This window comes from Felis catus, chromosome B2, assembly GCF_018350175.1.
Source record: "Felis catus isolate Fca126 chromosome B2, F.catus_Fca126_mat1.0, whole genome shotgun sequence".
Taxonomy (NCBI): Eukaryota; Metazoa; Chordata; class Mammalia; order Carnivora; family Felidae; genus Felis; species Felis catus.
In genome coordinates this window covers 147052157-147124245 of record NC_058372.1, presented here as the reverse complement: position 1 = coordinate 147124245, position 72089 = coordinate 147052157, and the positions used below count along the sequence as shown (strand labels likewise).

The 72089-nt window shown below is 44.3% G+C and overlaps 1 long non-coding RNA gene across 1 annotated transcript; it reads left to right on the top strand.

Moving 5' to 3' along the window:
* Positions 1–44124: 44124 nt before the first annotated feature.
* Positions 44125–49899, top strand: LOC123385606. The gene is made up of 2 exons (XR_006598475.1): positions 44125–44843; positions 48261–49899. It is a non-coding gene; the product is annotated as an uncharacterized LOC123385606 (long non-coding RNA).
* Positions 49900–72089: the final 22190 nt, after the last annotated feature.

Sequence of the window (72089 nt, the reverse complement as noted above, 5' to 3'; positions counted from 1 at the left end):
CGACTTCGGCTCAGGTCATGATCTTGCGGTTTGTGGGTTCGAGCCCCGCGTCGGGCTCTGTGCTAACAGCTCGGAGCCTGGAGCCTGCTTCGGATTCTGTGTCTCCTTCTCTCTCTGCCCTTCCCCCACTTGTGCTCTCTCTCTCTCTCTCTCTCAAAAATAAATAAATGTAAAAAAAAAAAACACCATTGTTTGAAAAGGTGCTCGCGTGTGGCATGTGAATGGATGGTCAGAGATGGGAATTGAAGGGTGAGAACCCAGAACCTGGGCCCCACATACCCTGCAAGAGCAGGGAACAGAGGGGAAATCGGGCAGGGAAATGGCACAAATCCCCATTTCCAAAGACATAATGTGGGTCCAGTCATGTTAGGAAAAGAGGCAACCAAAGAGATTATTGTTATTGTCATATCTGAGTTGGTTTTTAAAACATCCAGGTCCCTGGAGGAGGAACTAGGTGAACACGATGCATTTTCGCAAAGTACACTGGGGGAGGGGGAGGCGGGAAGGTCACAAAATGAAAGAAGGTTCTGAGACTACTTGCTTCCAACAGCGCACGCTTTGTGTTTGGCACACTGGATCTGGCCCCAAAGGCGAGCCCCTGTAGCACAGCCCCGAGGCCGTGCTGGCGACTGCCCAGCATCCCTCCCGGGCTTTGGCGCTCCCTACTCACAGCACTGGACAGTGACAGCCCTTTGCCCCGGCTCCCCAGTCTGTGGCTCTCCCCACGGTTGGATGTTTAGATGTCTGAGGCCCTTCCTCCCGAGGCTTTGAAAGTGGGTTGACGGTTGGTCCGGGGCCTCCCGGGGAGACCAACCAGCGACAGATCCATGTTGGAGCTGCATTGGCCATTTTTTAAATTTTCCTACGTGGATCACATAAGTCAGTTTCTCAGTAGACACAGAGAAAAGAATCAAGGCGATGCGCTCCAGGAGGCCAAGGTGAACTGTGGTCGCCTGGGATTCCCCGATTTTGCCCTGAGGCCCCTCCACTTTCTGGTCAACATTGGTTCATGTCAGGCCAGATACGTTCCTGACCCTTTCAAGCAAAAGACATCAAACCGAGGTGGGGGGGGGGGGGAATCGTCACAACTCGGTGCAATCGTTAGAAATTCTTCTATGGATCTTCCTGAAGCATTGAGACTTATTTTGGTTATGGATCGGGGAAATAATTTCATGGTCTTAAAATTGGATTTGGCCATCTTCAAGAGTAATTAGAGGAGATTTTCCTAGGAGTGAGAATTGCTCCGTCAGCAAATCAGCAGCAACCCCCTAAATAAGAAATGCCTTCTGGGACAGAACCAACGTGTTTCATGTGTTCCCTAGGCCGTGAGGTTCCTAGAGAAATTCCAGTCTTTGAGGGATCAACGGCAAAGGTGCTTCCCGCCATACGAGTTGGATGGACTTTGAATTCTAGAATTCTGACCTCCTACATTCTCCTCTGAAAATCCGCCTCCTCAGGGCGCCTGCGTGGTTCAGTAGGTTAAGCGGTTCAGCGTCTGACTCTTAATTTCAGCTCAGGTCATGATCTCATGATTCGTGGGTTCGAGCCAGGCGTCGGGCTGACCACTGTCAGTGCTTGGGATCCTCTCTGTCTCTCTCCCTCTCTCTCTGTCCCTCCCCTGCTCATGCTTGCTTTCTCTCTCTCTAAATAAATGAAATAAACTTAAATAAAATAAAATAAAATAAAATAAAATAAAATAAAATAAAATCAGCTTCACCTCAGCAGACATCCCATGTCAAAGATGAATAAGCACGTTCTTGGAAATACTTACGTTTGATTTTAGCAAAAACAAAACAACAATAGAAACACACTATTTTAGGGGCGCCTGGGTGGCTCAGTCGGTTAAGTGGCCGACCTCGGCTCAGGTCATGATCTCACGGTCCGTGAGTTTGAGCCCCGCGTCGGGTTCTGTGCTGACAGCTCAGAGCCTGGAGCCTGTTTCGGATTCTGTGTCTCCCTCTCTCTCTGCTCCTCCCCTGTTCATGCTCTGTCTCTCTCCGTCTCAAAAATAAATAAACGTTAAAAAAAAATTTAAAAAAAAAGAAACACACTATTTTAAATTACTACCTAAATGATTTTTCCAATAATTAGCTCTCCTAGGTATTCTGGAAAATTCCTTCTTTCCCTTTTCTGGCCTTACTCACCCTGTCCAGAAGAGTGGACTCCTTTCAACGTTGATTTAATACCAAGTAGAGTGTTTTATATTATATGACTCTCTTACATTCAACACATCCAGGTACGGGGCGGTGGGGGGGGGTGGGGATCACTACAGGACTTCAAATAAATCCTCCATGAGAAGACTTTCCTGTGTCAATGGACATAGAAAAAGGGCTGCCCCTGTTGATTTGCAAACAATGAATCTTCTCTACCTATAAATAATGGAAAGGGAAATCTCAGAAAGGATTTTTCTAATTCAGCTGGCTTCGGGCTACCTACCCAGCATGCCTTCTTGTTTACAACTGCAAGTACAAATGTATGATTTGTTCCCCCCTTTTCACTCAAAACATTAGCTTTTTGGCTTATGGAATTAACCTCTGCCATGCGTCTACGCTGGTTGCTTGTTGTTGCTATTTTCAACACTGAATCTGTTCTGCACTTTTTACCATGAGGCTCTTAGAGCGTCGTACAAGCTGCGACTGCATGAATTCTCTTCTAATCTCACGCAAGGTAAATGTTCAAGTCTCACCCACATTGACTGATGGACAGACTAAATGTTACGAGCATTCAACAGAAGGTGAGGTTTTTATGGAAAACCTTTTGAGCATCGGTGACTGTAGTAACCATGTTTCTAGCTTCGGAAACATCCCCGATGATACCGTCACGTGACTCCACGCCTCTGAGAGAGGCCCCGGGTCCCTTTGCCTTGACCTCCTCCCTCCCTCAGGACCCACCTTTCAAGAAGTCCTCCTCCTGGGGGTGCTTTTCAAATACAAACTGATCAATCCAGAGTCCACATCCCAGTCACCTCCTCCATCCGTTTCACCCACGGGGCCCTTCTGCAATCACCCCCAGACAACTCCAGACAGCTCCTTTGCCCCAGAAGCCACTGAAATTATTCAAACTAGCCAATCCTAAGCCTGCTTCCCTTTCCTCACCCCTTCCTTCTCAAGAAACCACAATAAAGGCTTTTGCTCAGAACTCTCCCCCTTCTCTTCCTTGTGCCTGACAGAGAAGCCTTCCCTTGGGGCTCCCCCAACATGGCGCACCTCTCCTTCGGGAAAGGTCAAGAAATAAATTGCCCTTTCGGTGGAAATCATTTCCTCATCCGTTGACGTTACAGTATATTTGAAAGCAGCAGCCCTCTTGGAGACCAAGGGGGTCCCTCCTTATTGCTACTTCCTGTCGCCTTTCTCTCTAACAGATCTTTTGCTTGAATTATTCAGGTTATGTGATTCACCTGTTAACCCATTGAGGATTAACAACCCGGAGACAGAGTTGTATCCAACGGCCAAGAAACAGGAATAAATGACCCTTCCACATCACTCCTGGTTCTTAGACGCTGAGATTTAGTCAAGACTTGAAAATATGCTGATACCCCTATTTGTAAGGCTAAAATAATTCTGTCTGCTATGCAGTTTCTTCTCTGTCTCCATTTGTTTGGTTTTTATGTAAATGTCACTGAAAGAAATCTGATGTAATTGCTCTGGCTAGTCTAGGAGAGGCAAACATGTAAATGTGGTAGGCAAAAAGGAATGTTTTTGTCTTAATATCTTTGGGAGACTATCCGTGATTTTTTTGGTGCCCCAGCCAATGCAAATGTAAATATCGCTCAATGATTTTAATGGAAATCTCACTCTTCAAAGCCCACGTGCATTTAACAATGACATGGGGCGCCTGGGTGGCTCAGTCGGTTCGGCTCAGGTCATGATCTTAAGGTTGGTGAGTTCACGCCTCGCGTCAGGCTCGCTCCTGTCAGCACAGTGCCCGCTTCAGATCCTCTGTCCCCTGCTGGCGTGCTCTCTCTCAAAAACAAATATTTAAAAAAAAATGAGATGACATGGGCAAGGTCCCATCCTGCTCTATCAGCAACCTTTAGTGATCTCCTAAAGACCAAACGGTCTCAGATGTCTTATTCAAGTCTCAACCAAATCAGACGCTTAGTTTCCAATGGAAGGAAGAATGTGTCTTCTCCACTGTGGTCACTGATCTCCGTGGTACGTCTGCCTCCCTGTCATTTTGTGACGTGTTCTCTAGGACATCTGGCCTTCCACTTCCACTGGACATTTACTTCTTATGCGAAGAGGCATATACAAATGCCCCCATGTGATAAATTACTTCTTCCGGTATCGAGACCAGCCCAAAGTAATTGTGAACATTCACGTTGATTTTTTTTCATCAGAGCAAATAACGTGGTCCTGTATGTTCGTAAAGTCTGTGTGTTTTTACAAACGTCTTTCGCTATCCTTTACCAGCATTGTTTTGAAGAAATTAATAACTTGAAAGGAATATCACAAGGTGCTTCTTTGGATTTCACCTCAGTAACTTTCATCCGCTCACCCTTAACATAAAGCTGCAGCAAACGCATCATAACTGTCACAGGTATGGGTGGTAGAAAGTAAGTTGTAAGCACCAAATCTCAGAGAAGACATAACTTTATCTTAAATTGGTTACTGGGTTAGGACAAAAGGAAACAAGGTCTCCATTCCCTATAACATTTGGAGTTGGGAAACCAATAATCTTGGTATTCAAGGAGCAAAACAGCTTATAAAGAGTTCGAGAGTGGCTGTGGAATTTTCAGGAATTTTGTAAGACTGTTGTTTAATAGAAACGTATTAATAATTAATCTCTGCATAATCTCTGCGTGATTAATCTCCGTGTAATAATCCAATAATCGCATTGGCAGGTTGACATCAGCTCTCATGCCACAGAAATCAGGTGCTGCAAGTCGGGGCTTGACTTGCCGTCTTGTTGGTTGTCTAGCCACAAGGACGGGTGGGAAGACGCAACAGAGCCGATTGAACTTAAAAGTACTTTGGGTCAGTAGCTGTGACATGATAAGTGTCACAGAAAGTTCAGGGAGTGTTGTTCTGGTGGTCAAAACTCTTTTCCAAGTGAGAGAGGTAGTCTTTTATATTAGTGATGAACGAGTAAAGTTCGTCACACATTTTTGTTCTGTCACGTTCACCTTGCTCTGTAATGTAAATGAAAATCCTAACCAGTATTCACGTTATGACGGCACTTGGTCGTCAATTGCAACCACAGGTTGAACAGGGAAACGCTTTACAAAGTCAGTGGCAGTCTGTGAGATCCAGTTTCTTACGTGAAATTTACAATAGGGTATTGTACGTCATTTGGAAATCGCTTGCTACATATCTTTGCTACAAGTAAAATTTACAATAAATGTCCACAGGCGAATAGATCCATATGTACACATTCTCTTTCTTTTCAGAGTGTGCTGTTAAACAGGTGTTACCTGCACGCCCTTGCCTACGGTAACCTGTGACATTGATCCTAGAAGGGGACACTCTGCTTACAAGGGCCTTTCCATGTGACAGTCTTATTTTATACGCTAAGATGTTTAGAATTGTACTGTTTTTGTTTTTTTTTTTTTGTTTGTTTGTTTCTGGTCAAATCCATTCTAAGCGGTAAAACTGTGTGTGAGAATCTTTAGATACTGAACCGAGTTTATACAACTGTGGCGTCGCTGGGGAGAAGTCGAGCCTATGTCAGGATAGATCCAGTGATGGCCCCTCTTCTTTCCACCCGAATATCTGTGGCCACTTAAAATTATTTTCCCAATGTGCCTTCAAGTTGTGTTCAGGCTCCAGTATGTGTTACTTCCATGGAGTTTTTAAATTATATCTTTAATACACAAGAATGACTGAGGCCATAACGATACTTTGTTGTCATCAAAATCCCAAATGGAACAAACATTTTTCACTTCCCCTGAGACACAGCCGGATAATAAGTTAAGTACTCGGAGATAGCTACGGGAACTTGGGTTCCTTTCCAGAATATCAACGACCTTTGCAAAACACATCTCTCGCAGCGAGATCTAATCTCCTTGGACAAGGATTAGGATCTTCATGCGTTAAGACCTTGCAACATGACTGGCGGGAAGTAGATGGGGGCGAAGAGGCCAGTGACACCCACCTGCGATGTGTCCCAATGTATTCATCCAAGGAAACAAAACTGAACAGCAATGAGGGGGCAACAGAACTGGGGCAGACGGCACATGTCTCCGGATGACTTCTTTCCTTGCTCTGTCTTCCCTCAGAGGTCGCTGTAACGTTCCCCCTGCCCCTAGGGCTCTGCCAGACTCCAGAGAGAAGAAACCAAACTCCTCGCCCACCCTGCATGGGCACACTCAGCTCCCATCCGTCTTCTGCGTGGCATCTTCCAGACAAGCTCGCCAGGTAACTAGATCTGAGAGCATCACATATGGGTGGTCCCAGAGGTCAACGGATTGAATGTCTTCTACCCTCTCCTGTCCTTCTGTTTCTGCAGTGCTGTCCAGCCCCCGGCTTTTACGGGTCGAGGAGCGTTTGCTGTGGTTCATCCCTGCAGTCCGAGCTGCTTGGGCTGCCTGCTTGTTTGTATCGTTTTGTTTTTCCGTGTAGACGATTCACCGACTTGCGATGAGACTGGCCTCCGTTCTGGTGAATTGAGGATGCGGCATTTGAAGAGAACAAAGGTGTAGGGAGAACTGGGCGACGTGACGAAGGAAGAGCTACAGAATTTTGGCGATCACTGAGGATCAGCACTTCCGTGCGAGGACAGCATCATTGCTCTCCAGGGTTAGTTCTGTGCTACGTGGAATCTCCTCCAACACGCGCACACGCATCGTGTTTTCACAACATGTGCGCAGAGAAATTTAAAATGGCAATGTGTTGTCCAAAGGAAATGGAGCTTTAAAAAAAAAAAATCCGCGCTTCTATCTCCAAGCACGTGTCAGGCACCGATTGCTAACGTAACGTCAGTACGTAGGAGGGGGCACTTGCCCAAGAATGCTCCATTTCAAACTCTCGAAAGAAATCACTTTGTTCTAAAATCTCAGCTCATCGCTTAAAAAATGCTGCCTCCTCTATTGCAGGTACTCTCCCCCAATAATTATCTATAGATATCGCTGCGGAGAAGACCAGGGTCAGTTCCCAGACCCTGGGATTGGATGCAATTCCAGATCACCTTCTTACTTAGCAGGGCTAGATTTTGTAAAAGGAATCAGTGTTCTAGCAGATCCGAATAATACCGACTGTTTGAGGTAGAGTTCTCCATCCTTCTTAGTTTCTTTTCTTTTTAACTTTTTTTAAAAATGTTTTTATTTATTTTTGAGACAGAGAGAGACAGAGCATGAGCAGGGGAGGGGCAGAGAGAGAGGGAGACACAGAATCCGAAGCAGGCTCCAGGCTCCGAGCTGTCAGCACAGAGCCTGAGGCGGGGCTGGAACTCATGAACCATGAGATCATGACCTGAGCCGAAGTCGGACGCTCAACCGACTGAGACACCCAGGCGCCCCTCCATCCTTCTTAGTTTCTGAACATCCAGTATTCGCTTTAATAAACCCAAGATCAAGGGACACAGTGTGGGACAGGTGAGAGAGCAGACTGCTCACAGGAGGGACCATGCCTCAGCCTTCAGCTCCAAGGAGAGCTGCCCAGAAGCCCCCACTTTCAGCCATCAGAGCCAGGGACCATGATCGCATCAGCAAGAACGGTTTTAAGAGGGGGCAGTAACTGTCTTTCCAATCAAACTGTTTCCTTGGAAGCAGAAGGCATTGACAAAGGAGATTTTGCTCTTTTCTGCATTTGCATCTGAGAGCAGGGGATTGGTTTCATTTTCTGTCTTAATTTGAAAAGCATAACACGGTACAAATTTTGATTTCCAGTTTGCAAGGAGGCCATCACTTACGGAACTGAATTTGGCCCAAATTCTCAGGTGTTTGGAATTTATGACAACTCCCCCAGATTCTAGAAGGAGTATTTTTTGGCCCCCAGATCAGAGAAACGAGAGCTCCTGTTCACTGCCACTGCCCAGATGTTTTCCCGGTCCTGCAAATGGATAAACCCTACAACTAAAGATCATCCGTCTGGTAGAACAGCTGTTTCGCGCTTCTTCCAAAACCCAACACTGGCCTGTGAGTTGAGAGCAGCAGCATAATCTAGGCAAGTGGGGTGTCTTTCCAGGTAGGGGAAGGGCTGTGGATTATACTGCTGATGGAGGTGACAATGACGGTCTTTAGCATAATAATGGAGAGTAATAGCATCCCTGAGGGCAGACCCAGAAGTGAAGGCAGCATCGCCCATTAAGATAATGTTACTGTGGTGTCATTGAAAGGTGTGTGTGTGGGGGGCGCCATTTGTATGATATTGATAACACAGCATCTAGCATCTAAAAATCGACTTGTGAGAGTGTTGGGGAATAGGATTGAGCTAATTTGCCCACATTTATTATCCACCAACCTTGGTGGGCATTATGCTTGCATATGCATGATACTCTCTTAGCACTGGACGCATTAAACTGTTGGCATCCATTAAATATCCAGAGAAGAAATGCATCTGTCCACTAATGAGTGCTTTCCACTATGGAAAGAAGGCTTTACAAGGAAGAAAACAGAGCCAGCTCTGGTCCCCCACCCCCACCCCACCCCACCCCCACACCCAGTATCTTAACCAAGACAGAAGAGTGCACAGTTGTGAAAATTGTCTGCTCAACGCTAATGGCTATTTTTCAGTTTGCTGTTGAATTTTGCACACTTTTTCTAGAATCTCTCAACAAGAAGCTATAGATAGATAGATAGATAGATCCACTTTACAAGTTGATTACCCCCAAAGATGGTTTGCTTCATAACCAGAACATACTATTTCCTAACATTTGTTTTAAAAAAAAAAAAAAAAAACCCGGTAAGCTAATGTAATTATATATACCTTCGCTCCCTCTCGGCTCACTTAATGCTCAAAAATTGAAAAAAGTGCCGTAAGGCATGTTTTTCACAGGTTAAAAACAGTGTGAGAGAGATGTGGTGGGTACCCTGGCCTGTGAAGCATTTCCCTGCAGACCCAGAGGTCCCAGTCCTGGGGCCTGTGACCCTGAGCTCTCTCCCCCATGGCACCGCGCCCTCCCCAGAGTAAGCCCCCGCCCGACACAGCCCTTTCTGGAAACGGCATTTTGTGCTGCACCAAATACAACACAGTGTGCCCTGAATATCTGATCAAGAAAAGAAATTTAAAATGGGAACGAGATAACACCTGTCAGTGACAAAGACAAATGAAACACTTTATTATAAAAGTTTAATGGGGTAAAAATGAAAAATTTACTGATTATTGCATAGCTCAATAACCTTGTTAGAAAATCTTACTTGCTTACTGAGACCCCACGCCCCCCAAATGGGAAAACAGCAGCGGGGAGAATGAATGGTACAGAACGATGCGTGCGAGGGCACGTTTCTCAGCCCCCCTCTCAGCTCCTAGGGCCTGAGCAGGGCCACGGGATCAGCAGAACAATTAAATAATTCAAACTCATTGAAGCCAGAAAACCTGTACACTCTAAACTCTTCGGGGCGCCTGGGTGGTTCAGTCAGTTAAGCATCCGACTGACTCTAGATTGCAGATCAGGTCATGACCTCACGGTCCGTGGGTTCGAGCCCCGTGTTGGGCTGCACACTGATAGCACAGAGCCTGCGTGGGATTCTCTCTCTTTCTATCTGCCCCTCCTACCCTTGCATGAGATCTCTCTCTCTCTCTCTCTCTCAAAATACATAAATTAACTTTAATGAAACAAAAAAAATAAAATCTTCAACTTCTGGACTCTATATCATCATCAAGGGCTTGACTTGTTTTCATCTGTAAAATGAAGAAAGTGTCTAAATACCTTTGTGGGTCCCCGTAGATTCCATGTGAAATTGAACTGGGTACCCATAGCTCTGAAGTCTCAGCCCCCCGGGGTCCCAGGCGCTCCTCTGTTCAGGGCTCCTTGGCCCTAATGGGAAGCCGTCCATGGGGCACACTGCCAGGGTGACCTCTCTCTGTAAAAATGCAAGTCTAAGCATGTTGTCAGTCTACACCTTCCAGTATCCACCCATCACTGTCAAGATAAAGGAAGACCAAACTCCTCAGCCCGATGTCATACGTGTCCTTGGACCTCAACACCAGCCATCCCCAGTCCCTCGTCTACACCTCTGTGGGCTGATCATGCTCCCCAGCTGAAATGCCTCTTCTGTAGGGCGTCCCAGCCTGCCCGTGTCTGTGTCAGTACCTGTGCCCACTTCTGGGTCTGGGATCGTATCCTTCATGACCAGGGGCTAAGCCGCCTGGGGAGCGTTTAGCCCTGTGAAGAGAACTGCATTTAGGATCTGTCTGATCGGATCTCAATTCCCAGTTTCACCACTTATAACCTGGGCATGCCAGTTAACCTTCCTAAGCCTTCGGCCCTACAGATTGTGGATAACTGCACTTAATTCAAAGAATTCTAATGAGTGGAAGGCCTCTAACTCTGCCTGGCACATAGAAATCATTCAGCAAATATTACATGGTATATGGGTTGTTCTGTAAGACTCAGCTCAAGTCTTCCCTCCTCTGGAGAGATGCCCTTAAATGTTTTATCTCTCCTCATGTATCCCCCTAACCCCTCTATTTTAAATAACTTGTGCTTACTCAACAATATCTGTGCATCACTTCCTGCTACACGGAGAGATTCTTGACCGTAGATGTATTTTATGCCCACATACCCCACATAGAACAGGATATATCATTCTTAACACTCATTGTTGAGTTAGTGACTGAATATATAGGATTAAAAAAAACAAGATTAAATAGATATGCCCACATCGGTAGATAATATTGTAACAAGTTTTAAACATTTTATAGTATTTAACATTTTTTAATGTTTATTTATTTTTGGGAGACAGAGAGACAGAGTGCAAGCAGGGGAGGGGCAGAGAGAGAGGGAGACACAGAATCGGAAGCAGACTCCAGGCTCCGAGCTGTCAGCACAGAGCGCAACATGGGGCTCGAACCCACGAACGGAGAGATCATGACCTGAGCCGAAGTCGGACGCTTAACTGACTGAGCCACCCAGGTGCCACTATAGTATTTTAAATACGTTTTTAAAATGTACTTTCCCCTCAGGTGTTTTTGGGTTCTTGGGTTGGTTTGTTTTGTTACCAGTTTGCACTAAGTTCTTTTTTTTTCTTTTAATGTTTATTTATTTTTGAGAGAGATACAGAGACAGAGCATGAGCAGGGGAGGGGCAGAGAGAGAGGGAGACACAGAATCTGAAGCAGGTTCCAGGTTCTGAGCTGTCAGCACAGAGCCCGACGTGGGGCTTGAACCCAAGAACCATGAGATCATGACCTGAGTGGAAGTCGGACGCTTAACCGACTGAGCCACCCAGGAGCCCCAAGCACTAAATTCTTAAAGTAAAGGCTCAGTGAAAAAAGAACCCTCCCCAAAACAAAAGAAAACAGCAAACACTCTCCTGAGACCTGGAGTAAATATTAATTGTTCGATTTTCTGCCTTCTGCTAGAGTTACTTGCATTCATATCTTCTCGCTCCCTTGCTTATAAACTCCCAGAGGACAGCAACTCAGTTTTCATACAAGGCTATATTCTTCACGGTTTCTTTCCACATTATAATTCTCATTTAAAATAGTTATGAAATGACTTGACTGATTGATTCCAGGACAAATGATAGAAGCATTATATATTAGGAAAATATTCTATTTGCCTATAATTAGCTGACAGATAAGTCGTAGCCTGCTCTGGGTTCACTTTATCTCTTGCCAGCAATCTTCTGGAAGTTGTAGAAAGAGTAAAATTTACTGTGTACTCTTTTTCCTTCTGCCTACAAAATGAACTGCAAACTCTGATGTTCTTTTATCATAAAACATACAGTGTAGCTGTAGGAATAGACTCTTTTGTCTTTCCAGGATACCCAGTACATAGGTCACATGCTGAGGAATTGTTTCCCTTGATTTTTCTCCTGGTTTCCTTGTTAGGCACCGAGAGGAATCTTAATAGACAAAGCGTGTAGTTTTTTTCTCTTGAAGAACTTGTCTGCTGGTGGGAAGCTGCGATCCACCTCTGTAGAGAGTGACTCATTGTTGCTTCACTAATTATGCGTTATTCCTACTGTAGATTACAGGTCTAAGCATCTACAAAACCAAATCCAAGGAACCCGAAGGCTAATTGGGCCGAAGACATCCATTTGCGCAAGCCCAAAGGCAGGAGATTTGCAGTCAATTGGGCTCTACAGGGCAGACCCAGCGACCAATGCTCCCCTCTCCCCTCAACAGCCAGACTCCACATGCTGCCTTCAAAACAGTGTTCACCAGCTCTATGCCTCCTTAATTCCCAGCAGCAATTTCCTAGGAAGCTCTCCTGTTGGGATTTCCTCTTCAAAAATATTATTTAAGAGTGTTTCTTTCGAGAAATACTGTTTGCGAAGCTCCGTGACGGTTCTAGGGTGGCTAACACGGAGCATGGTCCTCACATTCTAGTAGAGAGGAAACAGACATAGACACACATGTGAAAAGAGCTTCTGACAGAGGATGGGGGACCAGAGGGGATGGGCTCAGAATAGGCTGAGCCTTCAACTCCAAACTGGAGCTCTGGGATCGGGGTAAGAGCCTCCTTTCATTTCTCTCCCAGAGTCTTCCATAGGTCATAAGGCAATAGGAAACTCCAGACAGAGTGTTGTTTTTTGCCCCTTTCGCCTAAGGCTCTGGTTAAGTCCATAAGGTGTCAAAAGTCAGGGGATAGATAAGGTACGGAACACTAACTCTACCTGATGGATATTTGAAACACTCCAGTAGACAGGCCAACCGGTATATTTGTTCTGCACATATTTAAAGTGGCTGCTATGTTCCAGGTGCTTTTCCAGGCACTGAGGATTCGGCATTGAACTAAATCAACAAAGACCCTGTTCTCGTGGCGTAGCATTCATTGCAGGTCGGGGTTGAGGGGGGAGCAATAAAGAGATAAATGAGAAAATATATGATACTTCAGAAGGTGAGTGACCTGGAGGCCAAGAGAGCCAGGAGCAGGATGTGAATATGGTAAATAGCCATCTGGTTTTCCTGGGACTCAAGGGATCTGGGACCGTCAGCACTAAAATGAGGAAGTCCCGGCCAACTGGGGTGAGTTGTCATTTTAGGCACTGGAGACATGGAGGGATCATAGGCGACTGTAAGGATTTGGCCTTGACCAAAGTGAGGATGGGCTGGCCATTGAACAGAAATGGAAAAGACTGGAGAGTTGCAGGAATGCGGAAAGAAGAACAAGGCGAGGATTGCTTTTGTAACATACTATGTTTAAGATGTTTGTTAAAAACCCTACTAGAGGGGCGCCTGGGGGGCTCAGTCCCTTAAGCCTCCAACTCAGGTCATGATCTCACAGTTGGTGAGATCGAGCCCCACATTGAACTCTGTGTTGATGGCATGGAGCCTGCTGGGATTCTCTCTCTCCCTCTCTCTCTCTGCCCCTCCCCTTCTCTCTCTCTCTCTCTCTCTCTCTCTCTCTCAAAACAAATAAATAAACATAAAAAAAGAACACTCAATGGCTTAACAAAAAAGAACCCTGGCAGATATGTTGGGTTGGTAATTAAATACAAGAGTCAATTTCAGGAAATAAAATGAAGGCAAGAAATAAACTTGAGTGTCATCAGAATATAAATACATAGAATTTATTGCATGAAAGCCATTGGTGGAATGCAATCCCCGGGGTGGGGGTGGGGGGTGTAGTCACAAAAAGGATCTGAACTTTGAGACTTGGGGGCCTTCAACGTTGAGAACTTGGACACGGAGCCAGATGGAGCCACGCAGTGAGCAAAAGGAGAATAAGAGAGGAGTGCCAGAACCCAAGTGGAAAGAAAATTGGAGCTGGCAGTTCTCTGCTTTCTCAGTGAAGCAAAGATGTCCACTGGGATTGAGGGAGCATTGGAGGTTGGAGGAGACCCGAGGAGGAGAGGGGGGCACTGAATGGCCCACAGAAATGTAGGAAGACTGTTCAGAAGCATTCTTTAAAATAAGACCGGTCAGCACGGCCGTGTGTTTTACTCAGCTGCATTTGGATGCATGGGTTTCAGTGTGAGGGAAGGTTGTATTTAATCGGGACTGGTGTCTTGCCAGACTAGATTCTGAGTCCTAAGTATTTGGGAATATATTTGAGACAGCTACTTGTTACAGTGATGGACTGTGGAACCTGAGACATTAAGGAGAGAGCCCCAGTTGTTAGACTCGGGGTCATACAAGGGCATAACTGGCCAGACAGGAATTTTTACTGGGAATGCACTGCCTGTCGTTAAGACCAGAGACAGGTGCAGGTATTGGTAATATAGGGGCCAAGGGCAGGTCACCCCAAGGTGAAGCACCCCGGCATGAACTTTTCTTGAGTTTTGAGCAATCGGAACCCAGCAGATTCAGGAAAAGCTCTTTAGCCCCACCTCAACTGCCTGCTTGTACCAGGAAGAGAGCTATTCACAGATATTCCTTTTTGCTAAGAAACTGCTGTGCGTAACAGGGCAACCTTTGTTCTCCAAACATCTCTTTTTTTACCTTCCTGCTAATGGCCTTCCTCCCCTTTGCATCCTCGGACCCTATCCCTCTCCTTAGCTCCCAGAAGCCTCATGTGGCCTCACTGTCTCTGGGATTTCCTGTCTATATGGATTCCCTGCGTGTATGCTATTAAATTTTATTTTCTCTTGTTGATCTGTCTCGTATCTTGATTCTTAGTCCAGCTGAAAAGACTTTGAAGGGCGGAGGAAATTATTCCTTCCCCAAAATTACCATGAGGTATGAGATGTGATCACGGGAGAGGAACACAAGGTCTTTGGAAGGGAAAGGCATTGAACTGAGAGGCCAGAATATCTTAAGTATCCTCTGTGAGAGTGTTTTCCAATTTCAGGTTATAACCACTAGTGGGCTATGTTGTAAATTGGATAGATATTGTCAAATCTGTTTTTAAGTAGAAGAGAGGCTAGAGTAAAAATAGAATAGAGTAGAACAGAATAGAATAGAACAGAACACTATATGATATGATACAAGAAAAGAAAATACATGGGTCCGTTGCTCCTAATATGAGTAAGGATTGTTCCTGAAATGTGTACGTGTGTGCGTGTGTATAACTCAATTATGATATAACTTATTGCTTACCGATCGTTGCCTGGGAGTCTCGGTCGTGATATCTGAGAGCCACTGCTTTATGTGATCCTTGAAGCAGTAATAATAATGGGGAATGCTGGAAAAAGTATCAATGAGTCGGAAGTCACAGTCTTCAAGGAATGATGGAGGGTGACCTGGGATCTGTGGCTGACTGCTCCCGGCGAAGGTTCTACGCCACGGGCTATAGAGGCAGGAAGGGGTACGATCTGGAGTTGGCGACGATGACCGAGCAGATATCTTCCTCGACACCAGGCACCGTGGTGAGGATTGGGAGAGAAACCAGCCTGCCCTGGGGAAGGCTTCCAGGGAAACCCCATCCTCAGGACAGAGCTGCTATGATGCAGGGGGTTATGAAATGCATGCGAATGTTTAGCGTAAGGACAGGAGGCCTGAAAGAATCTGCCACTGAAAGTGGATAATTCTGCAGGTTCCCTGCTCTGGGCGGACAAGGGCAAGGGGTTTGCTCTCCCTTGCTCCCGGGGTGCCTTTCATACTTTTTCACTGTGGTGAAAAGCGCCGACCTAAGGAGAAGGGGCTCCTAAGGAGACGGCCTTGTGTTGGGTGCCTGCTAAGCGCTTCATGGGCATTACTTTACCCGAAGGGACGCAACATCACCAAGTACCGTCCCAGCTTGAGAAATAAGGAGGCGGAAATGCGGTTTCCGGAGGATATCGCAAGCAGGCGTAGAGGTGCAATCCGAGCGGACGCAGGCCTATCTGACCTCGCGGCCCAGGCCGTGGCCACCACCCTACCCCGTGGGTTCGAAACGTCACCTGCGTGGCCACCCGCGACACGGGATGGAGCTCTGCGAGGGGTGGCCGCCTACCTGGTTCCGCCCAGGCGGAGCATCGACACCTTATTATGTCAAAAGTCCGATGGTGTTCATCCAGGTCAAGGAGAAGCATAGCACAATCTATGTCATGGTTGTCTACGCAGACTTCAGGGAGAAGGCAAAGTGGTTCGCTGAGGATGAGTAAGAACAGCACGCTGTTTATTGCGCATTTTGATAAACTGCTTATAAAGGCTCTGGAGTGGCTGTGCGTGCCTGACTCCAGGACGGAACTGATGACAGCTGATGACTGATTCCAGTTCTCTGCGGCAAGGAGAGGCGGCAACCAAGAAGCTGGCTGCGTCCAGTGTCGCGTTACAAGATCGCACGTAAGTACCGGGAACAGCTCCCTCGCTTTTTTCTCTCTGGGCATTTCAGACCCCTGGCGTCTCCTTCCTAGCTGTAACGTCCAAATGAAGGGGGTCGAAAAAAGGATCAGCTGCTCACCTGGCTTAGACCTCAAAACGAATTCGGCAACAATGCAAGAGATGGGCGGTCACGGGCAGCGCTCTCTCGCTCTCGCTCTCGCTCTCTCTCTCATGGTGGCTCATCTTAACCTTTACATACAAGACGTGTTCTTCCTCTGCATGATATCCTTCTTTGGGGGCACAAACATCTACCAAATTCCTCCCCAGACTTCCCTCAAGGGACAAGGTGGACTGAATTAGGTATGTGTCTCCTGCCCTAACAAGAATGCTGGTCTCATCGTAATGCAGGTGCAGCCACGTGGAGGTCTTGTTGCAGGAGGCACAGGACAGGGACGGACACAGCACAGAAAGGAGACACCCGCACCCTTATTGGGCCGGGTCCCCCTGCCCTCCGGCGCTAAACCTTTGTTGGTTACACATAAGCAAAGCGCCCCACTCTGGTGTCTATTTTCCTTCTTCTTGAGGTCAGTTGACCTCCACCGTTCTCCTGAATTTACTCATTTAAACCCATCCACTTCTCCCGAGAAACTTCCTGCCTTTTTCTTTTACCGTCCCATGACTCACCCCCTATTAATTCTTCCCAGTGAACGAAAGGCACTCATTACTGTTGATATTTGAGTCATGCTCTGGATGATCCTGCTGCCTGATCCGAGGACCTGCTCTTTGTGCCTTGTCCTGTCATCCCACGCTGGGAATATATGCATGTCCACTTCCTGCTTCAACGTCCTTATTACTGAAGGCTTGGTAAAGCTTCTGCTCTTACTCAAAGAACCGTCTTGAAGTGTTAAAGCCTTGTGGGTGGACTGACACTGGGCCAAGCTTGTCTTCCCTGAATATTTGTTGCAAATGCTGGTAGCCTTTTGTATCAGGTTTCTGGGACGGTTGTACCAAATCACCACCAACACGGTGTCTTAAAAGAACAGAAATTCGTCCTCTCCCAATTCTACAGGAAAGAAGCACAAAATCAAGGTGCCGGTTGGCCACATTTCCTCCCAGGACTCTGGGGAAAGGTCCCCCCTTTCCTTCTGCAGTGTCTGGGGACTGCTGGCAATCCTTGGTGTCTTTGGCTTATCAGGGACAATGTCAACCCAGCCCCTGCCTACATCTCCATGTGGACTTTCCCTGTCTCTCTGTGTGTCTCCTTTTCTGCCTCTTATAATGGATGCTGATCACTGGATTTAGGGCCTACCCTGGTCCAGGACGGTCTCATCTCAAGATCTTTACCTTATTATCTACATAAACCCTTGTTCCCAATAAGGTCACATTCTGAGGGACCACCGTCCAACCCATCACACCCGCGCTGGTGGTTAATAATGGCAGGTCATGTGATGCCACACCTTGTTTCGTAGCTGACAGGCTCTTCTGAGCCTGGTTTCTCAGCTTTGTTCTGTGTTCTTTTTGGCATAACGTGCTGTGACTGTTGGAGGAACTTGAACCCTTTTCAGCAAGAAAAAAGAAAATCGCTCTTGGCTTCCTGTCCGAGTCGATAAGGGCGAGAATAGAAATGTCTACACACGTGTGTGGGTGCACGTGTGTGGATGGGTGCGTGCGTGTTATGCCTGGGGGTACGTGTGTGTATTCCTGCATGTGTGTGCATATTCATGTGTGTGTATACATGGCCTCCCACGTAGGTATGTATAAATGGCAGGAATGGGCAGATCGTGGCTCTTTCGGGGCAAACCCGTTAGACATTCAGTAGGAAGCAGAAGCCGGAGAAACAATGCAGGGTGTGGCTACGTAATCACTTCCTCTTGGAGGCATGCTGACAACACTCTTCAAACCTGAGGTGCACGGAAACCAAATTAATGGTGGCAGCGATGGTGGGGGAAGGTTGTAGGGTTCAGCACCTCAGAGGGTTTTGGTCCTCCACCCTACTTGGACGGCCGGGTGTGCATCATCAACACCTTTCTTTCTCACACCCGCCCCCTCCTGATTCTGCTGATAGTTCTCAGCTAAGGTCATAAGAATCCAGTCAAATTTAATCGTATGAGTACCCTGATACCCCAGTGAAAACTGAAGAAAGGGAGGCAGGGTTGTTACAATGATTTGATGCCTTGACAATTAGTATACTTAGTTGACTTTTTTTTTTTTAATTTTTTTTTCAACGTTTATTTATTTTTGGGACAGAGAGAGACAGAGTATGAACGGGGGAGGGGCAGAGAGAGAGGGAGACACAGAATCGGAAACAGGCTCCAGGCTCTGAGCCATCAGCCCAGAGCCCGACGCGGGGCTCGAACTCACGGACTGCGAGATCGTGAACCTGGCCGAAGTCAGACGCTTAACCGACTGCGCCACCCAGGCGCCCCTAGTTGACTTTTTTTAAAAATGAGGGTTCGTTAGTACATTCGCATCACCACCAAGTCAGACATCTCTAATAGCTGTTACAAGGTCACTTGTATTGTAATTGACGATTGCACGTTCCTCTCTTCCCAAAGAACACTAATTTTCTCTTTAGGATCAGGGATTGAATGTCATTGTAAGGTCAGTGGCTAGCAAAACGCCTGGTGCAAGAGATGCTTCTTGAATGAATGAATGAATGAATGAATGAAAGAGTTTGAGATTCCCTAAAAAAAGATGTGATAAGACGGACACCGGAGAACAAGCCTTGAGGTTACTCTTAGACAGGATTCTTCACCTATTTTCCTGTGATGTAAAAGAAACAGAGGAATATTAGATAGATAGATAGATAGATAGATAGATAGATAGATAGATATAATATATTATATGGGAATGAGAACTAATACGTTTATATAAAAATCAGGTTGTCTTGAAGGCGTGACAAAGCTCAAAAATCTCCAGAATAAAGACTACGTGTAGGATTCTGTTTGCAGCTATTCAAGACGCAAAGGTTAGAGAAGCCTTTCCTGGTACATCCTAAATCCATGCACGACTGAGATGTAGACAAGTAGAAATGTTTCCAGGAACTAGACCCTTATGGAAGAGTGAAATCATAGACGTAAGAGACAAGTGGAATTTGTTCTAGAAGATTTGTCAATCCCTACTGACTTAGCGTGTGAGTTTTAACAACCCCTATCACAGAGTTGGTGCAGTCAGAGTCAACTCAGAAACACTTGCTTCACCCCAGGACTCTCCAAAGGAGGACCTCACCGGCTAAATTAGCAAAACCTGGTACACAAGACAGAAGGGGACAAATGAGCTTTCTCACTTTGACCCTGCACAAGAAGGGGGATAATGCAAGAGTTCTTGGAGAACCCTGTTTTCGACAATCACACATGGACAACAAAACCTTTGTGGAAGTTCAGGCTTGCAGAGGAGAAACTCCAACACCCCAATGGGGCAAAATTAAAAAATGAGTTTGGATGCATTGGAGGTGGGCAAGAGGAACAATCTCCCCCCAAGGTGGCATGCTTCGGGGCGAGGACAGATCTTTTCAGCCTGTGGCCTCACAGGGGAAAGTGAGACCATATGTGTGAGCACCTGAGTTGTGTGGGAGGCTGCCAAAGAGGCCAACTTCTTGCTGATTCCCGCCCCCCCGCCCCCGCCAGCAGAATAATGAATCTTGGGCTGCATATACTGGGATGGGGGGGAATCTGAGAAAGCAGCAGATAGGATTCTTGGAGGGATTGAAGGGATGTGGGTCTTCTTAACCATGTCATGGACCTTATCAAAGGACAGTTCAACAAAATTAAAGAAATGATACAGAAAAAAAATGAGAAGTTCAACAAAGAGATAGGAATAATAAAAAGAAGTCAAACAAAACTTCTGGAGCTGAAGAATACCATGAATGAAATAAAGATATGCAAATCAAGAACATGAAGGACAAACTGGATCAAGCAGAAGAAAGAATCTGTGTGCTAGAAGCCAGAAACTTTGAAATCGTCCAGTCAGAACAGAAAAAAGAAAAAAAATAAGTGAAAAAGAATGAGGAACATCTACATGACTTATGGGATTTCATCAAAAGAATCAATTGTTGAATTATTAGAGTTCCAGAAGGAGAAGAGAGGGAGAAAATGTATTTAAAGAAATAATGGCTGAGAACTACGCAAACAGGGAGGCAGATTTGGATATCCAAGTTCAAAAAGCTCACAGGTCACCCAACAAACCCGACTTAAACAGATGTGCTCCAAGATACATGGCAATAAAAGTGTCAAAAATCAAAGACAAACAAGGAATCTTAAAAGCTGCAAGAGTTAAGAAGTTTGTAACTTTAAGGGAATCTCCATATGATTTATCAGCAGAAACCCTACAGGACAGGAGAGAGTGAGAAGATATATTTAAAGCACTGAAGGAAAAAGAAGCACCAAACAAGAATTTTCTATCTAGCAGTTATCCTCCAGAAATGAAGAAGAGATAGAGTTTTCCAGAAAATGAAAGCTGAAAAACTTTGTCATAACTAAACCTGCCTTAAGAGAAATATTGAAAGGAGTTCTTTAAGCTGAAATGAAAGGAAATTAATTAGCAACATGAAAACATTAGTCACTTTGTAACTTTCTTAGGAGAAAGTAGCTACAAGGAATAACATTAGTAACATGAAAATACACAACACAAAGGTAAAGGTAAGTACATAAGCAAGTTCAGAGTACTTTAATACTGTAATATGGTGGTGAGTTAACCACTTAACTCTAGTATAAAAGTTAAAGGTAGAAAGTATTAGAAAATAACTACAGCTACAATAATCTGTTTATGAATACACAGTATAAAAAGAGGTAAATTGTGATATCCAAAATATAAAAGGAGGGAGCCAAAAGATGGAGTTTTGTGTGCAACTAACGTTAAGTTGTTATCACTATAAAATAGACTGTTATATTTGTATTGTGGTTTAGGTAAGCCTCACGGCAGCCACAAAACAAAAACCTGCAAAAGATTCGTGAAAGATAAACAAAGGGATCAAAGCACACTGCTACAAACAAACAAACAAACACAACCCCTCCACCCCCCAAAACACATCAATTCAAAAACGAAGGCAGCAAGACAGGAAGAAAGGAGGAAAGAAGCTACAAAACAGCCAGAAAACAATTAAGATGGTATTAGTAAGTCCATACCTATTAATAATTACTCTAAGTGTAAATGGATTAAATTTTCCAATCAAAAGGTATGGAGTGGCTGGGTGGATTTACAAAACAAAATAAAACAAAACAAAACAACAAACAAAAAAACAAGACCTAACTATATGCTGCCTGTAATAGACTCATTCTAGTTTCAAGGAAATCAACTTTTATCCCTAAGATTCCCAGTCAAGAATATTCATGCCACTTGCTCCCAAAAGACAGGCAGTAGACCTGGGTAGATCCAGGACATTTTCACCAATATGTGACCTTCCTTTTAGAAAAAGTCCTGAATTCTTCATGTTGGTGATGATAGCCCACATTTTACACAGCCCCAGGTGTCGTGGCCATCCAAACGCAAGCATCTGAAGTCTCTTTCCTACTTTTCCTGATGAATAGATATTAGATTTTTAGGGGAAAAGTTGCTACGAGAATGAAGGCTGCGATTTGCGTCAACTCACTTGGAATTTGTGTGCTGAATTCGGTGACTAGCATTAAGAATATTACTTCAATTGCCATCATTATACCTTCATGAATCAATTTTCCAAAATAACTGTGATAAATATACTACTGGAAAAAATTTGAACATTCAAGCTCCATTTCACGTTGTACTGTAGAATGCAGGCCCCCAAATTGAAAACAGAATGACAAACTTGTATCAAGAAACAAATTACAATGTCAAGAAATTTTAAGGTAAAAATTGCATTTGAATTTTAAAATATAAGGACTTATCTTTTTCTTTATTCTCTTTTGAGATCAAAGCTTTCAGGGTTTTTTTTATAATAACCTTTATTTTATGAAATGGTGGTGATTTTAAGTGGTAGTTTTATTAAGGATTTTTTTTGACAAGGTAAATAATGGCAGCTTTCTATTTTATTACATTTTTAATTTTATGGATTACTGAAACCAAAAATCTAGGAACCAAAAGTCTATATTTTTAATTATAATATTTATTACAATTGAGCCTATTAATTTCAGTATTTGTCTCCTCCATGAGTTAGGGAATCCCTTGCGGAAGCAAATTGTGTCGTGTTCGTACAAGATCTTAGTGTATGCTTGCACGCCAGGAAAGCAAAGTAAGGAACTTTCCTAAGGAATGATACTACCACTTTTCTCTTGCTGGTTCGTTCAGGGAATTATAATCCATCTAATGGAGAACACTGGGTTGTTAGGGAAAGAGTACATTATTTACAAGTCACTATGGTAAAGAGTTCTCTGTTGGCTTGGATAATTGAATGTCACTGAGTGGCTGGGACACTACACTTTGAGACTCAACAGCAGAATCAATTCTTAGCTAAACAGGGAAGTATGTTCACTCTGTCCCGTTTGAAAGCTCATGTCCCCAAACTGTCCAGAGTGAACTTCCTGAGACCCTGCCCCTTCTGCAGATCCCCCCTACATCTTTCTCCCAGGATACCTCACTCACTCATTTAGCAGTTGGGACTGTGTAACTGATTAAACCATGGAGGTAGTGAGTTGATGGTCTGTGCAGTTCACGTTCGTGTCTCAGGGAGCCTTCACACTTACAACCTTCCTCGTAGTGGATTCCCGATCCTCGTGGGAGTCCTACAGGCAAAAATTTTGAAGATGAGAATGAAACATCCTTTGGACAGCTTCCCTTGTAGGCAGTAGGCAGCCAACTAACTACTCTTCCTTCAGCTACGCATCTGCACCCTGCTATCCTCTGAATCCTGCCTAGAGATACCCTACTCTTTCTAAATCCATATCCAGGGGCTGTAGGGAACATTTGCATGTGAAGTGACATCAGTGTTCCATTCTCCGTGATAAAGGTACTTCTAATTCACTGAGGTCAGTGAGAAACATATTTGTTGCAAGGGGGGAAGAAAAGACCATGAAAATACACCTGCTTTGCTTATGTATATTTCACAGATTGTGTGAAGTGAGATATTCACTCTATAAACATCTGCCTCTTCTTTGAGCAAAGAAAAGCCGGTTTCCTATAATGACATCAGTTCTGGTACATTTTCGCCTACACTTTGCTCAGTCTCCAACACTGCAGCTCCTCAGGGGGCTCCCAGATGGCCTCATCCACTCCTACGCTACCTGTAGGATGAGAGGGCCCTGAGCCAGCTGGGTCTACAGTGCGTCTAGAAGTCATGTTTCTTTTCCTTCTGTCTAGATCAGTGGTGTTCTACCATTTTCCTCTTCTTCAGCTTATTTTTTTCTGAGTAGGTAATTCCATTCACGTTGTTAGAATATCAGAAGTATATAGAGGTATAGAGTGAAATTCCCCTTCTGCCTTATCTAGCATTGCTAATTCCCAGAACCTCTTCCATAGGTAACCATGGTTACTAGCTTTTTCAATACATGTGACGAGAAAATACAAATGCGGATTCCTCCTTCCCTTCAGACAAATAGTGACACAATCCTGTGCACCTTGCTTTCTTTACGCAATGGTATGCAAATGAGACGGTCACAGAGAGGCCAAGGGTCCAGCAAAGTATACTCTCCCCTTCCAGAATAACAGGTACGGCTCAAAGCAGCTGCCCAGCCAGGGGCTGTACTGCACAGCCTCTGTTGGATCTAGATATGGCCATGGGACCAGCTCTTTGAGACAGAGTGCGAGAAGCCACACGCCCTTTCAGATCAGGAGGTTTAAGAAGCAGATATGCATCTGCCATGTTCTTTTCCATTCCATTGCCGGGATGCAGACGATCTGAGCTTTTAGAGGGTCGTGGGGCCACGTAAGGAAGGGAAAAGTGTGGTGGTCTTTGTGTAATCTCAGGGAAAGGTTATAAAAATGACCGTTTACAAGATGAGGCCCCAGCATCACCTTGTGGAGGAGAGCTGGCTGCCAACCAGGAGAGTGAGAGAGACCTTGATCGTGTTGATATACTGTGGGCCTAGTTCCTGCAACGGGTTAGCCTACCTTCTCCAGCACAGAAGCCATACCATATGGGTACATAAAAGACTCACCTTGCTTGTGTTTTTTATTTCTACTTTTGTTTTTACAGCTGTTAACCATTCCCTTATAAAGATGAACCATGGTTCGCCTGCCCCTTCAGACTGTCCCTTCTTTGGGATATTTGAGTAGTTTCTAGCCACTTCCCATTCCAGACTATGCCACGGTGCCTGCAGGTACCACATCGATCATTTCGTTCCCAGAAATATTTCATTTTGAAATTGAAATTTTATTTTAGTATTTATTTTCAATATAGATGTCGAATAAGGCCTATGCACGACTAACATTAATGCAGAGTATATATATTATCATCATATACATTATTACAAATATACATGTATATACATTCATATGTAAAAATATATTTTATTATATTGTTACATATACATATACATTTTACATGTGCATATACACTCTACATGTACATAATAATATATACACATAGTAATATATATAATGATATATATAACATTGCCTCTCAGCCCCAAAACTGAGAGGCAATATTATGCAGCCCCATTTTGCTTCTTTGGGGGGCACTGAACCAGCATTCTCAACTATTGGCTCAAAAATGAATCCCGTTCGGAGTTATCATTCGATACTATGCATTTATAGTTAATATATAGAGACCACGTGCAGTCATGGGTTTTACGATCAATTAAGTCCGTCCTTGCTCACACAGGGCCGCTATTTCCTCTTACTCTAAACACGTTCTGAAAATAATTGGTCATGCGCGGTACTCTTAAAGATTGAAAGGGGGAGAACAGAAGCAAGGGGAGGATTGCTTTGAGCAGGAACAGGCAGGGGATAGAGCCCAGAAATCTTCTGAAAATCAGACACGAGTTTTCAAAGGCCACTTCGAGTCAGGGCCGCGTCACATCGCCGTATGGTAAGCAAAATCAGTGATTCTCAGAGTTAGAGCGCTGAATTATGAAGGAATTATTAAACCGTATTTCGTAGGCTATTTGGAAGCAAAAATGAAGTGCAATCTTTCAATTAACATTACCACCCCCGGGAGTAAGCTAGTGGGGTTGGCTACGTGCGAAAGTCTGTCCGTGTAAAACAGTTCATTTCCTGCCAATTCTAAGTAAATAAAGTGTGGACCAGAAGATTTCAGGTGCTGGTAATTCAGCACTCTAAAATGTATGAGTTACAGAACGCGTTGGGAAAGGAGATTTGGGAAAACAAAACAAAAGACAAAAACGAAACAAAAAAACCCCACTTTTAATGGGAGAAGAGTGTGAATTTTCTACTGAAAAGGCAAATGGCTTTCCGACATTCGTATTCTTCCGTGGGCCTTGTTGTGCTGTGACCTGTATAATATCCTTAAACATGCCCTTCTGACTCCCATCTGAAATAAATGATGTCCCCAGTGCCGGACTGTCCTGGCTCATTCATCAAGAATGGTATTTAATCGGAACTTTAAGTCGAGCAGAGGAGGCTTGTTAAAGTAACGGCAGGATGGACACTCAGGCTGGGAGCTGCGGCCTTATCCGTGGGCTGCCGTGTCCTTTGACTTGCCAATTATTTTCATGCACCTCCGACCTGCCGGCCCCTGCACCAACCACAGATGAAGCTTATTCACTCGTGGGAGAGGAGACCTTGAAGGAAGGTCCTCCGGTGCTGCTGATAATCAGGGCCAGGTGCTCGGCCTTCAGGGTCACTGCCAAATGGACATCCAGCCTGGAAGCCACAGACAGCTGCCGGGAAAACAACAACAACAACAACAACAACAACAACAAAGCTGCTTGGATTCAAGACGCAGTTAACGGTCCCCTAGTTACTGTTTCCGTGAGTCAGGGATTAATTTTAGTCCTGGATCTTTGGAGACGACCGTGTTCTGTATTTCCTCTACACTGTGAATGTGAATGCAATATTCTTCTCCGCTTTGGATTTCAAACTGTTCTTTAATATTGCATGGGAAACAGGTGCCACACGCCTCCCTCTCCCCGCAAAGTGGGTAATGGAGACCCTCACCGCCTGCAGTGAAGTGAAAAGACTTTTGGGTGAGAGGTGCTCCAGGAAGGACAAAATTATTAAAATGGCAATAAACGCCGAGTTCTGCGCTCACTGAGACTGCAATAGGTCTTCAAATTTTGCAAAGAAACAGATGGGCTACAACTCCTTCCTTGATCTGGAATTAACAAATTCCACTTTCTGATTATGCTAATCTGAGGAGAGTTTAGCATAGAGCATATGTGTTTGGATTCAGGATATTTCTTATTTACAAGCAAAACTAAATCTCATTTCTCCTTCCCACTTTCTGAGGCCATTTTTGCAGATTTAAAAAACTTGTTTGGGGACCTTGAGAGAATTCGGCTCTGTCTCAGACACCAGGATTAGGCACACATTTGTCTCACACCATTAGCAACTTGGCATAAACACATTTATTGGAATCATTCCTTTAAGAATTGCACTAGGGAATCAAGTCTCCTGCCCCCCAGCCACCACCTTTAATCTTCGATCCCAGACCCACAAAATATTTTGTCAAACCCCACCCTCAATGTGAAAACAGTAGTCTTATGTTTGCATGATGCTGAATGGTTTATGAAACATTCTCTTTTCTTTTCCTTTCTTTTCCTTTATTTTCTTTTCCTTTCTCTTCTCTTCTCTTCTCTTCTCTTCTCTTCTCTTCTCTTCTCTTCTTTTCTTTTCTTTTTAGAAGACCTTGATCTTTTTGAGCAGTTTTAGGTTTACAACAAAATTGAGATGAAGAGATTTCTCGTCTACCTCCTATGCCCACACATGCGCAGCCTCGCCCATTATCAACATCACTCACCAGAGTGGTGCATTTTTTACCAAGGGCAAACCTGCATCGGCACATCCTACACACCCCAAATCATACTGTCCCGTAGGCTTCACCCTTGACATTGTACATTCTATGGGCTTGCACAAAAGTGTAATGTCATATATCCATCAATATATGTAGTGTCATACGGAGTATTCTCACTGCCGTAACAATCGTCTGTGCTTCGCCTATGCATCCCTCCCTCCTCTCAACCTTGACAACCACTGATCTTTTTATTGTCTCCGTAATTTTTTTTTTCCAGAATGCCATATAGGTGAAAACAAGTACTATGCAGCCTTTTCTAATCGGCTTCCTTCACTTAGTAATATGCATTGAGGCTTCTTCCATGTCTTCTCATGACTTGATAGGTCATTTCTGTTTCCCACTAAATACTCTCCCAGTGTCTGAAAGTATCATAGTTTATTCATTCATTCATCTACTGAAAGACATGTTGGTTGCTTTCAAGATTTGGAAATTATGAATAAAGTTGCATAAGCATCCGTGTTCTGTTTTTTGTGTAGGTATAAGTTTTCAGTTTCTTCGGGTACGTACCAGGGAACACGATTGCTGGATCATATGATAAGGGTACATTTACTTTTGTAAGAAACCACCAAATTGTCTTCCAAACTGGCTGTATCACGTTGTATTCCCACTGGCAATGGATGAGAGTTTCTATCGCTTCGTTTCCTTGTCAGCATTTAGTGCTGTCAACGTTCCAGATTTTGGTCATTCTGATAGGTGAGTCGGGGTGTTTCCTTGTTGTTTCCGTTTGCATTTTCCAAATGACATATGCCATGGAGCATCTTTTCATGGCTTATTTGCCATCCTTCTATCTCCTTTGGTGACGTGTCTGTTAAGGTCATTGGCCCGTTTTTAAAATCAGGTTGTTTGCTTTCTTATCGCTGACTTTTAGTATTTCCTTGCATATTTTGGGTAACAGTTCTTTATCAGATGTGCCTTTTGCAAATATTTTCTCCCAGCCTATGATTTGTATTCTTATTATCTTGAGATTGTCTTTCACGGAGTAGAAGTTTTCAATTTTAATGACGTTCCGATTATCAGTAATTTCTTTCATGGCCCTTGTCTTTGGTGTTGGGTCTAAGAAGGCATCGCCACACCCAAGATCATCTGGGTTTTCTCCTATGTTCTCTTCTAGGAGTTTAGTTTGGGTTTTACATTTGGGTCTGTGATCCATTTTGAGTTAATTTGTTGTGAAGAGTGTGGGGCCTGTGTCTAAATTCTTTTTTTTTTTTTGCATGTGCAAAAGACCCCCTTTGCTCCATTGTATTGCCTTTACTCCTTCATCAAAGATTAGTTGACTATTTATGAGGGTCTATTTCTGGGCTCTCGATTCTGTTCCATTGATCCATCTGTTGATATGATCATGTGACTTTTATTTTTTAGTCTACTGATGGGATGGATTACATCATTTGATATTTGGTGGTTGAACAAGCTTTGCATACTGTGGATAAGTCCTCCTTGGTTATGGTGTATAATTATTTTTTAATCCAAGTTGTTAATATCTTTTTGAGGATTTTGCATCTATGTTCATGAAAAACATTGGTTTGTAATTTTGTTTTCTTGTAATGTGGTTTGAGTATTAGGATGATGCTGGCCTCGTAGAATTAGTTAAGAAATATTGCCTCCGCTTCCATTTTCTGAGATTACAGAAAATTGGTATTATTTTGTTCTTATGTGTTTGTAGAATTCACAGTGAATTCACCTAACCAGTTACTTTCTGTCTTGGGAAGTTATTAATTTCTGATTTGCTTTCTTTAATAAATATAGGCTTGTTTATATCATCTACTTCTTTTTGTGTGAGTTTTGGCAGATTGTGTTTTTTAAGCAGTTGGTCCGTTTCACTTAGGTTATCAGATTTGTGGGCATAGAGTTGTTCATAATATTCCTTGATTGTTCTTTCAATGTCCATGGAATCTGTAGTGATGTCTCCTCTCTAATTTCTGACACTAGTAGTATCCATCCTTTCTCCTTTTCCTTTATTTAGCTTGGCTAGAGTCTTATAAATTTTGTTGCATAAAACATTTTCTCATACATCATTTCATTCTAATATTTATTTGCTCAATAAATGGTTTTCAACAAACAATGTTTTTGCTTCATAAACCCAGGGTCAGTTTGATCCAGTAGGGAATGTCCAAAGATCCTAGGCTGTTACATTCAATACAAAATATTAATTCCCCTGACAAAGTTTTCCAGTTTGGGCCCAAGGGTCTCCCACATCAATATCATCTGATGAGTTGGTGGTGGGATTGTCAGTTAAAGGGTTCGGTTCTTGCTGCACACACATATCAGAGATCAGAATCTCTTCGGCGAGATCAGGGATTCTGTACTATGAGCCTTCTTCAGAGTGATTTTTGGCTCAATAACCTGTGCCTTTTCAATTCCTCACAAATATAACGGCTGATAAGTTAAGTCCCTTCTCTCTTCACTCCTGCCCTTTAATCACACAACTGGGTTTTTAAAATATTGTGGAAAATACAGTGATAGTTCCTGTAACTTTCCAATATAATTACTTAAGCTGAAAAGTTTATTAAAAATCGAAAGCAGTTTTACTAAACCACTGAGTGTAGAGTGTAGTAGGGAGAGTAAGTGTTTTAGGATGTCTGGTATGGAAAAGCTTGTTCCCACCTTCAGGTTCAAAAAGATTTTGAGGGGCGCCTGGGTGGCGCAGTCGGTTAAGCGTCCGACTTCAGCCAGGTCACGATCTCGCGGTCTGTGAGTTCGAGCCCCGCGTCGGGCTCTGGGCTGACGGCTCAGAGCCTGGAGCCTGTTTCTGATTCTGTGTCTCCCTCTCTCTCTGCCCCTCCCCCGTTCATGCTCTGTCTCTCTCTGTCCCAAAAATAAATAAACGTTGAAAAAAAAAAAAAGATTTTGATTATCACAATGAGATTAGTTAACACCTCCATCACCTAACATGGTTATCTTTCTGGGTGTGTGGTGAGGGCTTTTAAGAATTAATCTCTCAGCATCTTTCAAAGATACAATACAGCATTGTTTACTCTAGTTATTATGCTGCACATTAGATCCCCAGATCTTATCATCTTATAACTCAAAGGTTGTACCTTTGATCACCTTCCCCCATTTCCCCCATGCCCTTGGTTGCTTTTTACAATCACCAAAAGGGTATAATTTTAAACTATCTTAGTGATAAAATACTTGTTCCCTTAAAAAATGTGTTGGTCTGAATTCTATTACTGTTAACCTTTAATCTCCACATGTAAGCCTTAAAGGAACATTTTTTTAAAAAAATTTTAATGTTTATTTTTGAGGAAGAGAGAGACACAAAGTGTGAGCAGGGGAGGGGCAGAGAGAGAGGGAGACACAGAATCCGAAGCAGGCTCCAGGCTCTGAGCTGTCGGCACAGAGCCTGACATGGGGCTCGAACTCATGAGCCATGAGATCATGATCTGAGGTGAATGAAGTTGGACTAAAGGAGCATTTTTAAAATCACTTCTCTTTAATGTAAGTTGCATTCTATGTGATAGTTATTCCAGAGAGCTAAGCTACCTGCATCCATTTGGAGGGAGAGTTTGCAAAGTTTGGAGATCATATAAGCTCATTTTGGGCAGAGTTCATGTCTCCATACCCTATGGTAATACACGTATCTGCATTTAAACAGCGGATTTGGAATCGAAAATTACAGCACAGATCTTGTGGGGGAAAAAATTCAATTCAAATTACTCCAGTTGTGGCCGCTTTTAGATTTCATTGCATGTAAAATGTAAAACTATGACACCATGCAAATTGTGAGGAGTAATATTTTTGTTTTGTCAGTATAAATTTTGGTTAATACATGAAGTAATTGAAAATTATGGAATTACTGAATGAAGTTTAGTAGTATCACTCTGGAACAAAGTCAGTGAGACACAATTTTTTTAGATGTTTTTTAAGCTTCAGTGCCCTGAAATTACAGAGAAAGCAATTAACTATGGTCACAAAAAGATGTAATGAAATGGACATACATAGTAAAAAAAAAATTAAATTTTGAAGAATACCAGAAGGGATGACCAAAGTTGGTGGTCTTAATGGCCAGAAAAAATTAAATAGTCAATGCTTGAATACCTTTATTGTTTTCAGCAAGAAGCAGACATTCTTTTTATAAAACAGTAAATAAAATATGGCAATATTTGCTTTCATTTCATTATCTTCTCTGATTTTTGGAGAAAAGGTCATGTTCGAAGTTTTGGACAAAAAGTGATAGCAACTTATAATACATTTTCTGCTAAAGTTTTTTAGTGAGTTTGACCGTTTTTCTTTTCTCCAGAGACATTTAAAAGCTCCAAGAATCAAACCTGAAGAAATAAAGACCCCGTATTTTCATTTCCAAAAATTTTGATATAGTGGAGGTTTTATGAATCTCTGCCAAACTCACTAATCCAGAGAATTTTGTTCTATCCCTTACTTCACGTGAAAGAAACTTTGAAATTAAAGTCAATAAGGACTATTCTTTGTTCAACTCTGAACAAAGATACATGGATGAATCTGGCTTTACTCTGTTGAACACGAACATGCAAAGATCATTTGATAGGCATTGACAAATCGGTAGAAGTCAATCATCCAAAACAGAAATTGTAATTTTATTCTTTCCTGTAGCAAAGCATGGTTTGGTTATAGTTAAAATATGGTTATAATTTTCACGCAGTATGCCACTTACACATACCCCTGAGCAATATACATTATTGTTTTCTATCTTTTACAGCTTTCTATAACTTGCATTACACAATATATATTCTTTGGCAACTATGTTTGTTCATTCAATGTTGTGTTTGTGAGTCATCTACGTTGATATATGCAGTGCTGGTTTGTTGACTTTCCCTGTTGTATCATGTTCCATGGCATAAATACAGTATTTTTTTTTTTACACCACCCCCTATGGGTGAATATTTTGTGTTGTTTCCAAAGTGTTGCAGCTGTGAACATTATTGCTTGTGTCTCCCTAGGATCATTCCCATCTACCTATGTGTGGAGTGACTCAATTATAGGGTAGGCATTTCTTAGACTTTCCTAAATACGCCACATTGTTCTTCAAAGTACTTACACGGATTTCTAATCCCACATGCAATGAGTCAAAGCTCCCGTCACAATCTTCAACAATAATGGCTACTTGCAGAGTTTTTGTTTTGTGTTGTTTTGTTTTCAAATAGGAGTGCAGAATGTCTCATCACTGTGGTTTGGTTTCCATCTTTGCAATCACCTGTAACGTTGAATATCGTTTCATGCTTTTCGTGAATTCAGCTTTGTAAGCCTTTGTTCTATTCATCTCACTGCTGCTTCTCCACCCCCCCAGCCACCCTCCTATTCTCAATCCTGTAATTGTACAAATTGTTATTTATTTATTTATTGCTTCTGTGATCAGTGACCAACAATACTCAAAAATCAGAATAGGTCATTTGAAGTTAATTACATATGAATTAACCGGGAAGGTATTCATTTGCTAATTGACCATCCAGATATTTACCACCATTATATTTAGTATAATTTTTTTTATTATTTTTTCCTTTATGTAGACGGTTTTAATATGCTACAATTTCTTTTTTTTTATTTTTTTTTAACATTTATTTATTTTTGAGACAGAGGGAGACAGAGCATGAACGGGGGAGGGTCAGAGAGAGGGAGACACAGAATCTGAAACAGGCTCCAGGCTCTGAGCCATCAGCACAGAGCCCGACGCGGGGCTCGAACTCACATACCGCGAGATCGTGACCTGAGCCGAAGTCGGACGCCCAACCGACTGAGCCACCCAGGCGCCCCTAATATGCTACAATTTCTTGATGAGGTTGAACTATTGAAGAATGTTCATTTTTTGCAATATTGTTCAGTGTGCAGAGAGAACTGTCTTTGGGCATAAAATAACTCAACAACGAGAAGTCTACACAATGCAAACACAGGTGAGAATTTGTGAAAAATATGAGTCAATTGTGCAGACCTGTGTTCTGGGTTCTACAAAATCCAAAGTTTTGAGCCTGGATCAGGTCTGACTTTCCAGACCTCATTCCTTTCAGAGATCCCTTCCTCACCTGGTGGAAACAGTCCGTGTGAGTGTTCCTCTCTTTAGAACTACCCAGAGTATGTGTGTCTGCCCCCGTGGGACCCTAGTACTCCACTGGGGCTCCCTCGCCTGGGGGTTCCTCAGTCCAGTTAACCCCAAAGTGACCAATCTCTATCACATTCATGTCATTTTCTTCACCCGATACTGTCACTTTTTACCTTTTTATTGTCTGTTTCCCCATATAAGAACACCACTCCAAGAGACCAGCCCATGTATCCCTGGTGCCTAGGGCAGCACCTGATATGCAACACACAGTAAATGCACTAATACGTACTTATTAGTTCAAGGTCATGTTAGAGAGCACGTACTTCTCAAATTAAGCTATCAAAACTCATACAAAGGGAGGAAAATGTACCAGTGACATTCAACAGCATTGTGACGCCGGCTTTGATAAATAACAATGGAACTCAACTCACTTCCTGCATTGGGAGGGCCAGGATTGGCTTCTCAATTGAAGAACGGTCCTATGGGACTTGACCAATTCATTAAAGGGGCTTGGAATTACGCCTGAGCATGGTCTTTGCACGTGGTGAAGAAAATGTGCGTGAAGGTGGGGTTGTCAGAACTTAGTATCAGCAGACTATATCTTTCGGGGGTCTCCTTATCTGATAAGGGTGTTTCAGTCGTGGCTGCTGCTCCTGGCGGCCTGCGGGAGAGAGAGCCCAAAGCCACAATTATTTGACAAATAATCTTCAGTGAATTATTCGAGCTCAGTCTAGAATGTGGATGCTACGGATATTCTGGGAACAAAATCGTCTCCACGGTTATTTTCTGTTCACATTGTCAAAGAGACCATTCAACAGAGAGGCCTGGGAAATGGTGGAGTGGGACACGGCAGGTCCCAATTTTTGGGTGGTAAAAATAAATTAAAAAGTATGGATTGTTTATTTGGATACTGGTCAGAATATAAGATGGTGTCCCTTGTTTTCAGGGGTGCACTTTAATAAAATGGATGTAATTTGCTATAGAATCAAACTGCATTGTTTAGATCTACTAATTCCAAAAAAAACACCAAACAAACCAAAAAAAAAAAAAAAAACCCTCGTAATTCAGAGAGCAGTGTGTTGATTCTTGTCTTTGCAAATACTTTATTCCAGATGTGACTAATTAGTACTATAAACAAGTTTGCTCAGGGAACGTTTATATTACTCAGGAAAAAAAAATCATAATTAGGAAAGAAGCTATAAAGGATGTGTCTCTGGGAAAAGTTGCAGATTTGGGCGATTAGCATCTTATTCTGACCATCCTCTAAAGACTTTTTATGGGGATTATCTATTATCACTATTATTTTTTTTCATTCTTTGTGTTAATATATAAGCATTTCTATAGCATTTATACCTTTATTTATACATATGTATAAAAATGACATATAATATTCATTGAATATCACCCATAACACATACATTTATCAACAAGGTTACTGAAACTCCGAGAAGTTAAGTAACTCAAAAAAGGGCATGTCTTCTATTAAACTAACTAACTGACTAGAAGTCATGGCTTCTAACTCCAAAACCTGAAATATTTTCATATACATTTCTGAAGGCCCTTGCCCGCATTATCCATCTAAACTCATGAAAAATTGGAATCTCTTAGTATTTTCTGCAATACCAAAAGAAAGCATAAAATTAATAGTTTAGTCACGCCCAACATTGCCGATATCAGTTGAGGATAGGAACATTCACAATCTACCTCTAATTAAAGAATTGTTCAGACAAAGTGGATGGTCCCTAGCTGACAGCATCCTGTTTATATTTGAGAAATCTTGGTAAATGAATCAATTTTGTAGTTGCAAAATTGGTGGTAATCATCCACTACAGGAAAGCCCATCTATAGGTGGGACGTAGGCAGATGGTTAGTTTCCTAAACTGAATACATTAGGGCTTTCTTCTTTCTCAGCCCATGAATTGCAACTGATAAAGTTGTTGAAGGAACGAATAGACAAAATACTCCATTAAAAACTGATCATTAAGAAGCACCTGGGTGGCTCAGTCGGTTAAGCATCTGACTTTGGCTCAGGTCACGATCTTGTGGTTCATGAGTTCAAGCCCCACATCAGGCTCTGTGCTGACAGCTCAGAGCCTCGAGCCTGCTTCAGATTCTGTGTCTCCCTCTCTCTCTGCGCCTCCCCCGCTCACGCTCTTTCTCTCAAAAATAAATAAATATTAAAAAAATTAAAACAACAAACAAACAACTGATCATTCACCAGAGAAAGTATTGTTGACCAAACGCGGGAGGGAGAAGAAGCATAGGTGTATAATTACATAAGGCAATCTTTGTCTCTAACTAACAGATAATATGTATTTTGGGTTATGTGTGGAAATGACTAAAAAAAGACAAACCCTTCATTATGGCTTATTCAACTCCCCACCCTCCGGCCCCAGAGACAAATACCTCCCATCCCCTATGTAATCCTTGTCTTTATCCAGGACTGCAACATTTGTTGTTTATTTATTTGTTTATCCAGTTCAAAACCACTTCTACTTTGCATGCTAAGAATTTAGTAAAATCCTGACCAAGCTTCCTAGGTCACGGATTCCGAAATTTCAAACTAATAAACCAAAGACATTCAGTATGTTGTTTCAGCCAACTGTATTTTTTTTTAATTTTTTTTTTCAACGTTTATTTATTTTTGGGACAGAGAGAGACAGAGCATGAACGGGGGAGGGGCAGAGAGAGAGGGAGACACAGAATCGGAAACAGGCTCCAGGCTCTGAGCCATCAGCCCAGAGCCCGACGCGGGGCTTGAACTCACGGACCGCGAGTTGGTGACCTGGCTGAAGTCGGACGCTTAACCGACTGCGCCACCCAGGAGCCCCTCAGCCAACTGTATTTTTGAAGAAAAGAAAAATAAAGCCACCACATGGAGACAATTACAGTAAAATTAAGGGAGACAGATATTATATTATTTCAATGTGCAGTTTAAAACTACATATTGAAAGTTACGGCCCATTAATGTAAATTATTTTTACCGTGGAAATATCTAATTATCTTTTCCAGATAACAAACATAAATGAAAATGTTTCAACCTAATCATAATAACCTGCCTGGAGAGAAGCTGTACAACTAGAAACCCAGAATGCGCCCCATTATCTATGAAATTCACCCTTGGTGTCTCTTATGGGCTGTTTCTGTGTGCCTCTTTTATAGATTGAGGTAAGAAAAATGTATTTGATGCTTTGTGTGTTGAAATTACATTTTTATAAGAACAATTATTTGGTGTGATGGATAGCTGGTTTTTTGTTTTGTTTTGTTTTGTTTTGTTTTGTTTTGTTTTGTTTTTGTTTCACCTCGCAACGATCATGGTTCTCAGTAAAATGCATCCTCAAAAGTGAATGTATATCAATTAGTTTCAAGAATTTTTTCAACCACTGATTTCATGTCAGAATTGTTAACCTTTGTATAGTCAAAGCTTCAGATCCAGAAAATATACGGAAAAAGATAACTTCGTAATAAAAATAAGAATCGAATATCATTTAGAGGTTATGACTTGCCCACGTTCATTTACAGACATTTTCAGGCAAGATTTATTCATTTTTGTGTATTTATTTTGCTATATTTATTTTCCTACTTAGACATGTCTCAACTGTATTGTCAACATCACAGCAGCAAAACCGACTATCAAGATGGCAAGTCCTAGACAGGTAGCTATGATCTCAAGAGCAACATTTGGCTGTGAATATTTTACCAAGTGCGGAGCCTGAAAAATAAGTTCTAATGAGAGCAGAAAAACTTTCTCTGGGGGTGCCTGGGTGGCTCAGTGGGTTAGGCGACCGACTTTGGCTCAGGTCGTGATCTCGCGGTTCATGAGTTCGAGCCCCGCATCGGGCTCTGTGCGGATGGCTCAAAGCCTGGAGCCTGCTTCGGATTCTGTGTCTCCCCCTCTCTACCCCTTGCCTGCTCACGCTCTGTGTCTCTCTGTCTCTCAATAATAAACGTTTAAAAAAAAGATTTAAAAAAAAAGAAAAACTTCCTCTGTAAGTGGAAGACTTTGAGTATTTGGTTTGCCCTCTCCTGCTCCCATTTTAGGATGCCCTCTGCTTAATATATTGAAAAACACAAAGGTAACGTGTACTTTTCAATACTGTGCTTTAGAATCTTTCCAGTGTTTTCATGTTGACGTGAAGACTAGGGACTCACATGTGCCAGGCATTGAAACTGTGGAAGTTCCTTCAGGTAGCAAGACACAGGGGCCTTCTAAGGGGACAATTGTGACGATAAATGACAAAAAAGAATATCGTCTGCACAGCCTAGTGGAAAGGAAAGTCACACCAAAGCACCTATTCTCATGAACACCAGAATACCATGGGAAGAATTGCAGGGTGGCTCAAGACAGGGCACAGCCTTAGTAACTACATTACTGTTATTCCTGGCTCTAATTTCTGCCATTATGATAATTTAACTATTCCCTCTTTCCTTACTCCTCCATCTGGTACTCAGTAGTTGATTCTCCCTCTGGAATGTTGATCTGACAGGTGCGACAAATGACTACCTGTGTAGGGGTCCCTTGGGAGAGAAGTTTTATCTCAGCTTGTCTCCAGGTCAGAAACCCCCCTCATGTCCATTTGACGGTAGGCAAAGTGATCGCAACTGGGCTCAGAGCACGTGGATCCACAGGACATAATTCTTCAGGACAGGGCTGTGCACGATCTTCCCCAAATATTACCGAAATTTTAAAGTATTCACGTTTGTGGCATGCTAAGACTTTTCCAAAAGATAACTCGACATCTCAGTGCTCCACAGCTCATTATGATTGGACTCAACATCTCTGGTCTTTTAACCTGCCATATACCCCCACGTTTCCTACCATATTGAAATAATTGTGAAAGGTACCTAAAGGTACTGTACTATGTTTCTGATAGTTCTGTTTTTACTTTTTTACCACCTTTGTCTGGAATAGTTTTCATGAACCCTTCTGTGGGTTAACTCCTACTCATCATTCAAGATCCAGCCAAAGCATTAGAACAAGCATATCTTGTTTTCTTCCTATGTAATATCTCTTCCTCCTTCTTCCTGTCATTATCCCTTGGGGAACCACTTTTCTCTTACCTCCAGCCTGCCCTGTTTCAACTGAAGCTTACTCCTTGCTCCAACACCAAGGTTGGAAGGATGATGTTCATCCAACAACACTTTTTATTCTCTCAGTAATGTGTTTGGATTAAGAGTAGAGGTCCCTTACATCTGGCCACATGAAAAGGCCAGTCATGAGAAAGCCAACACAAACATAACGAGACCTGGCAACATTAGCAGGTGCCTGCATCAGACTATAACTGGATGTGAATGATGCCTGAAATTTTCCTTTATGCATGACAACAAGTTTCCTCTCCTTTCCCCTCCCACTTGGCCCAAATGAGATTGGTCTGAGTTTTCTGCCAGAAAGAGACCTAACTAATCAAGTGGGGTAAGCCCAGTACCTTCTTCTAGCGCTCGCCACACTCCATCACATATTTTCATTTGTCTTTTCTTACCATAGACTGAGCTCATGGAAGCCTGCAACGGTATCTCATTTTTGTGTGGCGGTGCCTGACCAGCTGTGTGTTATATTTCTGGCATTTATTAAGTATTTGCTGAACAAATGAAAGAAAGATGGATAAACTTTTTCGCTCTTTGATTAACAGCAGTATTTTCTGAATTGCTGAATGGGTTCATTTTAGTAAAAAAAAAAAAAAAAAAAAAAAACAAAACCACATTCCCATGATAACTAGCAAAAGATTATTTCTCAATCAAACCTATGATTTTTCTCTCTTTAGTGTTGTTCTTTAAAAAAATGAGTCCAACAGATTTGGCACTGTTTTCTCAGTAGAATATAAGCGTCATTTTTAAAACTTCAGTCGACAGACCCCATTTCGGTTGTTCGAAGACAGTGAACAATTTAATAGAGAGAGAAGTGAGGTTGAGGAGGGAATCGAGGTCCGGATCAGGGAGGGGCTCAATTTCTATGCTAAGCAGTTTGGATGTTATGGTGGAGGCAATTTGGGGCCGCCGAGGAGCAACCGTGCAAAATTCGCCTTTTAGAAAGATCATCTCGGCAGGTTCAGGATGTGGGGAAAGAGCCAAGAGACCTGATCTAGAGAACACACAGAGTCCCACTGAATGTACTTGTCAAGCCAGAGCAGTGGCAGCGACACCAGGGAGAAGTGGAGGCCGGAATTAGGGGCCAGATGTGAGGAGCAGGAAGAGAGACCAAAGGCGATCCCAGATTTCTGGCTTCGGTGGTGGCTGGATTCAAAAAAGGCCAATAAGGGGCGCCTGGGTGGCGCAGTCGGTTAAGCGTCCGACTTCAGCCAGGTCACGATCTGGCGCTCCGTGAGTTCGAGCCCCGCGTCGGGCTCTGGGCTGATGGCTCGGAGCCTGGAGCCTGTTTCCGATTCTGTGTCTCCCTCTCTCTCTGCCCCTCCCCGTTCATGCTCTGTCTCTCTCTGTCCCAAAAATAAATAAACGTTGAAAAAAAAATTAAAAAAAAAAAAAGGCCAATAAGACAAGTGGACCTGGAAAAGAAACCAAGTCAATTTGGAACATAATCAGTTTTTGTTTTTTGTTTTTTTTTTAACAAAGGCAAGCGTTTTTCAAAAAATATCTGTGGGCTTTTGTGATCTTTGCCTTTTCTGCCAGGAGCATTGCTGGAGCAGGCGTCCTGTCTGCCCAGCCTCACCCTGTCTTCCCCCTGCCCCCCCCCACCAAGTCAGGGGTCACCTGGCTCCCCTGGGCTTCCTGCACTCCTCTGAGCAGGACGCACCTTCGCAAAGTTCTCGAAGTTTCCCCTATGTCCAAGCTCTAAGGAAGCTCTTACTTGGCGTACGTGGATCATAAAATTTGGGCGTGGGAAACCACATTCCATTTCCAGGTATTCTCAAATTTAAAAGAAGTTGAAAGAATATCAAAAAGTGTTTTATTTATGAGGCTCAACACCAAAACGTCCTCATTCCCACTGAGTATCTCTCATGCTGGCATTCTCCCTCTCCTGTTTGGCCCCAGCCCCTCAGGACCTGGTGCGACACTACAGACAAGTGAAAAGTGCTTGTCCCACGAGGGTGGCAGGGGCTGGGGGGAACCCCGGAGTGCACCTGCTTGCTTGCAGCCGATTTCTTCCCCTTTCGCCAATAGATGTCCCTGCAGCAAATGAAAGAATTTTGAAAAGAGTCCAGGGGTGTAATTAAGTGAGACAATACAGATGCCAGGACTTAAACACTGCCAGTTTTATGTAATTTAATTAATACGGTGGAGAGGGGGGAAATGCTTGTCTGTGCAGGATTTCGTGAAGTGAGGAGTGGCTGATAGAAAGGCCTGAATCTGACAGAACCTGCAGAAGAAGGAGCTGTTCCATCGATGGCTCTATTGGATCAGAAAGGACAACCACATCCAGAGTCCTGTTTATTATTTTATGTGTGACATTTCACGAGTCCGTGTAAGGTGATTATCTGTGGAAATTCCAACAGCGTGCCATTGTGACTTACAGGTGTACCTGCCTCTCCACACAACCTTCCAGGCCGTCTATTCCTTATGCCACCTGCTCCCTTTGCCGGCCGACTGGACGCCGCGAGGGGGCCTCTCCCTACACATGGGGAGGCCGGAGGAAATTGTGAACCGGAAGAATGATCTTCTCGCTTAAAATCTCCAATACGTCCATATTGTTATTCCTAGCTTTTACTTAATCTTTTATTCAGCCAGGACATTTTGATAAATATACATCCCATCTTCCTCAGAGAGGTAGTGGAGAGGGCTTTTGGTGCAGACTCCAAATCAATTTTGGTAATAACTGTGGCTACCGCTCACGGCTCCCTGGATGAAAATCAAGGAACGTGCAAAGAGGAAGAAAGTCTGCAATCAGCCAAACACTCGGATAGGACCCTGATGTGTCAGGGGGTTCCTGATTACAGCTTATGGGTTTCGAAGGAGGGAAGACAATTGGGAATTTCAGAGTTTGGGGCTCTACACTTGTCTCTGTTTATTTATTTATTTATTTATTTTTTAATTTTTTTTTCAACGTTTATTTATTTTTGGGACAGAGAGAGAGCATGAACGGGGGAGGGGCAGAGAGAGAGGGAGACACAGAATCGGAAACAGGCTCCAGGCTCTGAGCCATCAGCCCAGAGCCTGACGCGGGGCTCGAACCCATGGACCGCGAGATCGTGACCTGGCTGAAGTCGGACGCTTAACCGATTGCGCCACCCAGGCGCCCCTCACTTGTCTCTGTTTAAAATGCTTCCTCGTTTTGTCTTTATACTTCGTGGTTCGTTCCAAAACTTCCGCCTATAGCACGCGCTCAAGGCCATGTTCTGTGAATGAAAAGACAAGATGATCAATAAAAACCAAGAGAAATGGGAGGCTACTGAGCTTATAGGGCCGCCGTCCCTTCTATGGTGTCGGCCATGTTTCTGCACTCTGGACACACCATCCTGAGATCACTTCCGTTGGCCACCTGTCTGGTTTCATCGAATACCTTCATAGTTAAATGCTATGGTCAGATTCATGGATCTTGTTCAACTACAGATTCAATAGAACCAAGATAAACTATTGGGGAGATGGGTCAGTTCTGGATAGTCCAATATACGGGGGCCAAAGCATTCAAGTGTAATTACATTAAAGCATTTCCCTCTATTTTAATTAAGGGTGTCTTAAAAATGCGCCCTTTGACCAGGTTCCGTGTGCGGAAAGTGTCAGAAAAGTTAATCACCTGGGAGGGGCAATGACCAAGCTCCGAGCAAAGCGCACTGGGTGTTGTCTCCTCTAAGCAGCTGATTTATCCACTGCTGAGGAGTAAATCCTGTGGCTTCACAGTTCTGTGCATCAGGACTCAGGCAGGGCCCAGCCTGGTGTTTCTGCTGCTCTGCGAGATTCTGGCTGGGATCACAGAACTGCAGTCCCTGGGCTTCCCATGTGTCACCTCGTGGGTGGGGTGGGGGCAGGCTGGCTGCGGGATCCCAGCAGAGGGCTCTGGGAGGAGCTCCAGGAGAGGCTTCGGATGGTGGCCCAGCTGTGAACGCTACACAGCATCTTTCCAGGGCGTTCTCTCCGCCTGGACAGATTCGAGGGGAGGAAAGTCGACCCTCCTTCACGATCAGAGGAGGGGCAAGAATTCGCAGCCGTCTACCGGCCAGCAGACTCCCTCCCCTGGCCACAAATGATTTACATGGTCTGATGTGCAAAATACACTGACGCCTCCCAGGACCCCATAACTGCCACCCCGTGACGGCGTCAGGCTCTGGTGCAAAGAGCACGATCTTGTCATCTGTGTCCAGACAGGGGTCAGTAAGACTTCTCCCACAGGGCTCCCCAGGTAGGGAGACCCGTGATTACAAAGACAAGTCGGAGGGAAGACACAGAACGCGTAGGGAGGCCGGAACAGAATCACAGTAATAGACATTCCAAATCAGAAAGAGGGAAAGGGACAGTACGTACAGTGATTCTGAAATCCACCGACGCACATCTTCAGATTCCCTTAGCTCGCTGAGAAGGGCCTCGATCGTCTCACGGGGAGTATTTCTTCTCAGCATTTGGCTTCTCCCTTTGAACCACGGGTTTCACCCTCTGAATGACCCTTCCTTTTATAGGAAATGTTCTCTGCTTGCAACGGAGTAGCCTTCTGACTGCCCTCAGAATACGAGGGGAAAAGGGCACCTCTTTCCAGTTTGCATTTGGTCCCCTTTGGCTCAAACTGATACAGCTTCCTAAACTATTCAGTGGGATTCCAGTGTATAAAGTCATTAACTCAATCCATTGGCCAAACATTGAGCCCACATGGTTGTTTGTTTGTTTATTTGTTTTGAGACTGAGCACTCTATCGTGGGTTGTGAGTTGGGAGCTGTGGGGAAAAGCCCTTAAGTTTCTTAGGAGAAATTTGTCCAGCTCCGGAGGAGAAACAAGCACCTCTTAAAATTTTTTGAGATCTTAACATCAGGTTCCATGTTCACGTCTTTGACCTGCCTTTAACCTGCAGGCCGTGGGTTCCTGGCAGCACATGTCTTTGATCTTTGCCTGAGTCACTGTTCATCTTGGGAAACATTTGCCCACTGGACAAGTTAGAAATAACAATTACCTTGGGGCACCTGGGTGGCTCGGTCAGTTATGCATCCGACTCTTGATTTCAGTTCAGGTCATGATCTCACGGAGCATGAGATCGAGCCCACCCCCCCCCCACTCCCCCCCTCCCCTGCCATCAGGCTCCGCACTGAGTGTGGAGTTTGCTTTGGATTCTCTCTCCCCACCTCTCTCTGCCTCTACCCTGCTCATGTTCTCTCTCTCTCTTTCTCTTAAAATAAATAAATAAATATATATTTTTTTTTAAAAAATGACAAATAATTTTATTTTCCAACCTAGCAAGACTGTAGATGGAATATTTCTCTTGAGTTCTGCTTAAAAACCAGTTTCTTTCCAAATCCTTCTTTCCCCGCACATTATCACTGAGAGCTAAATGGAGCCCGCCATTACCTCCAAACTTCTGCCCAGACCTCTCACGTTCTACCTCCTGTTTCTGCAAACACCAGTTTGCAGAAAGTTCTGCAACCCAGAGCACAGGCCACAACTTTTCCAGGCTTCAGTGGATATCTTCTCATGGCCTTTTCAGTCTGCACCAAACTTTTCAAGACCCTGTAGGTTGCTACCAATGCCATCTGTTCTGGGTTTTTTTTACTAATATTAGAATCTGTTTCGATTCTTCTATTGATGTTTGACAAAAGACTTCAAAACACAGTTGCTTATACAATAACAATGTATTGAACTGCCATTCTTTGTGAGACCAAAGAGTTCTGCTTTCCCTAGTGTCCTAGGGAGTGCTGGAATGACTGAAGTTTCCAGAATGTCTTCCCTCATGTGGCTGGCAATTGACATTGATCACTGGTTTCAGTTCCTCGAGGGGCTGGGGGCTGGGGCTGTGGCAGTCTTCCCGGAGGGCTATGCCCTGGGGCAGCTTGAGCTTCGTGGTGCCGTGGGGGCTGGGTTCCAGTAAGGAACATTCTAGAAGGTGGGAACAGTTGGAACATTCTAGATCTCCTAAGGCTCAGCCTCGGAACCTATGAAACATCTCTCCCACCACATTTTCTTGATCAGAACAGGTTGAGGGCAGCCTGAGATCAAAGGTGTTAAACTAGATTCCATCTTTTAGCGCAGAACTGACAAGGTCAACTTACAAAACGTAGGCACAATGGAAGATATGGCACAGCCATCTTCTGTAACAAGCGGGGATGCTGGGAGGGGGTGATGCATTCGACACGTGAGAAGACGTGAGCTTTGGGGGGCAAAGTGCTGTGGGCTGAATTGTGTTTCTCCCCAAATTCAGAACCTTCAGTAACTCAGAATGTGGCCTTATTTGTGGACAGACTCATCGCAGATACAACTAGCTAAGATGAGGTCACAGAGCGTAGAGCGGACTTTGTCCTTATAAAAAGGGGAAATTCGGACAGAGACATGCACACAGGGAGAATGCCGTGTTCAGAAGAAGACCGACATCAGGGTGGAGAAGCCCACGTCAAGGGATGCCAAAGATCTCCAGGGATGGTAAGATCTCCTTACCCCGGAAGGTAAGAGGCAGGCCTGGGACAGATTCTCCCTCCCAGCCTCAGAAGGGACCGGCCAGCTCTCACCTTGCTCTTGGACTTCGGGCAGCCAGAACTGTGGGAATAAACTTCTATTTAAGCCACCCAGTCTGTCACGCTTTTCCTGGCTGCCACGGAAACTGACAGAAGCGGCCACGGACCCCTTGTCGCGCACCTATCCTGGTAGGTAAAACGAGAAGTAGCAAGGTTTCCTGCAGTTGGAATCCTTTGAATTCTTTGAGGATCAGGCCAGAAGTAGCAGTTTTTGCATGGAAAGGCAAACACTGAAATACTTTCTTTTCTGAGGCAGTTTCTGCCACTTTTTATTCCAGGCTTTCATGTAGTGTTATCAGGAACCAAGTGTGTGTGTGTGTGTGTGTGTGTGTGTGTGTGTGTGTGTGTTTTCCTTCCAGATTACAAAACATCACCATTCTCCATGACCTACAGTGGAAAGGCTTTTTTCCTTGGAACTCCTGGTATTTCTGTTTTCATCCAGTAGACAGAGAGACTAGGAATCAGATGTCACCTACCTCTTCCAGGCAGGAAACTCCAGAAAGCCGGCATTAGCCAAGCAGAGGCCGTTCCCACCCAGTCTCTAGGTACACAGACAACCGTGGTCGCTGTCCGTTCTGCAAAGAACGGGAAATTCTGGACCTTTTGGTTCCAGTTTCCCAGGTAGGTGCTTTGCTCGTTCACCAAGGAAGGTATGACAATGCTGCCCAACACCAGGGCAGCCGCCCAAACTCCAGTGTAGTTGCTGGGATACACATGAGGGATGACGAAGATTGATCTGTCTACAGAGGATTGAAATGTGAGCATCTGCTCTAATGGCACTAAAAAGAATTAGACTCATCAACTATAGTGATTCATAACGATGGCTGTGTTTGCTCTTAGAATATTAAGGGAATCAACCATCCACTTAATTGCCAAAAAGGATTTTCTTTCTTTTTTCTTTGTACCGTGCAACATCTCTCTCTCTCTCTCTCATTCTCTCAATATATAGATTTTTATAAAATAGATATATCCCCAAATGGGCTCGCTGGCCCAAATATAAATGCAGCAAAGAAAAATTAAAATGAGCTAATATCTTTGATTAATGCTAGTTTCTACGTCTGAACTTGGGAGCATAAATATCCCTTTATAAGTAATACTGTCTGCAAATAAGATCAAATTAAATTTCAAGGCACTTTGTTAATGAAAAGTATCGATTTTTATAGCATTTGGGTGAAACCATTGCCAATTTGCAATCTATTTGATCTCCCTTTTCGCAAGCGGTGCCTTGCCCTTGAACACACAGATGTCCTTCTCTTTCTCCTCCACTGGCTTCTCTCCTCCTCCTCCTCTTCCTCCTGTCCAAGCCGTGGGCCTCTTCTCTTTTCTCTTTACGTTCTCCTCCTTGCTGATCTAATTCATCCCTACAACGTCAGTCGTCCCTTCCAGGCAGACAACTCCTAAATCATTAAGGAGAATGAGTCGAGGCATTGCGTTCCCAAGTCCTTGCCCAGATAACCGACCCTTTCCAATCAGTCTGCTTCCAGAGTGCTTCTGTTCCAACAGCTTTAAGCGTCCCCTCCACATTTGCAAACTTCACCATTTTTAACGGAGCACAAGATCCCGGGGTCGTCCTTCCTGAATCCTCCTTCTGACTCATATGCTTTCTTATCAGAACACATTCACTGCTCGATGCTCATACAGACTGGCCCTGCTCTGTTCCGGGCGGGAGAGTTCAGTGACTGGATGTGATATTTGGAGAGGGTGCATGAGGTGAGGCCAGGTGAAGAAGGTAGCTGGGGGGGGGGGAAGCAGACATAGCCCACCCAGTATATATGACCCATCGAATCCACTCTAACAATTACTGGGGTGGCACATACCTCTGAAAGATCACGCTTCACTGTCCAGTTAAATGCTAATCATACACCAGCACGTGACCTCTCATGTTTTCTTGAAAATTCCCATTTAAATCTAGTGTTCCTACTTTGCTTCTGTAGGTTTATATTTGGTCTTTCCAGCTAGATTATAACTCCCTAAAGATAAGACGAGATCTAACACCCTTAAGAGGGTCTCCATCTGTGGGACCAGCGAAACAATAAAGATTCACCCAGAAGATACTCTAAACAGTTTCTGCTTTGATTCCATCAACCACTAGAACCTCTTAATTGATTTGCAATCATAACCAAAACAGAAATAGGACCTCAGACCAACGAGTAATGGAGGCAAGCAAAAAAGAATGAACTGGGAAGACAATCATTTGCAGCTTTTGAACCCAGTGGTTAAAGGAGTGTTCTGAAACCAGGAAACTTCTTTATGGTCAGAACAGAAAAACAAAATGTCCAGAAATAGCTCAGAATCTCCCCCTTGAGGTCCCCCGTAAGGAAATGCCCTTGGCCACATGTGACAAAAATATTGATTTACCCTCATTCCTCCTGAGCAGAACATGATTTCTAAAGAAAGCACCTTCAAAAATGGTAATTTTTATTTGAAAATAAAGTATAGAGTAACTCGCTTGACAAATAGCGGTGCCCTTGAGTGCAGGGCAGGTGATGTCCAGAAACAAAGAAACAAAAAAGTTATTAATCAGCTCCAAACAGAGACTGCGGTGGCCTGTGAAAAGCCTTCCTACAGAGATCATTGTACTAAGTTACAACTTGCATTGCCTTCCCAGAGGAAAGGAAGCCTTTGAAAAAGTAGAGGTGAAAGTGAATTTCACCTTGTCTACATACTTGCTTTTTCCATCCCACACATAGATGGGGTGGTCAGTTTAGCAAAAGGAGTTATAGTGTCAGCATAATAATAGCCTAGTAGAAATTAATTATTGTTGGTCTACTTTGGTCGAATAATAAGAGACAGGAGCCCAGGAGGTGAAAAGTGACTACAGCCAGAGCCTTTTCGAGAAAACAGACGAAACGGGAGCGAACCAATAGGTGGTAACCAAACCAAAGTCGCTGGGTGGTTTCTACACCAGATGGCCCTCCTGCTTCTTCTGTCTCTGCTCTGCTGGTGTCCTTGAATCCCGGACGGACCCGGCCAGTCTGGGCCTTGGGAGCGACGCCTCTAACACCTGGCTCCGCACAGATATTTTGAATGCAGCTGCTGACACTTTGGAGGTCGTTTTCTGTTTTCGTTCCTCAAGACCGTGAAAGATCGCTGAATAATTATGCAATGAACATGTACAACCTGGCTCTTTAAAAAAAAAAATTTTTACTCTGACCATTTGTCGGGCTGAAATTCCCTTTGTGGGCCCTGCAACAACCTGGAGAGGTCACTCCCTGTCCCAGAGGCTCGCTGCGTATCACAGAAGCCTGCCTGGAGGCGAACCCCACAGACTGGCCTGTCCGCGGCCTGAGGCCAGGGGACTGGATCTTCCCTTTTAAGGGTCATAAAAGCACGTTTGGGGACCCAGGCGGTTTTGACGCATAAATCCCTAGCACTGAAAGTTCAATCTTAGCCTCTTGACTCTGGAGTCGTATCCGGCCGTCTGCCACTGCCGATATTTCCAGTATAACAGAGGATGGGAGCGAGGGGGAAAGGAAGGGAGGGCAAGTGAGTTCGCACATATGAACAAATTGGGTTTCTACTTACATCGTGATGCTTTCCCCTCAGGGGCTAATGACTCTAACAACCAAAGACCATGCCCAGAGACCGAAACCACCGCACCAGCAGATCGTGAAATCGTCCCTGGAAACAACCAATACTGGAGTCCATTCGATGCCAGCCCTCCGTGTTGTTCGAATCCCTGCTCTCGAAAAAAGGAACCCACCACATCGCAGGCCACTCCCACCCAAGACAATAACCTGGCCTTCTAAAAATAGTCTTCTTACTGGAAACAAAATCCCGCCCCCCCCCCTTCAAATTTCACTCCTCTGTAAGATGGGAATAAATTCTTCACGAGAACCTACAACTTTCATGAAAACACAAAAGTAAATTTGGTGAGACGCAAACGAGTCAATGGCTAAAATAAATAAACTCAAAAACGTGCTGTTTTAACTGGAAATACCGTTTGCAAGATACCTGAATAGCTCCTAATGAAGATTTGTAATTTTTTAATGGACTGGTGTCAGAAACAAAGGCGGGCGAAGGACACGTGTCACATCACGCGTGTTTTATAGGAGACTTAAATGGCCCTGCTCATGGACCAGACCCACAAATTTAGGAACAAACGATGAGGCTATTTTGATGTCTCTCACAGAAGGCTTATCAGCCAGTCCCTGTAATTTCTATTACTTTCCGTGATTTACATATTCGAATAATATTGTTTCAAACCTTGAAATTCACCTGAAAACGTGCTGTTCGTCCCGACTCCTTTAAAGGGTCTATCTTTGCTCTCCTGGCCATGAACGCTCCCACTCAGAAGGGGCAAAGGAAAGGCTCTATAAAGATGTACCCAAGGGTCCCCACCACCAATACAAATCCCCACAAAAACCACCTGGAAAGGGAATAAAGACAAGACGTAGGGTCTCGCAAATTTCTTTTATTCCAGCTGTCTAATTTTCATTAGTTCGGCCCAAGATTTCAGCTAAGTGTTGTCCCTTTATGGCCACTGCACATTTTCAAAGCCCCGTGGAAATATGATCTGAATGAACTCTTACTGCCCTCCTTCTAAGAACATCCTGCGCTTAAGGATTCAGTCCTTTAAATATTTCCTGAAGAGCGTCACAGAGGTTTACAGCGAAGAAGTCAGAAACAGGCTTGTAAACCAGGAGGTTACTGGAAGCCGGTATTCCCAGTGTGGCCCCTGGACCAGCAGAAGCTGGATGCATGAGAGGCGTCGAATTGGAATAAACCACTCTAGACGGCTGCAGTCAGCACCTGGGGGGGAGCCCCGCTGCCAGAGCTTCACCAGACCCCCTGCCCCCAAGACACTGATGCACCCTGCACTGGGCCACAGGCAAACTGCAAAAGGACTTTCAAACGAAGAGGCCGGACCAGCCTTTCCCCAAAAGGCAAGAGTCATGAAACTCACAAAATCACAAATGGAATTTGCATCGGAGCCAGCCGGCTCCAATTGAAATTTGCAAACCTCACGGCCAATTTCTGGGCTTTCAATTTAAATTCTCAGTCTTAACTTTATGATAACAAAGCTTGCTGTCGTGAGACTAATAGGATGTCGTTAACTGCCCTCCGTGACAGTATTTCACCCAGGCTTGATGGGGCAATTTGAAAACATCATTAAAGAGACAAGTTGCACCAAGAGGGTTGGCAAAAGTGCGATTATCTTTGGAGATTAAATCCCCAAACACTGCGCGGCTTCTAAATGTGTGTTTCTTATTGATTTACAAGTCCTGACTAATGGTGGAGTTTCCCAAATACTGTTTTCAGATCCGCCGTTGTGTGTGTGTGTTTCCAGGCACAATTTGTAAAGTGTTTTCAAAGTATCTCAAAATCTTGGGCGTTCTTAAAAACCATGGTGGGATTCAGTCCTCTTCCAAAATGAATACAGCTCTTTTCCGTACTCACTTTGACACAAACTAATTGAGACAAAGTAATAGCAGAAGGAAAAGAAGACAGAGGAGGAAAGGAGGAGAGACAGAGTAGGAGAAAAGCCAAGAAGGAAGGAGTCTAGAAAGTAAGAGTGCCAAGAAGGTCAAACGCACCTGAATTCCCGGAGTTTAGAGAAAAGCGCTGTGTCTTGTTTTCACAGCTTCCACACTGAGAGCTAGTTGAATACATTAGTGGTAAATGAGTAACACAGCAAGCGTTCAAAATTGGAGTCCTCCTACCCATGCTGTTCTCGAATCTGCTTTTGCTTTTCAATACATGTCAGAGACATCCTTTAAGGCGGGAACTGTGTATCCACATTATCATTTTTAATTGTTACACTGTGCTCCATTTTCCGTAGGAGGCATGGACGCCCTCATTTATTTTCTAAAATCTGTAAGTGTTTTGTTGATGTAAACCACACTGCACCACTGTGCCCGGCTACTTTGATGTACCTCTGCGCTGTCCTTGGGGAATGTCACCAGAAATTTGACCTCGGGGTCAAGTGATAGGTTACCTTTCAATTTCGATGCATGTTACCCAGCATCTTTTCAGGAAGGCATGTGATGTCTGCTCCTTCCAAGAGTAGAAAAACAAACACATTCTTCTGAAGAGTTACATTTGGTTCAGTCAGTGTTGTAAATTTTTAGCCATTGAATGAGCAAAATCATCTCCTTTCTTGTTTTTGAAACGATTCCGAATGAGAGTAGAAGATATTTTTCACCCGTTTGTAGGTCTTCTTTTGCACTCAGGTTCTTTAGTTCTTTAGTTATTAATTTGTATGCTACTTTAATTAATTTATTTATACTTTTAAAATTAATTAATTAATTAATTAATACTTTTTAAATTAATTTGTATACTACTTTAATTAATTTGTAACTACTTTAGTTATTAATTTGTATATTAATTTGTAACTCAGGTTCTTTACTTATTAATTTGTATAACTTCTTTGTTCATTGGGGCAATTATCTTTGTTACACGTCCAAAATATTATTACGATAGTTGTCTTTCTGTTAGCTTATGGTATATTTTCTATTAGAATACTTCAAGTATTTACACATATTTTAAGTACCATTCTATTTACTTTACGGTTTCAGACTTCTGTGAGGTTTTTTTAAAGTTTTTCCCTAATTCACATTTTCTGTCCTTTCTTTTCTTTTTTTTATTATTATGTTTTTAAGTCTAAAGATTTGACCACCTATGGTATAATTTTATTATAATGATGCTGTGGGCTTCTAGCTTCAAGAAATAAAATTTACTCTTTTGTACCAATACCATTTGTGAAATAATCGATAAAAATTTTCTATATTTTTCTTTTGGGTATCTTTTCCCATAACTTGAAATAATATGTGTATAGCCAGGCTCTTTTTGTACAGGGAGACCAGTGAAACTGTGTCTAAAAATCCACCTCTGGTTTTCACATCAGTAGCTGTGTGAGAACCACACAGTTTTAAATAATATGTGTGTCTTAAATAACCACAAAATATATTTTATATACACCTAGATTCCCACTATTACTTTTCTTTTTTAGAAATGGCCACATTACATTTTAAAGTTTACTTATTTGTTTTTGGGGGGGGGGGCAGAGGACCTGAAGCCCCTAATGTGGGGCTTGAACTCACGAACCGTGAGATCATGACCTGAATCAAAGTCAGAAGCTTAACCGACTGAGCCAGCCAGGCACCCCAGAACCAGCCACATTTTATTATATTTTATTTTCCAGATGAAATTGAGAATTGCTTCACCAAGTAACAAAAAATATCAACTGATCTTTTGATGTGGATTATATATTGGACGTTCACAGTAGAACTTAGTTATCAGAGTGGTATTACATAATTTTATTTCAAAATATTCCTACTTTCTCCGGTTTTTTTAAGTTGCAGTTGTAAAGCGTATATTTTCTTCCTTAATGTTCTGTTGCTGGTAATATGTATCCAGGAAAGCTGTTGGCTTTTTAATATTAATTTTCTAACCCCCTCGCTTATGGAAATTCTACCCCTTTCTGGTAGTTTGTCAGTTGATTTCTTATTTTCTAGCTCCACAATCACGTAATCTACAAGTAAAGATAAAGAAGCCTATGGTTTCTGGCATCTGTGCTTCTTAGTTTTATTTTTCTCTAATTGCCTTAGTTACTTTCCTTTTTCTTGACTTTAATGAGAATGTTGCTAGTGCTTTAAAACTCTGTGTGCTGCTGGCTTTCAATTCAGATGTGCAGTTTTTATCATATGCTAACGTCGCCTTCTTTTATCATCTGAAAAGGATGACTGTTTTAAAACATGGAGTGTATTTTTTAAAAACATGGAGTAGCTGGGCGCCTGGGTGGCTCCATCGGTTAAGCATCAGACTTCGGCTCAGGTCGCGATCTCACCGTTCGTGGGTTGGAGCCAGCCCCACGTCGGGCTCTGTGCTGACAGCTCAGAGCCTGGAGCTGCTTCGGATTCCGTGTCTCCCTCTCTTTCTGCCCCTCCCTCACTTGCACTTTGTCTCGCTCTCAAAAATAAATAAACATTTCTTTTATTTTAAATAAATAAGTAAATAAATAAGAATAAAAACACGGAGTAGATACAGGATTTCATCAAATACTGTCTTGTGCTTATTAGAATGAGCATATGACCTCTAAAGTGAATTTTATAAATGTGAATTCTGGTAGCGAAAGAGACAGGCTTTCTTGTAATAGCTCATATTCGATCATTTATGACCAATTTCTTCAAAAAATATTAATTAGCTGGGGCACCTGGGTGGCTCAGTTGGTTGAGCATCCAACTTTGGCTCAGGTCATGATCTCGCAGACTGTGAGTTCGAGCCCCATGTCAGGCTCTGTACTGACAGCTCGGAGCCTGGAGCCTGCTTCCGATTCTGTGCCTGCCTCTCTTGCCCCTCCCCCACTCATACTCTGTCACTCTGTCTTAAAAATGAACATTAAAAATTTTTTTTGGGGCGCCTGGGTGGCGCAGTCGGTTAAGCGTCCCACTTCAGCCAGGTCACGATCTTGCGGTCTGTGAGTTTGAGCCCCGCGTCGGGCTCTGAGCTGATGGCTCAGAGCCTGGAACCTGTTTCCGATTCTGTGTCTCCCCCTCTCTCTGCCCCTCCCCCGTTCATGCTCTGTCTCTCTCTGTCCCAAAAATAAATAAACGTTGAAAAAAAAAATTTTTGAAAAAAAAATTTTTTTTTAAATATTCATTAGGGATTTTTTATTTCATATTTTATGTGAAATTCTCTATGTTTTCCTCTTGGGTACTGATTTTGTCAAGATTTTGAATTTGATATTTTGTTGAATTTACAAAAACAAATGAGATATTTTCTCTCTGCAAACGCTTATATAGGAGATATTTATTATTTGGAAATTTGAAAAAAAATCACTTGGGAAACCATCTGAGAGCATGGCAGATTTTTCTGCCATCGAGGCTCCTGGGATATGTTTTTAATTTCTTGGGTATGTTCTGACTTATTTGGATTTTGTATCTCCTTTTAGGCCAATGTTGATCATTTGTATTTTCTGAAAAAGTTGTATATTTTATCCAGATTTTAGCTTAGAACTTTGTATTTACACAAAGCTTAAAATATATAACAAAAATATTTTTTAAGATTTTTAATATTAATATTATTTAATTAATATTATTTAATATTATTTTTAATCAAAATATTTTTAATGTTTAATTATTCTTAGAGACAGAGAGAGAGAGAGGGAGAGAGAGAGAGAGAGGGCATGAGCGGGGAAGGGGCAGAGAAAGAGGGAGACACAGACCTTGAAGCAAGCTCCAGGCTCCGAGCTGTCAGCACAGAGCCCATCATGGGGCTTGAACTCACAGACTGCGAAATCATGACCTGAGCCAACGTCAGAAGCTTAACTGACTGAGCCACCCAGGCGCCGCTCTTTGTATTCATTTATGAGGACATTATTTTTGTGGGCTAAAGAGAAGAGCCAGAAGAGTTTGTAAACATATAATTTAGCTGACATCTTTCCCAGAAGTTTTTGTCATACTCATTTAAATTAACTCGGGGTAAGCAGATTTGACTCCATAATATGTAATCTGAATATATGCATGACCATCCTAATGACATATCTCCTGGGTCTTTTAACATAAATATATGACAACGTCTCCAAAGCCATTTTAGAAAGCACTGGAGAAGCATTCACTTGGCTGCAAATCTAAAATTTAACAGGTGAAAACAAACATTGCTTATTTTTTCTTAATCATGCAGTCACAGACATTACTCTCATGGTTATCAAATAATGTCTCACAATTATACCCAGATAATTGGATTTTCTTTTGGCATTTGGGTAGAAGATTTGAAACATGTGCCTATGAAAATAATTGGAGTTTTTCTAATACAGGATTTAGCCTTAATTATGTACATATATTTACATCGGCCTTATTACTGCCGACGACACAGGATCCTCTCATTTCTACCTGGGCACAAAGACACGGAACAAAGAGCAAAAGATTCGCCCATGATCCTTCACTCTGCACTTCAAGGCAGAAACACCCACTTAACAGGCAATAGGGCACCTTATGTTTTATATAATCTCTAGTCATTATGTTGATATATATACCTATGCTTCAAACATGTAAAATATGTACCTAACTGCACAGGGCATCAAAGAGAGATATTTGCCAGGCTTTTGGCAAACGTTGAAGCAAAGACTCTCCCAAGGACCCGGTCAGCTTTCCAAATCTTCTCTCCCAAGTTTTTTCCAGCCTCCCCCCCTCACCGCCCCCCCCCCCCCAACGTATGACAAATTTAAGAAAATGAGCAAATTGATGTCTTATTTCTGTCTTTGCATGTCGGGACTGAAATAGGCAGACGTTAATAGCAGCATTAATATGCTATGCTCTGGGAGGGTCATGTAAATGCATCTGCTCTGCAAAGCCCATGGCAATGAGGTCAAGAGCGTTCTAGTGAGAACGACAGTGAGAAGAGCGGCTGGCTATCGTCTGTGCTCTCCCCACCCCCCCCCCCACTCCAGGTGACCTGCCCGGTCACAACAGCCAGCAAGTGTTGTTCTTACCCTGCTCTGACCTCAGGTAGCAGACCAACCCACTAGCTTGTGTGCCGGCTCTACATGTGGAGGAGATACCCCTTACCTCATGGAAATGGGGGGCTCTAAGTTATAGGAGCTATAGAAAAGATGCTTGAAGTCTTGGATTGAAGCAAAGCCTAGAAGTCAGCTGAATGGTGTTTTAATGCTGGCCTTACGTATGCATTACATCAAGGCCAGAAGCAGTTATGTGTCGAAGCGGGTCCCCTCTAAGCGCTGTCAGCAGTGTAATGAATTGAAATCCATGAAACCGGGTGTACACATTTCGCCTTTTTTCTTTCTGACTCCTCCGTTGGGTTTCGAAATCCGTGGAGTCTGCATGCACTGAGAATATCGATGAATGCAGAAATCCACACTTTCCTTTTGTCTAATTTCCCGAGGGGGTTCGTCAAGATGGGCATGGAGATTTCCCATGCAAAAATGAAACTGTACACGTGTCTCTTCTAAGGAGATTTATCCGCAGGACCGAGTTTCCCCTTACGTTTATAGGATGTTTTATAATGTACAAAACGTGGTGACGCAGAGAGAGCGCTGTTCCGCGTTCGTGCGTGTGCAAGTTCTGATCCCATCTGGGGCTGCCCAAGACCTCCTAGCCAAGTAGATGGGAAGCTGGAGAAAACCACAGGCTTTCGGAACTGCAAATTCACGCCTCGTTCCATGCAACCGCGTGATCTTCCCTGGCCTGAATGCCCATATCCGTAAAAGCTCCCCAAAGAGCCTCTCAGCACTGCAGGAAAGCGTAATCTATACCCCCTCTCTTTTCATCTGGTGTAACACTCTTCTTTAAATACCAAGGTATTAGCAGATAAACCATGTGGACATGGGTAAGTAGATGAGTTGTTTTTTTGGAATGCATTACACGATGGATTGGAATGGATTAACATTTCATCACCCCCCCCTCCCCCGGCAACCCCCAAGCCCTCGTGTTATTTTTACCATTTTGTTTAAGCCAAGAGGATATGCTTACGTGACTCCTGTTCTTTGGCTATGAAATCCATTTGTTTTATCCATTATACTTTCAGAATGACTGATGCAGTGCAAATACATAAGAAAAACTAGTAATTACACAGGAAAAAAAAAAATCCCCAGACTCGTTACGGCTGACTTGAAGTGGAATTTGGGGCTTCCGTTTCAACAGTTTTACTCCTACATTCTTTGATTAACATGTTTGAGGCCCCAGGGTTCTTCCAAGATCCACTGGCTGGCCACACTGCAGGCTCACCCTTGAGTAAGGCCTTCTGTGCTCTGCTGAGCTCCACACTGACTTCCTGCCCCTGGATTTTCTTTGAATAAGCGATGTGTTGGGAAAGGTGGTTGGAGAGGGATTATCCTTAGGAGCCCTTTAGGCAAAATGACTTCTCCAGTGTCTCCAGGAAACAGCGTGGACAGTTATCTCCAGTACCTCTGGAATAAAGATAGTGCGAAGAAATCAATGAGCATCACACTGCTGAATAGATGTGCATTTTGGTTTTAGATTTTCAGAAATCATTTTCAGGTTTGGCAGTGAGAGAAAACAGCTGTTGTCATTACCTTTCAGTGGTTTCTTTAAAAAATGTTTTTTAACGTTTATTTATTTTTGAGAGAGAGACAGAGCGTGAGCAGGGGAGGGGCAGAGAGAGGGAGACACCGAATCCGAAGCAGGCTCCAGTCTCCCAGCTGTCAGCACAGAGCCCGATGCAGGGCTTGAACTCACGGACCGCGAGCGAGATCACGACCTGAGCCGAAGTCGGACGCTTAACCGACTCAGCCACCCAGGCGCACCATTCAGTGCCTTGTTTTCAAAATCACTCCCAAAGACTAATGATTCATGCAAGTGAAAATGTCTTTTTTCCGAAGACAGAACAAACGTGGAGGGTAGCAAACATATTCTGATTTATTACTAATGAGAAACTAATGTTAAGTAAACTCTCCATTTTCAGACAATATTGCATGTAGAAATTAATTCACCCACATGTATCTGGAAGGGCGCAGAATGGTTTTAAGTGAGTCGTGTTGGGGCCTAAGTCTCTCAGTCTGTGTCCCAGAAGCCATCCTGTAGCAGGAAGAAAAGACAAATAAACGAGATTCGACATCCCCATTATGATCACCTAATGTCCTTTCTTTGTGGTTTCCTGGCTCCTAGCGCCTGTCAAGTAAATAGCTCCCAGAGTGGAAGGAACTTCCCAGCTAATTCTCTGTGCAATTCCCCAAACAGTTCTGCCATCCCGACCTGCTTTTTCCCTTACGCCCATTCCGTATACACGAGTGCTACGCTTAGATCCTCATTTTGAATTTTTTGTTTTGGAGGATATCCTGAATTTCTAAAGGGAAATTCCCAAACTTCCATACGGCTGTGTTTCGGAGCCCAAATCCACCCTTCATAGCTACTCGGCCAGGGGGGTGGGAGTGAAGACAGGGACCTAGGGAGTCACAGCGCTAACAAGGGAGGTCGAGGACTCTTTCTTGCTTTGGCACCGTTAGGTTATTTCTCTCGAAGTTCACTTTACTTTAGGCCTACCTACACGCCTTGAGAAAAGTACTTCCGACTTCTCTCGGAGTGGGAGAAACCACTCCCAACGTAAGAAAGCCGTCTTCCTCCCTAAGTGCAATTTGCTTTCAAGTGTTTCATCGTTTGGTAGACGATCACTCCATTTGCCATTTGTCTTGTCCGTAGTTAATTTCACGTATCTGGGAAAGTTGTGTATTTCGGGAAGCGCTCACACATCTCTAAGGCAGCCGAGGAGGGAAGGAAATCACCTGTGTCTATAAATACAGCTTCTGTGGCTGTCACAGTTTCAGCGACAAGACAAGAGGAAAATAATTCCTTTTTATTCCTGCCGGAAGAGTCGCAAGGCTTGAGCATTTCTTTAGGAACACTGTAATCAGCTGCAGTTGCTGTCCTTGTCCCCAAACATTGGGTCTCCATGGCACCGGGGAATGAAAGCACCATGACACCGGTCCTCCAAGAGTGACAAGAGGGCTGCTTCGAGTTCCTTATGAGAAAGAGCTCTGCTGTCTCTTTCTCTCTTACCCCAAAAGCTGGGGAGGCAGAGGGATTGAAAGTCAGGACATGGTTAATTGGTAGAAACCAAAGATCCCAGGTACTATCTCCGTTGCTGTCGTTAAAATATGAGAAGCAGAGTTATGTGCTCACAAAAGCATTAGCCTCCGGCCTTGAATTTGCAAAGGCGCTAAAAAGAGAGGTTACTGCTTTACTGCTATTGATCCAGCGTGTGGCTGAGATTCAGAGTTATTGCCGGATTTATTATATAAGGGGTAAACTCACTAGTAGCCAGATTGAGAGAGCTCTCTTGCACTAATGTAGCATTTATGACCTGTCACAAATATACTTTGTTCGTCTTTTAATGCTTCCCCCAGAAATGTAACTTCCCATTAAAAAATTTATTAATCTTACTATGTAGTAAGATCGCTGAAATGGAACAAATACGAAGTCTGCGTAAAATGCTGTGAGTCGTCTCCTGCGAAGTATGTTAGACATTGCTAACGTTTTCCCGGTCAGCTGTCTCTACAATCGGGTAGGTTTGTCGCGTCTGCCTATGAGGGTGACTACCTGTCCCCCTGGTAACCTTCTCTTTCAACTGACCGGTATTTAGACTGCAATAAAACAAATGCTACCACGTATTAAGTGTGGGGGTGCAGGAGGAGGTAGGAGGGCTCATTTAACTTGAAAACCAAAGGAAGGAACCCCATCCGTGGTCCTATCGAGGCCTCAAAGGCTGCAAAACATAACGCAAGTGCTCGATGGCAAGCAAATGTAAATATTACGCAGCGATTTAAAATGAATACAACGAAATCTCTTCTCAGTTAACCCGAGGAGTTTTTTAAAGGTGTTATTATCTGAGTGAGAAACGTGATGCGCTGGGAAGGAGTTGTGATGCGTCACCTTTCAGTGGGGGCGCCGATTTTCACCGTGGATGTGTTTGCATGCCTGCACGTGAGGGTGTGAGCAGAGACAAGTGGCCACGTGGCACACTGGGCAGGGAGCTGAATAGAGAGACCAAGAAACACAGAGAAATGACGCAAGAAGAAGGCACAGAGGACCAAGGAACCTACAGGATACAGTATGATTTGTGTACAATCGTGGATGCATGCACATTGGCACAAAAGGATGTGTGAAAACGTATATCAGAGATAGTAGTGGCAGCTGTCGTAAGGTGGTAAATAGGTGATGTTCCTTTTTTTGGTACATTTCGAGATTTTTTTTACCTGAGTATGCATTCTGTGTTGTAAAAATGACATTCTTTCAATGCGCTGAAAATAATATAATAAATATTCCCTTTAAGCAAAACCCTGTTGAGTGAGCACCTTTATAGATGTAATACATGATCAAATATGTGAAAATTGAAAATGGTTCTATAACCCCAAATATCCGCATCGTTAGCAAAAATCTGTAGACGTCTTCAAACTAGTTTAGCATAAAGGCTTTTCCTTAAAATATATCTGAAGTATGTACTTAATTTCTGATTATTTTGGTCATTAAGAGAAGATCAAACTGCTATTTCAACAAAATAAAAAATATGTAAGAAGGAATAGGTGTTTGTGTATATACATGGGTTTTGTAAAAGCAGAAAATCCACACATTCACAGAGAAGCATACATATGTGAGTGCACACACACGTGCATGACAATGCTGGGACATGTGCACACACACAGGCAGGAAAATACTGGACACGTGCACACACACAGGCAGGAAAACACTGGGACACGGGCACACACACAGGCAGGAGAACACTGGGACACGTGCACACACACACAGGCAGGAGAACACTGGGACACGTACACACACACAGGCAGGAGAACACTGGGACACGTGCACACACACAGGCAGGAGAACACTGGACATGTGCACACACACACACACAGGCAGGAGAACACTGGGACACATACACACACACAGGCAGGAGAACACTGGGACACGTGCACACACACAGGCAGGAGGACACTGGACACGTGCACACACACACAGGCAGGAGAACACTGGGACATGTTCACACACATACAGTCAGGAGAACACTGGGACACGTACACACACACAGGCAGGAGAACACTGGGACACGTGCACACACACAGGCAGGAGAACACTGGACATGTGCACACACACACACACAGGCAGGAGAACACTGGGACACATACACACACACAGGCAGGAGAACACTGGGACACGTGCACACACACAGGCAGGAGGACACTGGACACGTGCACACACACACAGGCAGGAGAACACTGGGACATGTTCACACACATACAGTCAGGAGAACACTGGGACACGTACACACACACAGGCAGGAGAACACTGGGACACGTACACACACACAGGCACGAGAACACTGGGACACGTGCACACACACAGGCAGGAAAACACTGGGACACGTGCACACACACAGGCACGAGAACACTGGACACGTGCACACACACAGGCAGGAGAACACTGGGACATGTTCACACACACACAGTCAGGAGAACACTGGGACACGTACACACACACAGGCACGAGAACACTGGACATGTGCACACACACAGGCAGGAGAACACTGGGACACGTTCACACACACAGGCACGAAAACACTGGGACACGTGCACACACACAGGCACGAAAACACTGGGTCACGTGCATACACACACACAGTCAGGAGAACACTGAACACGTGCACACACACAGGCAGGAAAACACTGGGTCACGGGCACACACACAGGCAGGAGAACACTGGGACACGTGCACACACACAGGCACGAAAACACTGGGACACGTGCATACACACACACAGTCAGGAGAACACTGAACACGTGCACACACACAGGCAGGAAAACACTGGGTCACGGGCACACACACAGGCAGGAGAACACTGGGACACGTGCACACACACAGGCAAGAAAACACTGGGTCATGTGCACATACACAGGCAGGAGAACACTGGACAAGTGCACATACACACACACAGTCAGGAGAACACTGGACACGTGTGCACACACACACACACACACACAGGAAGGAAAACACTGGGACACGTGCACACACACACAGGCAGGAGAACACTGGACATGTGCGCACACACACACAGTCAGGAGAACACTGGGACACATACACACAGGCAGGAGAACACTGGGACACGTACACACACAGAGGCAGGAGAACACTGGGACACGTGCACACACACAGGCAGGAGGACACTGGACACGTGCACACACACACAGGCAGGAGAACACTGGGACACGTGCACACACACACAGGCAGGAGGACACTGGGACACGTACACACACACAGTCAGGAGAACACTGGGACATGTGCACACACACAGGCAGGAGAACACTGGGACACGTACACACACACAGTCAGGAGAACACCGGACACGTGCACACACACACAGGCAGGAGAACACTGGGACACGTACACACACACAGGCAGGAGAACACTGGGACACGTGCACACACACACAGGCAGGAGAACACTGGGACACGTGCACACACACACACAGGAGAACACTGGACACGTGCACACACACAGGCAGGAGGACACTGGACACGTGCACACACACAGGCAGGAGAACACTGGGACATGTTCACACATACACAGGAGAACACTGGGACACGTGCACACACACAGGCAGGAAAACACTGGACATGTGCACACACACAGGCAGGAGAACACTGGGACACATGCACACACACAAACATGCATATCCAGACACACATGCAAATGCAGGCACATGTACACACTCATACTGCACACAAGGACATGTCTACACACTTGTGTACATGTGTGCACAAAAATATAGTCATTCGTGCAGACATATATACTCGCACACACAGAGGCACACACATCTGCAGGCATATGTACATGCCTACGTGTGTGTGTGCATGAGAAACACTGGGCCCAAACCTAGGACAACCAGACCCTAAACCTTCATATCCCAGATGTGTTTCTGAGCCCTTGCAAGCCTGAGTTGCCTCACCTCTAAACTTACCGGTGAGACCAAGGTCAGTGATTTTCAATTCCATCAGTTTCATACAGGTGCTTAAGGAGTTTTAAAGATGTTTCACCTAAAGAAAGTGTGACTATTTGGGGGGAGTCTGGGTGGCTCAGTGGGTTAAGCATCTGATCTCAGCTCAGGTCATGATCTCACGGTTTGTGGGCTCGAGCCCTGCATCAGGCTCTGTGCTGACAGCTCAGAGCCTGGAGCCTGCTTCAGATTCTGTGTCTCCCTCTCTCTGCCCCTCCACCACTCATGCTCTGTCTCTCTGTCTCTCTCTCAAACATAAACATTAAAAAAAATGTAAAACAATAAAGTTTGACTATTTTTAAAAATGGAAATAATAAAAAGGGTACATACAAAAGCTTTATCTCGTATAACGTAACACATTGAGGATCGCTAATGCAGGAACTTACACTGTTAACTAACTCAGTTTTTGCAGGAATCAGAAACACAGCTTTTCCAAATATTTTCCTGTGAATTTTTGTGACGTTCTTATAATCATGTCTTTGTTAGAAAGCCTATAGCCCCACACTAGTCCTTTATTTTCCCTCTGTTATTTCAGTCTTTAAACAACAATGCATCCAAGTGCACCGCATATCCATGGAGCCAGGCACTAAGGGACAGGGGGGGCGTCGGTCCACACTTACCACAGAACAGCAAGGGATTGTGAAAGCCCGTGAAATGCAACTTGTGCGCCACGTTCAAAATTTTAGAACTTCGAATCCATGTCGGTACTTGGACTGTGCGTTTTGATCAGCTGAACTGCATGCACTCAATTTATTAAATTATTAGCACAAGTATGAATAGCGAAACTTCTGTTTGTCACAGTTAAAGGCTTTTGTCAGCAAGCTATGCCTTAGCAGTGACGGCATGAGGACAGAGCTGTCAGCCTGCGGGGGGTTGTGACAACCTCCGTCCCTGCGTGTGCCGCGCGTGGCCTTGCTGGCCGACATCCCCCTGGGGCTCACCGGTGTTGGGAACTGTTCCTTAACTGAGCCTCGGAAGGTGGGCGTGGCCGTGAGACTTCCTCCATCCAGTGGGACGTGAACAGAAGTCATGGGTGCCAGTCTCACGGAGAAGCACCTGTTCACGCTTTGCGCGGCGGCCAGCATGGTGGAGAGGAGGTCTACAGTATGGGGGTGACTTTGAAGTGGAATGGCTTCATGCGATAACCAAATCCTGCAATTCACTCTCCCCTTAGTTTATGCCGTTAACCTATCGGACGTATGGCTTCAAAATCAGTTAATTTTACTGCCTTACTAAACCGAATAACGAGACGAATATGACTGTCTCGGAAAGAGGTATAAAGAAGGGACAGATAAGGATACAGCCTCAGGTTTTCACAGTGAACTTGAATATCGGAAGCATGTCATGTACTGTTTCCCTGGATAAAATGCAGTCTCAGACTCAGCAAATATATTAGTTAAGCTCCTACTATGTGCCAGGCACTGAACTGGATTACAGCAATGTAGGGGTAAGAGAGACGAACAGCGCGTTTCCTAACAGGGCGGAGGGCTTATCGGGAAGGTGCATCGACCATCACGTGCGGCACCCCCTGGTCTGCTGGGCAGGGGGTGGGATGGGGTCCCAGGGGAAGTGGCAGTGAAGACGCGTAGAAGCGTGCCCCGCCTTGAAAGGGGGAACAGATTCTTTCCCTCGACAGGAACCGGACATACCGATGCCCGGGGCGAAGACAGTGTGGCACATTTAGGAACGGACTGCGGGATCCAGGAGTATAGGGGAGACAGGGAGGGGGGGTGCTCAGTGGCGAAGAGAGGAATCTCTTGTCATGCAAATGACTCAGGTGGATTTATGCTATAGTTTCTGAAACTACCCTTGAGCTTCAGATTTCAAAGGGAAAAGTTTGTGAACCACAACTTAAAAGAAGAAAAATGTATCTCTAGAGGGAGTTTCTCAAAGACGAGTGAGTGAGCTAGTAAGTATTAAAGTGTCTTGTAACCCACAAAGAATGAAAGCCTATCATTTCCAAACCCGGAGTTGACGGTGGGGATTTTCAATAACTTGCAATCAAAGGTAGACCATGCTGAAACAGCATCGTTCTGCCCATCTTAGTGCCAATTACCTTAAATTTCAGAAACAGATGCAATCATTCTGAGAAATTTTTTAAAAATTAGATTTTGCAACAGCGCCGTGGGACCATATTTTCCAAAACGGATTAAAAACAATTATAACTGCTGGGGCATCTGGGTGTCTCAGTCGGTTAAGCGTCCGACTTTGACTCAGGTCACGATCTCACGGTTCATGAGTTCGAGCCCCGAGATAGGTTCTGCACTGTGCGGAGCCTGCTTGGGATTCTCTCTCCCTCTATCTCTGCCCCTCCCCTGCTTGCACTTGCTCTCTCTCTCTCTCTCAAAATAAATAAATAAAAACTTTTAAAACAAAACAGCGATAACTTCTGTGATTTTGAAATGCTCCTTGGGTAGTCGTGAGTCAACTGCTGTGAATGCATACCCCTCTCATAACGGTATGTGAGTTTGCCAGAACCTCAGCAGCATCACCTTAAAAATAAGAAAGGTGACTTCTTCTCTCTGCCTTCTGCGTCACTATCAAAGTGTCCTTAAAATTGTTAACTGCTAGAAAGTGTGAACCGACGCTACATAATTCTTTTTGTAGATTTTGACATGAAATTAAACTTAATGATTACTTTTTAAGAACCAATGATGAAATTAAGTGCTAAAATCATAACAAATCTGAAGCAAAGCTTCTCAGAGTAAGCTGCGCTCATCAAATAATAAGTGTAAAAGGGATCAGCAGATTTGTGGGGAGTCGGGTAATAACCTAAGTAGTGACTGATACAATTGTCAGTTTCAAACTTGCACCAGCAGAAGTATGTTGGCGAATATTCCACAGGGTGGACATCAGCTCAACAACATTCAACAGGACTCAAACTGCTTCATTTAGTTTTTCCCATACTTGTATTTTTTTTAAAGTTTTTAATGTTTATTTTTGAGAAAGAGAGAGAGAGTATGAACAGAGGAGGGGCAGAGAGAGAGGGAGACACAGAATCCGAAGCAGGCTCCAGGCTCTGAGCTGTCAGCACAGATCCGATGTGGGGCTCGAACTGACAACCAGTGAGATCATGACATGACCTGAGGTCGGACACTCACCTGACTGAGCCACCCAGGCGCCCCTCCCATACTTGTATTTTAAAAGAGATCGTATCTATTGCATAATGCAATCAGATAGATTGAAAAGTCTCAGACCCAGAAGTCCACCTGAAGACACAGAATTTTTTTAAAAGAGAAAACATGAAAACATTTTGAAGAGATACATATATCAATGATGGACCAGAAATTTGGGGTGCTATCTAGCCAGTGTAAGTAGCCAACCTCAAATTGAGAAAGAAAGAGAAGTCTTCCCATGGTGGGGCCTCTGGGTGGCTCAGTTGGTTGAGTGACCGACTTCGGCTCAGGTCACCATCTCACGGCTCGTGGGTTCGAGCCCCGCGTCGGGCTCTGTGCTGACGGCTCGGAGCCTGGAGCCTGCTTCCGATTCTGTGTCTCCCTCTCTCTCTGCCCCTCCCCTGTTCATGCTCTATCTCACTCTCTAAATAAACATTAAAAAAAAAAAAAGAAAAAAGAAGTCTTCCCATGGATCTAACCAAGTTCAGAAGAAACTCCAAGTTCAAAGCCAACAATATAAGAGAGCAGTGGACTGTCAAGAAATGATATGTCCTTGAAGACTCTCCGTTGCCTCCTGTACCTCTCTCATCATGTGAAGGGAAGAGCCGATGTCACTACTTTTAACACCAACCCCCAAAAGCACTCCGTAAAGAAGGTTATCTCTGTCTGAGGAGTGTTTCCAGGCCCGGGGAGTGAGGAAGGGTAGGGTCTAAGCACAATAGTGCTCCAGTCCTAAAGTAAAGCCTCCTTGCGTTGGTTAGTTGGGAAACTTGGGGCTGAAATTCCATCCGGAGGAACAGCATTCAAGTGAAAGTTTGTCTTGCAACCAACCTAAAGGAAAGACAATGAACCCAATGCCAAACACCACCTGATGCAGAATTCATGGAACAGATACATCAAGAAGTCAAAGTAAGGCAATACCTATCCTCAAAGGCATAGGATTATGAGGCAGAAATGAGAGACCATGTGGGAAAATAATTGGTATGAAAGAAAGACAATAATTAAATAGAGAGGGTGTTGATGGGGAAAGCAGCAGATGGATAGAGCTGAGAATGAGCTGGAGCGCTGGACAACCAGATGCAAAAATTGTCCCAGGATGCAGTGGGCTAGACCAGAGCAGACGCCATGGAGAAAAGCAAAGGCAGGCGGGGCACGGCAATAGACCTGCCTCATCAAGATAACACGATCTCGAGAAGGAGAGAAAAACGGGGGAAGAAAATATACGAAGGGATTGTCATTGAAGCATCTCCCAGAATTTGAAACGAAATTTCAGATTCCAAGACTCCTTAAGTTCCAAACAGGATAGACAAGGAGGGTTCACATTTAGAAATCTCAGTGAAGTTGAGGAGCAGAAAGGATCTAAAAAAATCCAAGGCTATCCACAGGAGAATTAGGCAGGTGAATAGAAAGATAGACGATAAGTACATAAAAATGACAGATACACGGAGATGACAGATGATGCACAGATGGATGGACAGAAAACGCGTACGTACTTGCAAGCATACCTAAGCTTACAGAATGACAGACACTCGTTTGATATCAAACCGCCTTCAGCCCTACTAGATGCAAGAAGACAGTAACGCGGTATTTTCAAAAAAAGTTGCAGGAGAAAAAAACATTAAAACAATTTTGAGTAACAGTGAGGACACGCGTTCCCAATTAGTCAAGGTCTTGCCCTCCCTTTCACCCCCACGTCCAATCCCTCGTCAAATCTCCTGATTCTGCCTGCAGGAAATCTCTCAGACACAATCCCCTGGTTCCGTTGCCGGTGCTTACACCCTATTTTATACCCAGATAATGAATCCTCTAGCCAATCAATTGCAAATGTCTCCTAGCTCATTCTCCTCCATCCAGCTTCCCACCCTTCTGATTCATCCCCTGAGTTGTTCCCAGGATCGTCTTCCTCTTGAACAATTCCAACTGGCTTCCTTATTATCCTTCAGCGTGCTCATTAGCCCCTCTTCTCACCCTAAGGGCACCCTAACAGCAATTTCTCTCTTCTTCTCTTCCTCTCAGTGAGCTTCCTACTTCAGGTTAATACTGAGCATAATTGACCTTGTATTATAATACTTGATTCCCAACTAGATTGTGAACCCCAAATGGGCAATATTAAGGTTCATTCATTTTGGATTTACTAAAGTGAATGAATCCCCTCTGTATTAGAGCACAGTTGGTTCTCAATAAATTTATGGAAATGCTGTTGAACGGCAATGCATCCAAGGAAGCCACCAGGAATTTTCCCATTCGGGCATCCGTCTCCATTAAGTCCTATGCAAAGATAAGAGTGTTTCTGTAATAAACAAGGCCCGCTGCTTCTGAAACAGGAAGATCTGCCGGGGTGGTCACTCATTTGCATGCAGGGGACATGAGAACATGGCAAAGGAGCTGCTGTAAATCACCCGAGAGCTCGGTGACAGGGCCTTTCGGAACGCCTGGCTCAGAATTATTAATTAAAGCTTCCTCAAGGCTGGTTTGTTTGCACATCAGTTGAGCTAAGCCACGCTGGTATCCCTGTAAATAATAAGACAGCCCGATTAGGCCTAGTCATTAATTAAGTGTCTTTGCTGTGGATAAACAGTGAAATCTTTCAGTCTGGGAAGGTCGATGGCACCGTGGTAGGCATGCAGCTGTTGACCGACATCTTCATCGGCTACCGGAGCTCCCTCCCCAGGGACACAGGGCTCATGTCACAGGGAAGACAGCACACGCTTCACTTGGCCCCCAAAGTTATATCATGTGCAAGTTTAAAAATCATCTGCATTGGGAATAAACAAAGGGGGGAATGGTTGACACCCTTAACGGTGACCCTTAGCTGTCACACTTAACCGTCTGACGTATCGGCGTGCTTGCGGCACACAGACTGGGACAGAAGTAATCTAAGGCTTCCACTTGGAGGAGATGGCACAAGTCTGTATTAAAAAACAAACAAAAACCAAAACCTCACTTGGGGTCCCAACTCGTCCGAAACCGTTAGCTGTTTTTTGACTTTTTGTTTTTATCGTTCAGCAAATGCCCTCAAACGGGCGGAGGGAAGGGTTGTGTATCATGTTTATACCATTTGAAAATAAAAATAGCCATCTCTACATCAGATACTCCTAGATTTTCTTTTATTCTTCTGTCTGTGGAAGTGCTTTGTAAAATGTGAAATGCGTACAACACAGAAAGGATTGATTCTTTTCCATTATAATTTCCTCATGAAGCTCTGTGTTTTTTTTTTATTTTTAATGTTTATTTTTTTTATTTTAAGAGAGAGAGAGCTCACACTAGTGGGGAAGGTAGAAGGAGAGAGGAGAGCAGAGCCTGATGCGGGGCTCGAACCTGCGAACCGTGACGTGAGCTGAAGTCAGGAGTTGGACGTTCAACCGACTGAGGCACCCAGGCGCCCCGTGAAGCTCTATTTTCTAATACGGGTCAGATGACAGGGTTGGTGAATCTAGCCAGAACCTTCAAGAACTGAAAATGCCCCAATTCTGCCATAATTACTTATATCCCAAGATTGCCGACGAGGTTATAAGCAAAAGCCAGTACCATGCAAGGGAAACGTCACTGTGTTAGTACTTACTCCACCAGCTCCAGGTGGGTCCGCTGAAAACGTTCGTGAGGGCAGTGGGCCTTGTTTGCAAGGACCACATGGCCTTCTCCAACCTGGTCCCCAGAGCCTCAATCTCAAAATCCCTGGGCTTCGGTATGGAGAAAGAGGGCAGAGGCAAGTGGGAGATTCAGAGACAACAGACTCCCATTTTTGACAATGAAGTAGATGGAAAGATGAGGAGTGGGTGACCAGCCATCCGGGCCTCTGAGGGTTTGTCTACCAGATGGGGCCAGAGCAGGAAGTTCAAAGACAGGAGATCTAAACCTCTCTGACGCTCCCATTCTCGGACTTGTACACTTGGCATCTAAGAGTCTGCCTGACCAGATTAGCAGCCCCTCCTTCCTGGGGAAGGGGAGGGTTATAGGGAGGTAAGCTGGGCCCAAGAGGCTCCGGCTTGCTGAGACTCTTCACATGAACCTCTTCTCACCCCATCCAAAGTCTAAGCTCCATGAGGACAAGCCACTTCCCACTCCTGCTGGGTACCCCCCCTGTGGAACTTTCCATGGGCTGTGCCCATGATGATGCTCAGGGCACTCCACCCAAGCGGGTAGTCAGGTCAGGCATATAGGGTTCTTTGTGTGGACCCTAAGAAATAGGCCATAAGGACAGTTGAAAGGAACTTCCTCAGGGTCACCAAAAACTGCCTTTGAGACTCACCTAGAGTACCGTAACTGGGAATTCTTGATTCGAATTTATGACACATAACTAGCAAGTAAAGGAAAGCACATCGGCTCAGGAGGCTTTATTTATTGATGAAAAGGAGCATAACTGTGGGAGAAGCTGTTGCTCTCCTGGAGAGGAGCTCAGGGCAACGAAGGGACCCTGCGATGACCCAGGAACGAAGGGACTTCACGGTGACCCAGGAACAAAGGGACCCCGTGATGACCCAGGAGTGACTCAGCCAGTCCTTGTTGAAAATTCAATCATAGCATACCACCCTGCTTTCAAGGCCGCCTACAGCGCGGTCAGGGAAGGGCTTCTATGATACATAAGCACCCAAAGATTCGTCCCAGGGCACGTACGGGGACAGGTGGCGACAGAGGCGGCATGTTTTCTTTGACTGAAGGGGCCTGAGATGTTCGCGGTGTTACCCTTTGGAAATTCAAGGAGTCTGTCGCACTAAGAGGGGGTGGAATTCTAACCTGGGGTCAGAAGCAGTGTAAGTATTGAACAGAACGTGGCTGTCCCATGAGGGAAAGAGAGAGACGTAAAAAGTAATTGCCAGCCTCGTTCGGTGCAGAATAAAGGTGTAGAGAAGTCTAAACTGAGGTCGGGTGCACAGGGGGTCAGGTGCCAGGCTAAGGTGTTTAGGTTTATAAATCAGCAATAAAAGGTCATCGGTGCCGAGCTGACGTGAGGGGAGGGATGTCGTTAAAACGAGCGGTGGTGTGCACAGTGAGGCAGAAGAGAGAAAGACTGGCCCGAAGGAGACGGAAGCGAGTCACGACAATCACTAGAAGGTGAGTTGATGACAGCACAAACCAAGTTCAAGGCGGCCACAGAGTTCAGAGAAATTAGAGTCAGAGCGATTAAGAAGAAAGCATCCACAGCCGGGAGACTGAGGAGCCAAGTCTGGACCAAGGGGCAGGTGTCAGCCGGCTGATGAGGGGAAGAGCCCATGGGCCAAGGTCAGCGCGCCCGGGGTCTGCGTTGCTGGAGTGCCGGCTGGGAAACACGGCATGATGCCGTGAAGACGTCATTGGGCAGGTGCTGGGATGGGGTCCAGGAATATGCATTCCAAAAAAATTCCCGAGGAGCACTTGCACCACACTTGGAGAAGTTACTGCTTAAACCGTGAGTAGTTAACCAATAAATTACATCCTCAAGAATCCTAAGACCGTGTCTGGTCGACACATTGTGCCCCCCAGGCAGCGACGTGGACTTCAGACTTTCCCGTCCCCTCCATCCAAATTAAATGCCCCCGTGTCTTGTCCTGATCGGGGCAGGACTTGTCCTGCCTTCCAAGTGGCATCCCAGGGGCCAGTCTCTCCGGGCAAGGGTCGCGTTCTAGCTCCTTCTATAGCGCCTCCTTCACTGTCCTGCCTCTTCCTCTCCATTTCACAGAGACCTTATCTTTGTACACGAGGAGACTGAGGAACAGAGAAGGCTTTTCACTTCGGATCCTTTACGCTTGCCCCCCTGAATGTGTGAGCGAGAGGAGTACTCATGTGGATGGGGCCTTTCGAGAGAAAACAGCCCTGTTTCCCGACCCAAGGACGCTGATCTGATGGTGGCACAGACCAGAGGTGTGCCGAATCTCGTCGCATCCTTCCTCCGGCCACCCTGCGGGGCCCAGACGGCCATCAGCCCTGAGCTGTTGAACGTGCGCATCGTTTCCCTGCAAACATCTGCGGCAAAACAAGCAGCTGGGGGAGTTCAGCCTTCAAGGCTCCAATTTAACTGAAATTCTAAGCGAAAAAATACGAATGAACGAACAACACAGAAGAAGAGGCGCCCGCCGAGAGCCGTGGACCGAAGGCGTCTGCCAGGCGGAGTAAAGATCCCCTCTCACCTTCTCCCGCCTGTTCTCTCAAGGTCTCCCTTCGAAACCTGATCTGGGGGCGCCTGGGTGGCACAGTCGGTTAAGCGTCCGACTTCAGCCAGGTCACGATCTCGCGGTCCGGGAGTTCGAGCCCCGTGTCGGGCTCTGGGCGGACGGCTCGGAGCCTGGAGGCTGATTCCGATTCTGTGTCTCCCTCTCTCTCTGCCCCTCCCCCGTTCATGCTCTGTCTCTCTCTGTCCCAAAAATAAATAAACGTTGAAAAAAAAAAAAAAAGAAACCTGATCTGTATCCAAAACCTCCGCCTCGTCCTACAGAACACCGGCTGGAGCCTACATGCACTGTGGTGAGATGAAGGACATTCACCTTTTCTGTAATAAACCACATTGTCCTCATGAGAATAAAAATGATAGTAGCTCTTATTTATTGAACACTTAATAGTCTCCAGACCATTTGCTAAGCATCTGTGACCCCTGTGTATGTTTGTGTGTGGGGGGGAGGGGGGCAGGGAGGGGGCGAAGGTGAGGTTGGTAGCCTATCCCTTTTATCCAGTGACTAAACTCAGAGAGGTTACAACTTTCTTAATTTTGAGAGCAGGATTTGAGTCCAGGCCACCCAAACGTACAGCCTGCCTGCTTACACATTGCACATCAGGCACGAGATGAACACGTTACATGACTTTCTTTTAATTTGTTGGACAATAGAGA